The sequence below is a fragment of the Cryptomeria japonica genome, chromosome 11 (assembly GCF_030272615.1).
Source record: "Cryptomeria japonica chromosome 11, Sugi_1.0, whole genome shotgun sequence".
NCBI classification, from domain to species: Eukaryota; Viridiplantae; Streptophyta; class Pinopsida; order Cupressales; family Cupressaceae; genus Cryptomeria; species Cryptomeria japonica.
The window spans coordinates 402,564,740-402,636,828 of NC_081415.1; the positions used below are offsets into that span (position 1 = coordinate 402,564,740).

A 72,089-nucleotide genomic window follows, 5' to 3' on the forward strand; every position below is an offset into this window, starting at 1 on the left:
GAAAAATGGTGTCTCAACCTTGCATTTATGTGAGGTTACTATTTATAGTAAGTTTTCATTTGAGCACGAAATGGTGCGAAATTCTCCCTGAAGCTTCTGGTTGGTTAGATAAGCATTTTGGTAAAGTTGCGTCGCAAGGTCACAGCTAGTTTTGAAGATATTAAAGTTTTCATCTTGGAGGGGTGCAATAAAATGTTTAAAGTTAATTTTGGGGACTTTAGAGGCTCCGAAATGCCCTGAAAAGTGGCCGTAACTAGCAAAGCGGGTTACGAGGTGATAGAGCACTTCGCGAGCTTTCCGGCGCTTCAAACGGTTCGTCAATCGGACACCCGATTCTCAAGTTATGGCCTCCGGAAGTTTGTACTCCTGAAATAGGAAAAATAATTTGTATCGGATACATAAATGAGCTATAAAAGGGAGCGACACGTGTTGATGTGTGCTTTAACATGTCATAAAAGGGAGATAAGGTCAGCTACACCTTATTGGGTGGTTTTAGCCCATGGTTTTGTAATACCGTTTGATGGTTTCTTGTATTGTATCTCCTATTTATGAGGTGTGTGAGATAGAGGTTGTGTGTAAGAGTCTTATGGCTATTGAGTTGCCTCTGAATCTCTGATTAGTGCTACTCCTGCGAAGAGCTTGCTCTGCAAGTATTTTGTAATCTGTTTTTGATTGCTGAATAAAATATTGAGCTGCTTTTGGAGGGTGGGGTTTTTCTCCCGAAAGGGTTTTCCCCACGTAAATTATTGTGTTGTGGTATGAATGCTATTATATCTATTTCTATTTTCTGTAACTGTTGTAATGATCTGAAATTTTTTTGCATTACCCTCCTCTCAAGGTTAGTGTAGGAAGTTGTTTCCGCTACTTAACTTCCTTACAAGTGGTATCAGAGCTTGATCACCTTTGGTTTCAATTGTGGGCAGTTGGGTTTTTTGAACTAATCCAGATTTGAGTGGGAGCTTGTGCAGAAGACACTTTTTGATCTTGTTGCAGGAATTTTCAGATGGCGAGTTCGTCAGGGAGAATAGAGGTGGAGAAATTTAACGGAAGTAATTTTGAGATGTGGAAGCTGAAGATGGAAGATCTGCTAATAGATCGAGATCTTTGGGATGTTGTTGATGCGAATGTCCAAAGGCCATCAGATCCTACTGCGACAGCTCAGTATGATGTTATGGACCGAAAAGCCAAGGGTCTAATCAGACTGTGCCTGGAAGACTCTGTTCTAATCAATGTCCATGAAGAAAACTCTGCAAAGAAGCTATGGACTAAGCTTGGTGAGATGTATCAAGTGAAATCTTTATTAAATCAAATTTTCTTAAGAAAGAAATTGTATTCCTTGAAGATGGAAGAGGGTGGACGAATTGCAGACCACCTAGAAGCATTCAATATAATTGTGGCTCAATTAGTATCCGTCGGTGTTAAGATGGATGAGGAGGAAAAATGTCAGATCTTGCTTTGCTCTTTGCCTGATTCGTGGGATTCTCTTGTTATGGCTATCGGTAGTACTTCTGTTGTTTTGAAATCTGAAGATGTGGTGGGTGCCCTACTCGGTGAAGAGATGCGAAGGAAGGTATCCATCAGTTCAAAGGAAGCCCTAACTGTTCGTGGAAGACCTAAAGAGAAAGGCAAGAAGAATGAGAAGCGTGGCAAGTCCAAATCCAAAGGGAGATCAAAATCTCCTGGAAAGTCCAAAGTCATTTGCTGGAATTGCGGTAAACCGGGTCACATCCGTAAGGACTGCAAAGAAGAAAAGAAGAAGAAAAAGAAAAAGTTTGATTCTGATTCTGAGTCCGACAAGGAAGATGGCAATGCCTTTATTGCGGCTTTGGCGACTCATGCAGGTAATGATGCCTGGCTAATTGACGCAGGTGCATCTTTTCATATGACTTCCAATAGAGATTGGTTTTCTGAATATGAAGGATTTAATGGAGGTAAGGTGTACTTGGGTGATGATTCACATCTAGACATTGTTGGTCGAGGAAAAGTTAGAATCGGGTTTTCTGATGGTAGAATAAAAAGGATTAATGGTGTGCTGCATATCCCTGGATTAAAACGAAACTTGTTATCTGTGAGCAAACTGATAGATGCGGGTGTGCAGGTAGTCTTTTCTGAAGCAGGATGTAAGATGATTAAGGGTGCTATGGTAGTTGCTAGAGGTGTCAGGTTTGGCACTTTGTATAAGCTTGAAGCATACACTGTTGAGTGTAATAGCACTTCTGTAAAAAGTAAATCTGCGGATACTTCACTGGAAGATTTGAAGGTTTCACCTTCAGCAGATGGAAATGGTTTTTGGGTACCTAAGGGTGCTCTTTCATCTGAAGCAAAGTTACCTGCAGAGAAGACTATGCTATGGCACCAGAGACTTGGCCACATTGGAGAAAAGGGTCTAAGGACCTTGAAAAATAAAAATCTTGTTGAAGGTTTGAATGACTGTAACCTTGACTTTGATTTCTGTGAGCATTGCATTTATGGAAAACAAAACCGCGTTCAGTTTTACTCGAGTTCTCATAAAACTTGTGGTGTTTTGGATCTTATCCATTCTGATGTGTTTGGTCCAGTAGATGTCTCTTCGATTGGAAAATCCACATATTATGTTTCATTTATTGATGATTTTAGTAGAAGGACATGGGTTTATTTTCTAAAGAGTAAATCTGAAGTTTTTAGTCGTTTTAAAGAATTTAAAGCAATGGTTGAGTTGCAGACTGGAAAAAAAATAAAATGTTTGAGAACTGATAATGGCGGTGAGTTTTGCTCTAATGATTTTGATAGATTCTGTAAAGACTGTGGAATTAACAGGCAGAAGACAACTCCGTATTCTCCACAGAAGAATGGAGTTGCAAAAAGAATGAACAGGACACTGATGGAGAAGGCTAGGAGTATGTTGAGTGGTGCTGGTCTCGAACAAAAGTTTTGGGCTGAAGCTGTTGCCACTGCTTGCTACCTGATTAACAGGTCTCCTACATCAGCTCTTGTTGATAAAACGCCTATGGAAGCATGGTCAGGTCACAAGCCTTCATTGAGACATCTTAGAGTTTTTGGTTGGGAGGCATATGCACATGTGCCAAAGGAGAAGCGAACAAAGTTGGAGAACAAGGCTGTGAAATGTATCTTCATCGGGTATAGTTATGGTGTGAAAGGATACAAGCTTTGGGACCCTGTTGCACAAAAGGTAATTCACAGTAGAAGTGTTATTTTTAGAGAAATTAAGTCTCCTTCTGTTACATTGCAGCCATAACAGACTAAAAAAGAAGATGTGATTCAACTTCCTTCTACACCTGAAAGAGTTGAATCGAGACCCCTAGATAGGCAAGAATTTGAGGAGAGCTCGTCTAGCTCTGAATCTTCAGAAGAGGAGGAAGAACCTCCAACTCAGCTTGTTCGAAGGTCTACAAGACATAGACAACCACCTGAAAGGTATTCACCTAATGATTGGAGATGTATTTTTTCTCTGAATACTAGTGTGGATGAACCAAAATCTGTAGAAGAGGCATTAGGTATGAATGATGCAGAATCCTGGAAGATTGCTATGGAGGAAGAAATGGCAGCTTTGAGAAAAAATGATACATGGGATCTTGTACCATTGCCTGAAGGATGAAAACCTGTTGGTTGTAAATGGGTGTTCAAGAAAAAGATTGGTTCAGATGGAAGCATTGAGAAGTATAAAGCGAGGTTGGTTGCAAAAGGCTACTCTCAGGTTGAGGGTGTTGATTACGGTGAGATATTTTCTCCTGTTGCAAAAATGATGTCCATTAGATTTTTGCTTTCTATTGCTACTGCTTATGATTTAGAGGTTGAGCAAATGGATGTGAAAACTGCTTTCCTTCATGGTGATTTGGAGGAAGATATTTATATGACACAGCCGGAGCACTATGTGGTGAAAGGAAAAAGTAATTTGGTCTGTAAATTGAAGAAATCTTTGTATGGCCTCAAACAAAGTCCTAGGATGTGGTACCGGAAATTTGATACATATGTGTTGAGTTTGGGATTTGAACGTTCTAAATCAGATCACTGTGTTTATTATAAATCTTATGGTGATCATTTCTTATTCATTGCATTGTATGTTGATGATATGTTATTCATTGGTAAAGGGAAAGGTATGATTTCAGAACTGAAGTCTCAGCTCGCTGCTAAATTTGAAATGAAAGATCTTGGTGCAGCAAAGCACATTCTTGGGATGGAAATTAGAAGAGATAGGGTGAACAGAAAGTTATGGCTAAGCCAGAGTAAGTATGTGAATTCAGTGTTACAGAGGTTCAACATGCAGAATTGTAGACCATTGAGTGTTCCTTTTACAGTTGGAATGAAACTATCCATTTCAGATTGTCCTACATCCCCATTGGAGATGGAAGACATGAGCAGAGTGCCTTACCAGAGTGCAGTTGGAAGCTTGATGTATGCTATGGTCTGTACTAGACCAGACATTGCCCAAGTAGTGGGAGTACTTTCTAGATATATGTCTAATCCTGGTAGAGTTCATTGGGATGCAGTCAAAAGAGTCTTCAGATATTTGAAGGGTACTTCAGAGTATTCTTTGTGTTATCATGGTAATTCAGTTGGAGACATGACTTCCCTTGATATCCATGGTTATGTGGATTCAGATTGGGCAGGTGATATTGATAGAAGAAGATCCACCAGTGCTTATGTGTTTACTTTGTTTGGTGGTGCAATTAGTTGGATGAGTAAGCGACAGGCTGTGGTTGCTCTATCCACTACTGAAGCAGAGTATATGGAAGCTACTCATGCTTGTAAAGAGGCCATTTGGCTTAAGAGACTGTGTTCGGATATTGGAATAAAACAAGGTACAGTGACAATTTACTGTGACAGTCAGAGTGCAATTAGCCTAGCTAAGAACCCGACATTTCATGCCCGGACCAAACATATTGATGTTCAGTATCATTTTGTTAGAGATATGGTCGAAGATGGTAGGGTGAAGCTGGTTAAGGTGGAAACTTTGATGAATGTTGCAGATGCTTTAACTAAGGCTGTGAGCATAGAGAAGTTCAGATGGTGTTCAGAGTCTATGGGCCTTATGGCCCCTAGCAATTGATTCATTGTGTTGACATTCCCTTCCGCTCATGCAAGATGTTCAACAAGTGGGAGATTTGTTGGGAAAAATGGTGTCTCAACCTTGCATTTATGTGAGGTTACTATTTATAGTAAGTTTTCATTTGAGCACGAAATGGTGCGAAACTCTCCCTGAAGCTTCTGGTTGGTTAGATAAGCATTTCGGTAAAGTTGCGTCGCAAGGTCATAGCTAGTTTTGAAGATATTAAAGTTTTCATCTTGGAGGGGTGCAATAAAATGTTTAAACTTAATTTTGGGGACTTTAGAAGCTCCGAAACGCCCTGAAAAGTGGCCGTAACTGGCGAAGCGGGTTACGAGGTGATAGAGCACTTCGTGAGCTTTCCGGCGCTTCAAACGGTTCGTCAATCGGACACCCGGTTCTCAAGTTATGGCCTCCGGAAGTTTGTACTCCTGAAATAGGAAAAATAATTTGTATCGGATACATAAATGAGCTATAAAAGGGAGCGACACGTTTTGATGTGTGCTTTAACATGTCATAGAAGGGAGATAAGGTCGGCTACACCTTATTGGGTGGTTTTAGCCCATGGTTTTGTAATACCGTTTGATGGTTTCTTGTATTGTATCTCCTATTTATGAGGTGTGTGAGATAGAGGTTGTGTGTAAGAGTCTTATGGCTATTGAGTTGCCTCTGAATCTCTGATTAGTGCTACTCCTGCGAAGAGCTTGCTCTGCAAGTATTTTGTAATCTGTTTTTGATTGCTGAATAAAATATTGAGCTGCTTTTGGAGGGTGGGTTTTTTCTCCTGAAAGGGTTTTCCCCACGTAAATTATTGTGTTGTGGTATGAATGCTATTATATCTATTTCTATTTTCTGTAACTGTTGTAATGATCTGAAAAAGTTTTGCATTACCCTCCTCTCAAGGTTAGTGTAGGAAGTTGTTTCCGCTACTTAACTTCCTTACAATCTCAATAGTAAATTGATAGCTATCCAAGAGCGTATTGATCAAGGTGACTTCCTTGAAGCTACTCATATGGAGGAGGCTGCTCTCCACAGAAAATAGAAGGAGAATTCCCACAAAGAATAACTCTACTGGAAACAAAAATCTCCAGTACAATGGCTCAAAGAGGGTGATAAGAATACAACTTTCTTTCATAGATCTACTATTATCCACAGGTGAAGAAAGCACATCTCCTCCCTCATGGATGCTAACAATTAAGAGGTCAAAGATGATGATAGTTTGGGTAGACTAACTACTAACTATTTTGCCACTTTGTTTAGGGAGGATGGTGACTCTGGGGCCCTGCTGGGGAGGCTCTTCTCAACTACCTCCCGCCCCCCCTCTTGCTGGAAGACAACAACCTCATTTTGGCCCCTGTGTCTGAGGAGGAAGTTAAGTCCATGGTTTTTGCTATGGGTTCCTTCAAAGCCTCGGGTCTTGATGGTTTCCCCCTGACTTTTTTCCAAGATTTCTGGGATGTGGTGGGCCTTGATGTTATCCTTACCACTAGGGATTTTTTCAGATTTGGAAGGCTCCTAAACAAGCTCAATAAAACCTTCATTGCCCTTGTCCCTAAAGTGAAGGAGGCAACCAGTCTCAAGGACTTCTGCCCTATCAGCCTTTGCAACACTATCAATAAAATCTTTAGCAAAATTCTTGTTAATAGGCTCAAACCTTTCCTGGATTCTATGATTATCCCTACCCAAAAAGGTTTTGTCCCTGGTAGATATATTCTTGATGCAACCATCTCTACTCATGAGATAATTCATTCCATGGATAAGTGCCATTAGCCAAGGATGGTGCTCAAGCTTGATATCTCTAAGGCTTATGATAGAGTCAACTGGAACTTTCTCTTCAAAGTTCTGAAGATAATGGGGTTTGGAGATAAACTCATTAAACTTATTGGGGAATGTATATCTATGGTCACCTACTCTGTGCTTCTCAATTGGAGCCCCTTGGAGAAGTTTAGGGCCTCTAGAGGTTTGAGACAAGGGGATCCTCTCTCCCCTTACCTCTCAATCATCCTTGCTGAAGTGTTGGCTTCTAATTTGAACTCCATGGATAATAGAGGAGCTCTCTTGGGCATCAAACCTGCCTCTACGACACCTCCTAATGTTCTACAGTAGTTTGTCGATGACACTATTCTCTTTGGTATCTCCTCTATGTTGGAAGCTACGGCTTGGAAATATTTTCTTAACTCTTATGCTTAGGCCTCTGGTCAACACGTTAATTATGAGAAGAGAAACATTTACTTCTTTCACACTCATGTTCAACTCCAAGATAAAGTAACTTGTAGAATCCTTGGTTGTCAAAGGGCCTCCCTCCTTGGCACCTACCTTGGTCTCCCTTTGACTATCAAAGTTGTCTCTAATTCCTTCTGGATCTCTATCCTTGAAAGAATGTAGAAGAAGTTGGCTAGTTGGAAAGGTAGATTCCTCAGTAGTGCTGGGAAATTGCAGCTACTCTCCTCCTCCCTTCAGGGGATCCCCGTGTACTTCCTATCCCTTTTTAAGATTTATGCGGCTATGGCTAATAAGTTGAAGAATATCCAAAAGTCTTTCCTTTGGATGGGGATGGAAGAAATGAAGAGTCTCACTTTGGTGGGCTCTGAGAGAGTTTGTGTCCCTAAGGCCATGGGCGGGTTGGGAACCCGCAAGATCTCTAGGTTCAATAAGGCCCTTATGAATAAAACTCCTTGGAAGCTTTTGAATAAGGATGTGGATTGGAGCACGATCATTAGGGCTAAATACCTAGGTAATGGGTATTTTTGCTCTGTTCTAAAAGAGGAGGGCCTCTCCAGGGGTTCCAAAATTTGGAATAACTTTTTGAGTTGTAGGGACCCTTTATACCATGGTATGAGGCGGCTTATTGAAAATGGAAGTAACATTTTCTTCTGGGAGGATTCCTAGTTGGGAGAGAAGCCCCTTGCTTCCTCCCCCTCTCTTAGGAGGCTCCAAGATGCTGCCAAAAGTTTCTTTGGAGAAAGGGTCAGTGATTATTTCATCAACAACACTTCGAGGGCTTTGGAGGACTACTACATTGATCATCCCTTCCTCCTCCCTGCCCCTAGAGAGATTTAGAAGCTCTTGGCTGGCACCTTTCTCCTCCTTTTTCCTAGGGAAGATAGATTCATTTGGAAGTGGGACCCTTCTGGGGACTTCTCTATCAGAACTGCCTACAATAGCTTGCTAAGAGAACCTGATAACACCTCTATCTGGAAAGAGTGATAACACCTCTATCTGGAAAGAGCTTTGGAATCCCCAACTCATCCCCAAGGTCAATTTCTTTTGGTGGACTTCTCTCCTACATAAAATTTTGACCCAAGATAATGTGGTTAAGTGGGGATTCCAATTACCTAATAGATGCATCCTTTACAAAAATGATGAGGAAAGTCCTGCTCATCTCTTTCTCCACTGTGTCTTTGCTCGGGAGCTCTGGGGGATGTGTACAACAAGCTCAATATTTGCTGGATTATGAATGACAACTTGTTAAGTTTGTCCTAGGAGTTTCGGGGTCCCTCTTCCAACCCCCTTATCCAACAACTATGGAAGCATATCCCCCCTCATGTGAGCTAGAGTATCTGGAAGGAGAGGAATGACAGGATATTCAGGGACAAAGAGGCCTCTATGGAAACTATGTTTTCTCGATTCCTAAAGTTGATTCTTGAGAATATCTTTGTTTCTAAAACTCGAGTGGCCTCCAAATATCCCTCTATCTAGGATTGAGAAATTGCTAGATGTTGGAACATCCCCCCTCGTTCTTTCTTGTTGACTTGTCTAAGAGACTCCTAAGGCAAAGCACAGTCTCGTTCTCTTTGACCACCCATTTAAAACTCAACTTTGGTGGGGCTACCAAGGGGGGGTCTGGTTGCTGGTGGAGGGGTTATCAGAACCCAATTGGGGGCCCTTGTTGCTTCTTATGTGGGCAACCTAAATGGGCATTCCTCTAATCAGGCTGAAGAAATGGCCTTAGCCTAGAGAATCCGTTTCGCCCTGACCATGGGAATCAGGATTATGGATATTGAGGGTGACTCTAAGCTCATCATTGATGTTGTGAAAGGGTGGAATAGGCTCAATTGGACTATTGAGGGAACCATCAGGGACACCCTGAGGCTCATCTCTGGGCTTGATTCATTCAAAATTATGCATGTCTATAGGGAAGGAAACAAAGGGGCAGATGTCCTGGCGGCCCTTGGCCTAAATCGTTTTGGGTTGAGATGCTGGAGGAGCCATAATTCCCTCTCGGACCATGTTAACTTCCTTCTTCAGGAAGACAAATCTAAAATTCCTATCAATGATTGAGTTGTTGCCAAGTTTTTTCCTTACTCTCCTCTCTTCCCTTGGGGTCTTCCAGAGGTGTTGGTTTCATTATTCAAATTATGAGAATATTCCTTTGATTTATGTCGATGTGGTGGTGACTCCTTCGGCCAGGTTGGCGGTGAAGGACGTTCTGCTTTGTTGGCAAATCCTTTGGACTTACCATGTTATGATGAGGTACGATTGGAAAGGTAATGTGTTGGTTGCCACTGTTATTTGTTGGCTTTTTCATGTCTTGTAACCAGGAAATCATTTCCAAAAGTGATTTCAATTTATCCCGTGCACCCAACTTCATGTCTCACTTAATGACGCCAGGCTCACATACTTCCCTTTGTCTTTTATCAGTTTGCTTCTTGAAGGTTCTCTGCAATTTTCTCTGTGAAAATATTTTCATGTCTAAAGAAGTTCTATTGGTGGAGGCTATGGGGGGTGAAAGAGTCAGATATGAACCAAACAAACCATATGACTTCAAGAATGACCCCCTAGTCTAGAATTTCTCCGTTGAAGGAGGGGTCGCCAAGTTTTTGGAATGTCTACAGGGCCATGATGAGCAACTCTCAATTGCTTTTGCCTCCTCCTAGTCTAGGAGGCATGTTTCGATGGGTGACATTTCTTTTGAAGTCTCTGAGGAAACAATTGCCCAAGTGATGAAGCTGACCCTTGATGGACAATGCTGGAAACACACCAGCCATGTTGCCAACAATGAAGGCCTGAAACACTTCTTTTGTAATTGTGACGACCCTATCAAACTCCAGGGTGGGTTTTCTCGACAAGAGCTTAAAAACCCACGGAATATGATTTGCCTTATGATTATGAAATACTTCACTCTCGAGGGCAGGCACAAGGTATTTTACTACTATCATTTGCCCCTTCTGAATCATTTTCACAATAAAGATTTTCTCTGTCTGCCCTTTTATTTATGACATTCCATTGAAAGCTCTTTTAAAGACACCGTGGACTCCAAGCATGGGGATAAGACACCCTACCTCCTTCACTAAGGCCTCATTTATAGGCTGTACAAATTTCATGAGGCCCTTTGTCCCCCCAGAACCTCTCGCTCTCTCAACTGCCTATGCCAACTCCCCAGCATCTTGCTGCCCTTTCTATGGCCTTCTGTAGATTTTTCCAATTTTTGCATGAAGGATTTGCTATGGTCAAATTCTCCATGTCTCTGCTTGCTTTTGCCTCCACTATTTCTTTATCTACAGTCTCTCCCAGCTTGACTCTATCTGCCTCTCCCAGTGTTTCTCACTCCTTGTCCAAGGGTGGTGCGGGAGCACCCTTCCAAACTCTTCCTCTTTCTTTGTTTTGTTGTTGTTATGCTTCTTTTAAAGCCATTGTACATAAAATAAAGAGCCATGTGCTCATTGGTCATAGTTAAGGTCCTAGTTGAGTTCTTAGGTTCTTAAGTCAAGATTGAGGATTTCTTGGAAATAGAGGGTATGTGTGATTTTGAGGAGTTTAGGGGTCCTTCATGGTATGGTGGTGTCCTTAGGTTGGCCCAATGTGGGTCTAGGAGTAAAGAAAAGCAACATTGGGAAAGTTGCTCAAAAGTTGCATGACAACTTTTAAAAGTTGTCAAGCAACTTTTCCACCAGGAGGTCAAAACCTTTAGTTTGGCATGGACAACCCTAATATGGGCACATAGACTGAGGAGAGGGTAGTATAAGTGTTTCCAAACCCTAAGTTAATGGGTTGGATGTCAGACATTGTGCGGCCCAAGCAAAGTGACCTGACTGAGACTGAAAATTGGTTACCAGTCAGTTTGAATGAAACAACCGAGCAAGTTAATGGATTGAACTGCATGCAAAACTATGTGGAATGTTTCCTATGGTGTAAATACTTTCATTGTGAGCAATTAGATTAGGTTTTTATTTGCAGGTTGTGTGTGTTTGTAAATAGTTTGTAAATTGCCTTCTCACTGTCCAGTTTTGGACTGGTTTGAGTAAATGGATGCATAACTCCATTCCCCATTGTGGAATCACCATGAAACCATGGGGAATGAGAGTGAAGACCTTGTACTATAGTTCAATGCAAGAAGGGCCCGACTAGGAAAGGTCAAGTTGCAGAGGTCTTGGAGAGCAAGGTTGGTCAGAGGAGAGTGCACCCTTTGGAGGGGGTGTAGAGGAGTGAGTGAAGAATCATTGGTGTGGAGGAGGAGCCTCCACCAATCTAGACAAGGTGGCTAAAACTCAAAACATTCACTGTGACCCAAGCAGACCCTAAAAACCCTCACAAAACCCTTTAAAACCCCAAAATTCACCCAAGGCACTGTACGACCACTTGGAGACCCAGAACCAGAGAAATCCTTGAGCCCTTGCCAAATGAATGGTAGTCCATTTTGGGAGTTTGGGTAGTTTGTGCATCATTTGTGAGAGGGATCCCTAAAGGACCAGGTAGGAGGCCTAATTGGTCCTAATCCTTGTAGCCCTATTTGAAGGCAAAAACACAAAATAGTGAAATTGGTAAGGGGTTGGAATCTTGAAACCTCTTGGGGGCACATGAATGGGTGGAAAAACCATGAAATTGACCTGACCTAACCTTGCTAAGATCTTGGAAGGTGTGGAACAAGCCTAGCCCTTATTAGCCGTAGTAAGGGGTTTTGAGACTCATGAGTAGGTGAGACCTTAGGAGCAACAGTGCAACTCATTGGTGGGTGGATTGGGCAAGGTCAGGGGATTCCTCAAGAAAGGGAAGTCCTAGAGACCGTAGTGTGTGGAGAGAAAACTAGGTGATCCAAGGGAAGGATCTAAGAGCATAGACTAGGCTAGTCTATCCCAAACCCCAACCCATCAGATTGGTATCAGAGCATAGTTAAAGATTTGTTGGACTGTGTATGTCTCTATATATTGGTGAATTTGTAGGGGAGAGCAGGATGGTCACTAATGTAGAGCTGGCTAGGGAGGTAGAAGAGCAGAAGTGGAAGAATAGACTCCTTGAGGAAGCTATGAGTGAGATAAGGGATAAACTATAGGAAGTGGTGGATCAGAGGACACAAGGACCTTGGGGTGAAGACACCAAAGACAAAGGCAAGAAAAGCATTGACAAAGATGACATTATACTTGAACCAGATCCCTTGTTTAATGAAGAACCTTTTTTGAAGGCTATCAAGGCTTTGAACACCAATCTTTTGAAGGATTGCCAAATTTCAGTGGAAGGATGGACATTGACACTGATATGGAATGGATTGAGGGCATGGAAAACCACTTTGAGTGTGAAGGAGTGATAGAGGCTCAAAAGGTTAAAGTTGCCAAATCAAGATGAAGGGGAGCAACTTTGACATGGTGGAAGTACCTACAAGAAGAAAGAGTTAGCATGGGGAAGCTACCTATTGCCAATTCAAAGGCCATGGTGAGTAAGATCAAAGAGAAATACTTACCAGAGGATTATGAAGTTCAACTTCATATGAAGAGACAAGGTTTGAAGCAAAAAGACCTTGATGTGACCTCCTACACCAAAGAATTTCAAAAACTTTGTCTTAGATCCAAAGTCCATGAAGATGAATCTATTAAGGTGGCTAGGTATCTAAGCAGCCTAAAGTGGAACATTCAAGAGGAGATAAGCCTATGGACTCCTACTACTGTTCAAAAATGTCATCAGCTTGCTGTCAAGGTGGAAGAGAGGAACAAAAGGAAAGGAGACTCCAATAACAGGGGTAGAGGCAGAGGTAGAGAACAAGTGAATCACCGAGGTGGTTACCAAAGTAAGGCAAATGAGCAGAGGAACCAAGGAGAAGCCAAGTTGACTGAACATGGCAGTGAAACCAATCTTAGAGGGGGCCATTCTAGAGGAAGAGGTGCACAAGGCGGTCCAAGTAGGGGTAGAGGTACCGACAGAGGTAACTCCTACTTTGCAACTATGAAGTGTTACAATTGTGGTCAATTGGGACACCCGACATATAGATGCCCTGACAAGCCTACATCATCTAAGAGTGGAAAGAGGGTTGCTTATGCACATGAAGACTCTTCAGGCAGCAAGACACCTGAAGTAGACCATATTGAATCAGAGATTGGAGAAAATCTGATGTTCAATAGGGTCTTGATAAGACAGCCAGTCAAGAATGAACCTAAGCATAAGAGAGCATTGTTTAGGGTGAGATGTAAGATCCTTGGTAAAGTTTGCAAGGTGATAGTTGATTCAGGCTCAACTGATAACATAATATTAGAAGAGGCAGTTAGGAAGTTGAAACTTACAAGGATACCCCACACTAACCCATACAAGGTGACATGGTTGAACCATGAGTAGAGTGTGCTAGTCAATGAACAAACTTGGGTAGAGTTTTCTATTGGAGGATACAAGGATAAGATCCTTTGTGAGGTGTTACCTATGGATGCCTATCACCTATTACTAGGTAGAACCTGGCAATTTGATATGAAGGTGATCTATGATGGAGAGGAGAACTCCATTTCATTCAAGAAGGACAACAAGACCTTCAAGATTCAGTCTTTGATAGAGAATGAAGAGGGAACTTCAAGAACACCTAGTGTCTTATTGGCTATTGGTAAGGAATTCTTAAACTTGCTACATGAGGAGGAGATAGTGAAGTGTGCCATCTTTGTGAAGCCAAAGGAGGAAGAAGACAAGTTGCAGGCAGAAGTACCCAAGGAGGTGAAGCAAATGTTGCAAGAGTATAAGGATATAGTGAGTGATGGAACACCTGCAACACTCCCACCAAGAAGGTCTATAAGACATCAAATAGACTTTGTTCTCAGAGCATCCCTACCTAACAAGGTAGCATATAAGCTCACACCTGATTAGAATAAGGAAGTAGCAAGGCAAGTGAAAGAGTTATTGGAACAAGGACTGATTAAGAAGAGCAACAGCCCATGTGCAGTCCCGGTAGTACTAGCATCAAAAAAAGGAGGTAAGTGGAGACTTTGCACTGACTCAAGGGCAATCAATAGGATCACCATAAGGTATAGGTTTCCTATTCCTAGGATAGAGGATTTGATGGACTGTTTAGGAGGTGCTATGTATTTTACCTAGTTGGACCTTAAGAGTGGTTATCACCAGATTAGAATCAAGGAGGGTGATGAGTGGAAGACTACTTTCAAGACCACAGAAGGATTGTATGAATGGCTTGTGATGCCATTTGGACTCACCAATGCCCCAAGAACCTTCATGAGGTTGATGAATGAGGTGTTGAAAGACTTCACAGGAAGATTTGTGGTGGTGTACCTAGATGACATTCTTATCTATAGCAGAACCAAAGAGGAGCACCTTGAGCATTTGAGGTTAGTCTTAGAGAGGTTGCATGAGGAGAAGTTATCCATCAACCTAGAGAAGTGTGACTTCTTGAAGAAAGAGCTGGTCTACTTAGGATTTGTGGTGTCCAAGGGAACCTTGAAAATGGATCCAAGCAAAGTGGAGGCAATCTTGAATTGGCTTGCACCTAGAATAGGGACTGAAGTTAGAAGTTTCCATGGTTTAGCCCAATTCTATAGAAAGTTTGTGAGGAACTTCAGTGGCATATGTGCACCAGTCCTTGACACCATAAAAGGAGGCCTTAAAATTAAGTTTAAATGGACTGAGCAGGCTGACAAAGCATTTCAATTGTTGAAGCAAGAAGTAGCCACAAAACCTATCCTTCTCCTACCTACTTTTGACAAGCTATTTACTTTGGAGTGTGATGCAAGTGGAATTGCAGTAGGGGGTGTATTGAGTCAAGAGGGAAGACCTGTGGCATTTTTCAGTGAGAAGCTTAATGAAGCAAAGAAGAAGTGCTCAGCCTATGACCTAGAGTTGTATGCATTAGTGCAGTCTCTAAAGAAATGGAGGCAATACCTACTTCCAAAGGAATTTGTGGTGTTCACAGACAACTAGGCATTGAGTTACATTAACACTCAAGAGAAGCTTAGCAATAGACATCTGAAATGGATGGAATATCTCCAATCCTTCACCTTCACCATCAAGCATAAGAAGGGGCAACTTAACAAGGTGGCAGATGCACTAAGCAGGAAGTTGTTGATAGTTCAAGAACTATAGTTGTAGAGCATAGGAATAGAAGGTTTCAAGGAACTCTATGAAGGAGATGAAGACTTCTCATCAGCTTACAAGGTTTGCAAGTAGTTTGAGAACCATTTCCATGGTGAGTATGCAGATTATACTCTCCAAAATGGTCTCTTGTTCAAGGGTAATCAATTGTGTTTACCAAGAGGATCCATGAGGGAAAACCTCATCCAAGAGACACATAATGGTAGTTTGAGTGGACACTTTGGAGTCAACAAAACCTTGGATTTAGTACTAAGGTACTACTATTGGCCAAATTTGCCAAGAAATGTGAAGAGGTATGTGGAGCAATGTGGTGTGTGTCAAAGAGCGAAAGGAGGATCAAGCAATGCTAGTCTCTATCAACCATTGCCGGTCCCAAATATGCCTTGGGAATGTATAAGCATGGACTTTGTAGTAGGACTTCCCAAGACAAGGACAGGTATGGACATCATCTATGTGGTAGTAGATAGATTTTCCAAGATGAGCCATTTAATTCCATGTAGAACTACACACGATGCTAGCTATGTTGCACATCTCTTCTTTAAGGAGATTGTTAGGATTCATGGACTCCCTTTAACCATTGTTTCAAATAGGGACAACAAGTTCATGGGCCATTTTTGGCAAACATTATGGAGGAGACTAGGAACTAACTTGTCATTTAGCTCATCTTACCATCCTCAAACAGATGGTCAAACTGAAGTTATCAATAGGGTGTTAGGCAACTTGTTGAGGTGTTTAACTAAGGAATATGGATAGACATGGGACCTAATCATTCCTCAAGCAGAGTATGCATATAATGACAGTGTGAATAGGACCACTGGTAGAAGTCCTTTTGAGATTGTGTATGGTAGACATCCAAGGGGAGTATGTGAGTTGAGAGACCTTGGTACTTTAGAGATGAAGAGTGGGCAAGTAGAGGACTTCACACAAACCATCAAGGAAGCTCAAGAGCAAGTCAAGAAAGCCATCCTTGAATCCACTCAAAAACTAAAAGCAAAAATGGATGAGAAAAGGAGAGAGGTTCAATTCAAGGTGGGTGACTATGTGATGGTCCATTTGAGAAAAGCTAGGATGCAAAGTGGTAAGCCTACCACACTACAAATGAAGAGGGTAGGACCTTGTAGAATCCTGTCAAAATATGGTGAGAATGCTTACAAGGTTGACTTTCCTTTAGATTTGGCTATATCACCAGTCTTTAATGTAGCTGACTTGATCATGTACAAGGGTGAGATAGAAGGGCAGACTGAGAGCCAAGCCAAGGTACTGCAGGACCTAGATGTTAATGTCTTACCACAGGTGAAGAATCCTATAGAAGAGGAGATCTTAGAATCCAGGGTGAAGAAGTGCACTAGACACCAGGTATACATGGAGTGCTTGGTAACATGGGCAGGCCAATTTGTATCTGAAGCAACTTGGGTGGAGGAGAGCAAGTTCAAGACACTTGGCATAGACCCAACTCTCATCTCTTCTTCTATTTCTTAGTTGTGTGCAGAGGGGGAGTATGGTGCAGGAGCACCCTTCCAAAATCTTCCTCTTTCTTTGTTTTGTTGTTGTTATCCTTCTTTTGAAGCCATTGTACATAAAATAAAGAGCCATGTGCTCATTGGTCATAGTTAAGGTCCTAGTTGAGTTCTTAGGGTCTTAAGTCAAGATTGAGGATTTCTTGGAAATAGAGGGTATGTGTGCTTTTGAGGAGTTTAGGGGTCCTTCATGGTATGGTGGTGTCCTTAGGTTGGCCCAATGTGGGTCTAGGAATATAGAAAAGCAACATTGGGAAAGTTGCTCAAAAGTTGCAAAAGTTGCATGACAACTCTTAAAAGTTGTCAAGCAACTTTTCCACCAGGAGGTCAAAACCTTTAGTTTGGCATGGAAAACCCTAATATGGGCACACAAATTGAGGAGAGGGTAGTATAAGTGTTTCCAAACCCTAAGTTAATGGGTTGGATGTCAGACATTGTGTGGCCCAAGTAAAGTGACCTGATTGAGACTAAAAAATTGGTTACCAGTCAGTTTGAATGAAACAAACGAGCAAGTTGATGGATTGAATTGCATGAAAAACTATGTGGAATGTTTCCTATGGTCTAAATACTTTCATTGTGAGCAATTAGATTAGGTTTTTCTTTGCAGGTTGTGTGTGTTTGTAAATAGTTTATAAATTGCCTTCTCACTGTCCAGTTTTGGACTGGTTTGAGTAAATGGATGCATAACTCCATTCCCCATTGTGGAATCACCATGAAACCATGGAGAATGAGAGTGAAGACCTTGTACTATAGTTCAATGTAAGAAGGGACCTTGAAAATGTAGGGAGGCCATATAAAGACCCACTCCTAGGTGATACTGAACAGTGCCCGACTAGGAAAGTTCAAGTTGCAGAGGTCCTGGACAGCAAGGTTGGTCATAGGAGAGTGCACCCTTTAGAGGGGGTGTTGAGGAGTGAGTGAAGCATCATTGGTGTGAAGGAGGAGCCTCCACCAATCTAGAAAAGGTGGATAAAACTCAAAACATTCAATGTGACCCAGGCAGACCCTAAAAACCCCCACAAAACCCTTAAAAACCCCAAAATTCACCCAAGGCACTGTACAACCACTTGGAGGCCCAAAACCAGAGAAATCGTTGACCCCTTTCCAAATGAGTGGTAGTGAATTTTGGGAGTTTGGGTAGTTTGTGCATCGTTTGTGAGAGGGATCCCTAAAGGACCGAGTAGGAGGCCTAATTGGTCCTAATCCTTGTAGCCCTATTTGAAGGCAAAAACACAAAATAGTGAAATCGGTAAGGGGTTGGAATCTTTAAACCTCTTGGGGGAACATGAATGGGTGGAAAAACTATGAAATTGACCTGACCTAACCTTTCTAAGACCTTGGAAGGTGTGGAACAAGCCTAGCCCTTATTAGCCATAGTAAGGGGTTTTGAGACTCATGAGTAGGTGAGACCTTAGGAGCAATAGTGCAACTCATTGGTGGGTGGATTGGGCAAGGTTAGGGGATTCCTCAAGCAAGGGAAGTCCTAAAGACCCTAGGGTTTGGAGAGAACACCAGATGATCCAATGGAAGGATCCAAGAGCATAGACTAGGCTAGTCTATCCCAAACCCCAACCCATCAAAGGGTAAAGGAAAAACCCTTGTTAAATGCAAATGTATTGTCTTTGAAGACAATTCATCTTCTGAGGATGCTAATAATGACAACCCTTCCCTTGATTTTGAGGTAAAAATGGAGATCCTCCAGATTGGCTTTCAAAAGCTTATATAAAAAGAAGATCCCTATGATTGAAATTATTGACTCAAAGGAGGACCCCATTGAGGAAAAGGAGGGAGAGGACCCTAAAACCGCTATGGGGGCCTCTGGTGAGGATGCTGCTGAAGCAGATATGACTAGGGACCCCATGGATTTGGGAATTGTTGGTTCCACTAGCAAGGGAAATTCTGAAATGCAAGCCTAGGACTTTGTTGATGTTAAGGATAGTGCCCCTATGAACATGGGCACTATAGGTGTCACGGGTGAGGAAAATTTTGATACTAAAACCCTAGACTCTAGTGACTTGGACTTGAATTTAAAGATGGTGGAATAGGTTATGAACTCTATTCCTTTGATGGGCATGGGCACTGATATCAACTGTTCCCCTACTAAAGACGTGGCCAAGGCGATGGATAAGACTATGGATGACAAGGCTACTGTGAACCCCCAGGGTGTCCCTACCCTAGAGCAAATGGAAATGCTACGCGAGGAAGTGTTGGACATCATGCAAAATATTGAGAAACTAGGCCCTATGCTTGAACTGCAGGCTATCATAGATGATGTTAGCCAGCTAAAGAGAAAGGTGGAGGGTAGGGATGCCCAAATTGCGAGCCTTAATAAATTTTATCTGCAGATCTTACATAGCTCGATGCTCACCCTCTCTTTGCTAAGGGAATGAACTATGAACATAGAGGATGAGAAGAAGGAGGCTAAGGACCTATATAAGTTCCTATTTACTGAATGGAACAATGTCATTGATGCCACTGGGGTGCGAAAGGCGACCCTGTAGTTTACTTTTTTGTGTTTTTTGCTTGCTGTTTTTTATTTTCAAAAAATTGATCTTGTGAATGCTGTTATAGTTTTGTTATTGGTAATATTGTTATAGTGTTGTTTTTTGCACTATGGTCTCATTAATACTTCTTCTATGTAAAGGGTCAGTGCCCTCATTCTCACTGCTTTTTTAATAAAAAACAAGTTAACATATTAGAGAAATCAAATGAGTCCAAAATCAAAAGCCAACTATGTCAAAACCTCACAAGGATTCAAATACATTTGCAAAGAAAGGTGGCTATTTTATGCAACTATTAAAGAGATCCCTAAGGGATTTTGCTGATGAAGATAAAAATCATGCACCTATGTCTAATAATGGCTCATCCCCCCATAAGAAAATTGACTCTCCAAAGGCATCTATTCCTAAACCTCTTGAAAACTTACAAGAACCTTCCATAGCATCCTCGCCAAACGATACATCCAGGGATGAATCTCCCCAAGGGATATCCATAATGGCCATCAAAACTATTTCAGAGGATCATATTCAAATCTCATCTCCTTCATATCTAAGCATTGATTCCTTGCAACATCCCTATAATACTCCCTTGCAAATTGAAATCCTCATTCATAGAATGCTCGTTAAACATGTCCTAATAGATGGGGGAGCTGGCATAAACATTTTCTCATTGAGTCTTGTCCGTGCTCTAGATTATTCCTAAGATGCAATGGATCCCCAAAAAAAGATCATATTCAAAGCATATGATGAAGAAGAGCATTCCTCTAAAGGGATTGTGGTATTACCCATCAGAGTGGGATCTTTACAAAAAGACACAACATGCCAAGTTCTAGACTTGGATTTATCATACAACATACTCTTGGGAAGACCATGGATACATGACATACAAGCTATTCCATCAAAATACCATCAATGCCTGAAGTTTCCATACAATGGGTAGGAAATCATGATCTCAATAGATTCAAATCCATTACAATACTGTAGTAATCTGAATCCAGCTCAAGAGGTTATTGTTTCACATAACAAGGAGACATCATCTTCAAGCACACAATCTGACAAAAAATCATTTGCCTCAATTTTGTCAAGCATGGAAAAAAAATACAGCTAAGAGATTGAGGGAATGAAGAATATTCACTATCATGAAAAAACAAATAAGAGCAACTTGAAATTGAAAGGGAAGAAGAAGCTGTAGGCATCGATGTAGTTCATGCACATGTAGGGCAAATGTGAGGAGCTAGCCCACTTGAATCAAAATCACATTTGGTTGACTTGGACTTAATTGAGGACGATCAGGAGATACTTGTGAAAGGTCATTCTGATGAGAGTATCATTCTAGACATTGAAATGCATATTGAAAGCTCTAACACCTTTATCATGACCCCTAATATCTTTGAAACAATTCAACCTGAGAATAATTTACCCTTAATCCATCCTAAACTTATGGACTTGAAAAATTAAAGACATACCACCATTGATAACTTTCCTAATGACCATTCCATATCCTGATATCTTAATGCAATCAAACCCACAACAACTTCCACTAGAGATTTCACCAGTGCATCTTCCAATCAAGTGGGTGCCAAATCTCCTAGTCGCAAAAATGAAAATAAAGAAAATAATATCAGGTCTCATGCTGAAAACCATTTATTGACAACATTAGACCGAGAAAAAGTAAAAAGAAAGGACGTACCTAATGGTAAAAACCTCCTCTAGGCACTGAAAGATGGGAGATTTGACACCTTACTTGAATACTATCAAGAGAGGTCATCTATCTTGATAGAACCAACATAGATAGTTACCATTGACACAACTGATCTACATCCAACAATCTCTTTATTAGAACATGAAGTGCAACAATATTTGGAACCCTTCAAAAGATGGCAACTCAATTTTTTCTAGTCATATGCATACATGCCAAGGTTAGATCTAGATCTTATTATACATCACCCAAATATCAGTCCAGGAGAAGGCATCAATAATGGAACACAACAGGGATTAGGAGCAGGCAATTTGTTCATCACACCGCAAGGTCATACAATTCCAAAGGCGTACAAATCAAGATTTCCATGTACCAACAATATAGTAGAATATGAAGCTTTGGTCACAGGAATCAAAATGGCCATAGAATGGAACATTACAAAACTTCAAGTCTTTGGAGACTCTCAGATCGTCATCAATCAAATCAATGGTGATTATCAAACAAAGGATGAAAAACTAATGCCTTATAAGAAGATGGTTGATGATGTCAAGAAATACTTTGTTGAAATAAATTTTCAGTAAATTCCAAGGAATGAAAACAAAGTAGTAGATGCCATCTCAACACTTGCTTCTCTACTTCAGACAGAGGAAAATCAAGAGCGTTACGAATTCCTGGTGGAAGAGTTATTTTATGCTGTACATAATTGTCTCGATTCCCAAACTATCGGTAACCTTTTTGGGCACGATTCCTCTTGCTATGGACAAACTTATACATACCTAAAAGGTAACACTCTCCCTCATGACTTGTCAAACAACCAAAAGAGAAATTTCATCCGCCAATCTTCCCATTATACTCTTGTCACAAATACCCTTTTTAAACAAGGTCTGGATGGTACTCTTTTAAGATGTCTCGTGGAAGAAGAATTTGAGAAGGCCTTGAATGAAGTCCATAATGGCATTTGTGGCACTCATTCAAGTAATCTTACCCTTTCGAAAAAACTCATACGCTTGGGCTATTATTGGCCAACTATGGAATGAGATTATTTTCAAATAGCTAAAACATGCAAACAATGTTAGATCCATGGAAATTTAATTCATGTACCAGCATAAGAACTTCATGCTTTGGCAACATCTTGGCCATTCTACCAATTAGGTCTTGATCTAGTAGGAAAGATACATCCTCCTGTTGGTATTTTGATGATGTTTAGTTGTGATTATCGTTGATGGACACACACTTATTTGATGTATGAATTATTCTCAACCGGTAGCTGTTCTAACTGGTATTGTATGTATAGTCTTTGTTTGTTGAAGACTATCAGTGTTGTGCATAAAATTCTTACCAATCTTAGTATGACCAAAGACCCCAAGTGGTATGAAGATCTCAAGATGAATGAAGTGTTGGTATTTTGGTATGGTTTTGTCATTGATGTCAACACCTACTAATACACCTACTTTGGAGATCCAACAACATTCACCGGCAAGCAAGTAAATTATGCAACAGTTACTGGTATATGGTTCACTGGCAAGATATATTGTTCACTGGTACCTGGAATGATATGGAAGACACTTGGAAATGTCGAAGACATCATGTGGACACTTTATTTTGAAGAAATAATCATTGGTATATTCATATTTGCATATTTGCTTTTATCGGCAAATAGGTCCAGGTTATCTAGGGTTACACCGGCAGGTTTATCTTTTCCAGATCAGCATGGCACGCTATGGAGATGATTTATTATTGTTGTAAATGCATTAAGCCGACATGTTCAATCAGTTATTGCATCAGATATTATATTGTTTGTAAAATGTTTTTATTGTAATATCTTGTAGAGCCGACCTACTAAAATTGGTCTTAGGGTATGGTATAAATGTAAGATCTTATTTGTAAGATCAAGTGTGGAATGTGAAAAAGAATTAAGTGAAGGTATATGCGAGATCAAGCAGGGATATACATGAAGACATCATTTGAAGGTGAAGTTAGGCTTTTGTAGAAGCATATCAGCATTACACCGGTACTGAATCCAGCATATGAAGATGCTATTTTGAGTAGTACATTCTTATTGGATTTAACCATCCAACTGTAGTCAGTGTGACTCCCATTTTGTGATTGAGCAGTGAGCTCTAGGTTGTTGGCCTTTTTGCATGTGCAGACCCCATTTATGTACATATAATATCTACAGTAGTATCATCTAATTGTGGGTAAGATTCCCCACCATGGTTTTTCCCCTTACAGGGTTTCCACGTACAATATTGGTGTCATGTGTTGTGGATGACTTTATGTTTATGTTTCATGCATTAATCCTTATCGGTATAGTAATTTACTATTAACACTATCTACCGACATACTTAACTGGTTTACCGGTATTAAGCATTAAGTTGGTTAATAAGTTTTTGGTTCAAATTTATTTGACAACTGATTCACCCCCCCCTCTCAGTTGTCTCCGAGACCTAACAATTGGTATTAGAGCCTAGTCCTCTTTTGCAGAAGTTTAACAACTTGAGGAGATCTAATGTCTACTAATTATTTTAGGAAGGACAGTCCTAAACTTGATGGAACCAACTATGGGATATGGAAGATCAGAATGGAGACACATCTGAGTTGCATTGGTAAAGACATCTGGGAAGTTACTAAGAAAGGTTATACTACTGTTGTAGCTAGTCAGTCTGCTCCAACTACCTTAGCTAAAGATGAAGAAAATGATTGCAAAGCAAGATAAGCACTTTTGAGTGCATTATCATATCAACAAATCATGGGATTATTAGATAGGTCTACTGCTAAAGCTATTTGGGATCATTTGGAAACACTGAATGAAGGAGATTCCATAGTCAAGATTGCAAAACTTGAAAGCTTCTGAGTCAGGTATGAACATCTGAAAATGGAAGAAGATGAAAGGATTTTTGCTTTTATGGAAAGAGTAAATGAAATTGTTTTGGGTATTAAATGTTGTGGAGGAACTCTGAGTGAGGATGAAATTGTTTCAAAAATATTAAGAGGTTTGCTACCGGCATATAAAATGAAGGTTACTCCTATAAATGAATTGAGAACAATGCCTAATACATCAGTAACTAGGGATACATTGATTGGAAAACTTTCAGCCTTTGAAATTGAGGAATTTGGTCCTGTTACTATAAAGACTGATTTGGCCTTTAAAGCATCAACATCATCTACTCCATCATTTTACAAATCAGACTGGAGAGCCTTTTATGCAAGAGAATTTGAAGAAACCACAAAGGAGAATGAAGAGCTTGAAGAACTTGAAGCACTATTTGCAAGGAAAATGCCAAAAGGTCCAATTGGAAGTAAGTATGAAGGTAAAGCACCCTTTAAATGTTTTGACTGCAATAAGATTGGTCATATGGCTTCAAGATGCCCTGATAGACATGCTAGACTAAGAGAAGAAGCTAGAGAAACATACAAGCCTAATCTTAAATATCAGAGATACAGATTTAAAAAGAACAAATACAAATCTTGTTACATTGCTGATGAAGGTGTGACTGATGATTCTGATGAGGATCCAACAGACAATGGATGGGTTTTTGTTGCTATAACAAAAGATCAACCAACACCTATTGCTCAACCGGTAGAACAAGCCCTAGTAGCTAAAGTTGAAGCAAAGGATGAATGGATTATTGACTCGGGATGCTCACATCATATGACTGGAGACAAAGGTAAATTCTTGAACTTTCAAGAATTCAATGGAGGTTTAGTAAGATTTGGAGATGACAAACCCTATTCAATCAAAGGTAAGGGTTCAATATCTCTTGATGGTAAACATAAAACTGTCAATGTCTACTATGTTGAAGGATTAAAGCATAATCTTTTAAGTGTTGGTCAATTAGTTGAGAAGGGATTTCAGTTACAATTTAAAAATGGAAAATGCAAAATCATGAATAGAACTGGTTTGGAAATTGCAACTGGTAATCAGACTAGAGGAAATATCTTTCATTTGAATAATAGTGAAAAGGCATGCTTAATTGCACACATAGATGAAAGTTTGTTATGGCATAAGAGACTATGTCATGTAAACTTTGATTGCATGGTAAAAATCAGTACTTCTAAGGCAGTTAGAGATCTACCTAAAATTGTGAAACCTCAAAATACAATTTTCAAGGAATGTCAATTTGGAAAACAAGTTAGAGCTAGTTTCAAAAGTATTCCAGAAAAATCCAGTAATGCTCTTGACTTAATTCACACTGATTTATGTGGTCCAGCTAGATCTAGAAGCTTACAAGGTGATAGATATTTCATGCTAATTATTGATGATTATTCTAGAATGTGTTGGGTTACTTTTCTCAGAGAGAAGTTAGAAGCACTTCGAAAGTTCAAACTATTCAAGGCAATGGTTGAAAATGAAACAGGTAAGAAAATCAAATGTTTAAGATCAGATCAAGGAGGAGAATTCACATCCAAGGACTTTAATACATTCTATGAAGTGAATGGAATCAAAAGAAAGTTATTAGCACCTCGGACACCAAAGCAGAATGGAGTTGTTGAAAGGAAAAACAGAACTATCTTGGATGCAGCTAGAAGTATATTATCAGAAGAAAATCTACCACATGTGTATTGGAGAGAGGCAGTTAGCACTGCTATCTATACATTCAACAAAGTTCACATCAAAGGTGAAACCGGTAAGACCCCTCATGAACTATGGTTTGGTAATACTCCTACTCTTAAGTATTTCAGAATTTTTGGAAGTAAATGTTATATTAGAAGAGATGAGTATATTGGCAAATTTGATCCTAGAAGTGATGAAGGAATATTTCTTGGTTATTCATCCAAGAGCAAGGCATATAGATGTTTTAATAAAAGATTGTAGAAAATTGTTGAGAGTACAAATGTAAAGATTGATGAACAATTCAGAGGAACTTCAAGGTATATAGACTCTGAACCGGCAACAAAAATTGTGACAAATGAACCTATACTGAATCCACCGGTACAAAATGAAGATCCAGTTACCCTGGTATCATCAGAAGATTCCACAATAATTGAAGAACAACAACAAACTAAGACACCCTGGTATGTAAGATTGAATCATTCTGAAGATCAGATAATTGAAAACAAATTTAAAGGAGTTATGACAAGAGGAAGATTGGAAAATGAAGAGGAATGTATTATTTCTCAAATTGAACCATCATATATCAATGAGGCATGTGAAGATAAATTTTGGATTAAAGCTATGGAAGAAGACTTAGGACAAATTGAGAAAAATAATACTTGGATATTAGTTCCCCGGCCTAAAGATAAAAATGTAATTGGAACTAAATGGGTATTTAGAAACAAACTTAATTAAGATGGTAAGGTTGTCAGAAACAAAGCAAGACTAGTGCGTAAGGGATATTCTCAGAAAGAAGGAGTTGATTACAATGAAACCTTTGCACCGGTAGCCAGAATTGAGGTAGTTAGATTATTCTTGGCTTTTGCAGCTCACAAGGATTACAAAGTTTATCAAATGGATATTAAATGTGCATTTTTGAATGGAGATCTTGAAGAAGAAGTATATATTGAACAAACAGATGGATTTTCTTTGACAGATGACAATGATATGGTTTGCAGGTTAAGAAAAGCTCTGTATGGATTGAAACAAGCCCCAAGAGCTTGGTATGCAAGGTTGGATAAGTATCTTTTGAAGATTGGTTTTACTAAAGGAAATGCAGATAGCAATTTATACTACAAAGTAACTAATGATGACATCTTGATTATTGAAGTATTTGTTGATGATATAATCTTTGGAGGAGAAGATGGATTATGTAAGGAATTTTCTCTTGAAATGTAGCAAGAATTTGAAATGTCTATGATTGGATAAATAAAATTCTTTTTAGGTTTGCAAATTTCTCAGATTGATAAAGGTATATTTTTGAGTCAATCCAAGTACTTGAAAGAATTACTAAAGAAATTTGGGATGAAGAACTCTAAACCGGTAAGCACACCCATGACTACAAATGACAAATTATCTCAAAGGGATGTATCTACACCTGTTAATCCAAAATCTATGATAGGAGGTTTACTGTATTTGACACAAACCAAGCCTGATATTATGAATGCAATATGTATTGTTTCTAGATTTTAGAGTAATCCTAGGGAAAATCATGAATCGGTAGTGAAAAGGATTTTCCGCTACTTACGAGGCACAACAAATCTTGGATTATGGTATCCTAAAGATGAAAATTTTGATCTATGTACATACACAGATGCAAATTGGGCAGGAGATATAGATGATAGAAAGAGCACCATTGGAGGAGCATTACTTCTTGGAAAGAGATTAGTTTCTTGGTTGAGTAAGAAACAGAGTTGTACATTTTTATCAACAAAAGAATCAGAATATGTTGTAGCAGCAACTAACTATACACAGGTATTATGGCTTAAGAAAATGTTGAAAGACATAAAGGTGAAATGTAAGGAAACTATTACTATATACTGTGATAACACTGCAACAATTGATATATCTAAGAATCCGGTATTACACTCTAAAACAAAACATGTTTCTATTAAACTGAATTTTCTAAGGGAAAAAGTTGAAGAAAAGGAGATAAAACTGGTTTATATGAATACTAAAGAACAACTTTCAGATATTTTCACAAAACCTTTGCCTAAGGAGACTTTTGAGTATCTCAGAGATCAGCTTGGAGTCATACCTCCATCGGTAGAGACCTAGACAGTTGATGATTGTCATCAATCGGTAGAATTAAAAGACAAATCTTTTATTCCGGTATTTGATGAGGAAGCTACTTATTAGGGGGAGTAGTTGGTATATTGAATTGGTTGGTATTTTGTATGAACTTGATCTTTTGTCACTTTGGCATTTGATGTCAAAGGGGGAGAGATATCTATGGAAAAACACATTATCTTTTTTTGGGAGAGATTTTAGGGGAGAGATTTTGAAAAACACATTTGAGAGATTGGCGTTGTTACTCCCAGGGGGAGAAATAGAGATTGTTAGTTTTTTGGCATTTCTGTTTTGGCACTTTGATGGTTTTTCCATCTTGTGTTGCCATCAATGCCAAAGGGGGAGATTGTTGGTATTTTGGTATGGTTTTGTCATTGATGTCAACATCTACTAATACACCTACTTTGGAGATCCAACAACATTCACCGGCAAGCAAGTAAATTGTGCAACAGTTACTGGTATATGGTTCACCGATAGGATATATTGTTCACTGGTACCTGGAATGATATGGAAGATACTTGGCAATGTCAAAGACATCACGTGGACACTTTATTTTGAAGAAATAATCATTGGTATATTCATATTTGCATATTTGCTTTTACCGACAAATAGGTCCAGGTTATCTAGGGTTACACCGACAGGTTTATCTTTTCCAGATCAGCATGGCACGCTATGGAGATGATTTATTATTGTTGTAAATGCATTAAGCCGACATGTTCAATCGGTTATTGCATCGGATATTATATTTTTTGTAAAATGTTTTTATTGTAATATCTTGTAGAGCCGACCTACTAAAATTGGTCTTAGGGCATGGTATAAATGTAAGATCTTATTTGTAAGATGAAGTGTGGAATGCGAAAAAGAATTAAGTGAAGGTATATGTGAGATCAAGCAGGGATATACACGAAGACATCATTTGACGGTAAAGTTAGGTTTTTGTAGAAGCATATCAACATTACACCGGTACTGAATCCAACATATGAAGATGCTATTTTGAGTAGTACATTCTTATTGGATTTAACCATCCAACTATAGTCAGTGTGACTCCCATTTTGTGATTGAGCAGTGAGCTCTAGGCTATTGGCCTTTCTGCATGTGCAGACCCCATTTATGTACACATACTATCTACAGTAGTATCATCTGATTGTGGGTAAGAATTCCCACCATGGTTTTTCCCCTTACAGGGTTTCCACGTACAATATTGGTGTCATGTGTTGTGGATGACTTTATGTTTATGTTTCATGCATTAATCCTTACCAATATAGCAATTTACTGTTAACATTGTCTACCGGCATACTTAACTGGTTTACTGGTAGTAAGCATTAAGTTGGTTAATAAGTTTTTGGTTCAAATTTATTTGACAACTGATTCACCCCCCCCTCTCAGTTGTCTCCGAGACCTAACAGGAAGACCCCGAGTGACAGTTAACCTTTTGAGCGAAACACTATGTTCCAGTTTTCTAGTCTTCACTTGTTAACCGGTGATTGGTATATTTAGCTAACTGGTACACATGTAATGTGTGATGAGTTATCATCCACTGACACTATGGCGGTGTTTCTATGCCATGTTACCAAATGTGTCTAGATGCACTATACCTAGGAAATTGTAGTCCAATCTTATTGGACCGACATGAAATCAAGTTCCTATATAAGGACATCATGTCTAGGGTTTTTGATATAGAAGAGAAGTTGATATGTGCAAGTTTTTGAGAGAAGATTAGGTTTGACCGAGAAAAGGTATCTCGTGACTGAGATTGAGTGTGCAAAACATAGAAGACTTAAGTAATGCTTGAATGCATTAACAAGGAGTTGTCAAGGATCTAATCAAGCATTATGTGCTACTATCTAGATAATTCACTTGTTGATTACTAATATCTTCGACAAGTATGAAGCCCTTAACCAGGTCGGCCCAGCCAAGCCTACTGTAAATCCTCTAACAAGGTGGTTCACAGTTGTGAATCTGAAATCCTTTAACAGGGTAGTCTCTAACAAGACTTATCTCCTAACAAAGATCTGGATTGCTAACAAGATCTGTTCTGGTGAAGAACATTGTAAGACCTTAACCGATCTAACCTTAACCGGTCTGGTTACTATTCTGTAGATAGTTGACTTGTGATTTTTACTCACCGTTGTTTTTCCCATTTGGGTTTCCACATCAAAACATCTTGTGTTATGGTGATTTCACTTCTGTGGGTGAATGATTTATTTTCTATTTGGCTTGTTTATGTTCTAATCAGTTTATTGTTTAACCTGCTACACCGGTCTGGAGTTAAACTACTTAAGTGTTTGTTTAAGTTACTGGGTATACTAATTTATCCCCCCTCTTAGTATTCATCAATTGGTATTAGAGCCAACCTTTCTATAAGTCTAACCACTTGGAAGGAGATATGGGGGAATACAACATGAGAGAACTCACTCACCATTTGGATGAATCTGAGAGAGCCTATGATGAACTCAAGATCAAGTTTAAAGCCTATTTAGCCAAGAGAAGAGAGCTTGTTGAATAGTTGATGGAACTTACTGAAAACAACTCTTCTGATGAAGCAGACATGGATGCCCTAGTTGGAGAAGTGGAGAAATGAAATGAATCCAAAACTAACCCGAGGAGGGAGTTGGAAGGACTGACTATCAGGATGAGTCAGGAACTAGAAAATAGAAGAAAAGCTGAGTATTTGGTAAAGGACAAGGAGCATGAGATCTCTAAATTGAAGCAAGAAATCGGTACCATTACCACCTATCTGCAGGAAGATAAAGAAGAGACAGAAGAAATGCAACCTGAACTGAATGCAACTATCTCTGAAAAATGAAACCTTGATGAAGATCAATGATGCTCTTTCCAAGGAACTTGCTGAGATAAAAGAGATACTTGCAAAGTTCAACCGGAGTGCTGCTAAGTTAGAACAAAAGCTGGAATCGGTAAAACCATCAAAGGATACCGCTGGAGTTGGTTTGTCTAGATATGAGGAAGGTGAGACCTCTAGAACCAAGAGTGATGCACTGAAGAAGCAATCAACACCTAATAACAAAAACTGAAGTAAAGGTAAGAAAAAGTTTAAACCTGTTTGCTTTAACTATCTTAAGGAAGGACATACTGCCAATGTATGTAGGAGCAAGCCTTACAATAACTTTTCTTATTTTCAAAACAATGTGGCTAGACCTGGTAGATTTAATGGTCACTGTTATGCATGCAACAAGTTTGGGCATAGAGATTTTGAGTGCAGGTCGGTTATGAACAACTTTGGGAGTTATCCACCAAGATCCAATAGAGTTGTCCCAGAACCTCCTATGAATCAAAACCCAAACCGATACAGAACCCATGACCACTGGTCAAATGGTTATGAAGCGGAAACCAGTTGGAGAGCAACCTATCTGATCTGTCATGGTAGCAGTCACACTGCTGCAACATGCAGAAGGAAGAATGTAAATGTGAACATCAAACCATGGAGAACACTTGGAATGGTATGCTATCACTACAACAAACCGAAGGAATAGTTATTAACTATGACATTCATAGTTATTAACTATGAAATTGATTTCTAAAAGAGAGGAATCATTTAATTATAAAAAAGAAGAAAAAAGACATTTGAATAGAATTTTAATTGAAAAGTAGGTAAATAGGATAATTCTCGTTAAACAGGTAATTTTAATATTCGCCTGTAAGATAGTTATTGGGCAATACTGATATATAATAAAAGAGGTATTTGTATTATCATATTATATATATGTGTGTGTGTGTGTGTGTGTGTGTGTGTGTGTGTGTGTAATGAGTCAATACAGATTTATTCCTAGGACCTCAATATTTAGAATCCAAATTTGCCATAGATTCTTCACAAGGAGCCGTATGAGAAGAAACTTTCATATCTGGTTCTAAAATAGAAATGGGATTCAAATAGTATTATACAACCATTTACTAGAACCCAAAAAGAATGAAATTTCATCACCAACATAGGGGAAGAATAAAGGGAATATCTTCTCAGGGTAATCGCATTTGTTTCGGTAGATTTTCTCTTTAGGCATTGGAACCTATTTGGATCACATCTGGGTAGATAGAAGCAGGACGACGAGCAATTACTCACTATGCCCATCGCGGCGTAAAAATATGGATACGTATATTTCCTGACAAAACTATTAGAATGAGACCTGCAGAAATACGTATGGGTTGGAGGAAAGCCAAGGGATCTCCAGAATATTGGGTATCCGTGGTCAAACTAGGTCAAATACTTTATGAAATAAGTGGAGTATCAGAGACTATCGCTAGAGCATCTTTTCAAATCGTTGTGTACAAAATGCCTATACATACTAAATTTATTACTAGTTTGCGTAAATAATGCCGAACCAAAGAGATATTTCTGGCAGAAAAAGATTATTGAATTGATAAGAAATACTTTTTTTTGCCGAGTTAACAATTATTTTGGAGGAAATATGATTCAGTCCCAAACTTACTTGAATGTAGCAGACAATAGTGGAGCCCAAAAATTAATGTGTATTCGAGTGCTAGGAGCAGGTAATCGTAACACCGCTAATATCGGCGATATTATCATCGCTATAGTTAAAGAAGCATCACCTAATATGCCTCTGGAAGAATCAAAGGTAGTTAGAGCCATAGTTATACATATGTGTAAAGAACTTAAACATAGTGATGGAATGATAATATGATCTGATGACAATGCAACAGTTGTCATTGATCAGAAAGGAAATCCAAGAGGAATTCGAGTTTTTGGTTCAGTTACTAAGGAATTAAGAGAATTGAATTTCACCAAAATAATCTCATTGGCTCCTGAAGTATTATAAATATTGATAAATTATGTAGAAGTAATGTCAGGCATATTCCTAAAAAAAGATAAATATGCCTTTATATTGAGCTTGTAAATTCTTAAGAATTAGTTTGCCATAGGTAATGATACTATTGCTAATCTAATGACTTATATAAGAAATGCTGATATGGTAAAAACAAAAATAGTTCGAGTAGCAACTACTATTATTACCGAGAACATCACAAGGATTCTTCTACGAGAAGGTTTTATAGAGGATGTTAGGAAACATCGAGAAGGTAAAAAAACTTTTTTTGTTTTAACTTCAAAATATAGGGGAAGGATGCAAAAGAGATATATAACCGCTTCAAAGCGTATTAGCAAACCTGGTCTGAGAATCTATTCTAATTCTTGAGAGATCCCTAAAGTTTTAGGTGGAATGGGGATTGCAATCCTTTCTACTTTGCAAGGAATAATGACAGATCGAGAAGCTCGACAAAAAAAAAAAGGAGGGGAATTGTTATGTATTTTATGGTAACTCCAAAACAAAAAGTAAATGCCTGAATTGCATTTTTGCTTCCAATAATTGAAATGCCATCAATAATATTGACAAAAGATATTATTGATGATAGGAGTCAATAATGACTCATTATTGAGTGTTCAGTGTTAGAAATTTGGCTGACAAAAATGGAATTCATTATAATTCAATGAATATTATTGAGTAGTAATAGCTTACAAACAAAAGCTATTCATGTTTATTTTTCAATTAAAATTCTATTAAAATGTCTTTTTTTTTTTATAATTAAATGATTCCTCTCTTTTAGAAATCAATTTCATAGTTAATAACTATTCCTCCTTTTTTAATCACTGTAAAATAACTAGGAGTCTAGTTAAAATGGGTACCAAAAAGAATTTTGTCACTGTTGAGGGTGTAGTTATGATAGCATATCCTAATGGTATGTTCTTAGTCCATCTAGATAATGATATAGATGTTTTAACAGTTGTGTTAGGTAAAATTAGATATTGAACAATACGAGTAGTACCGGGAGATAGAGTGACAGTTGAATTACCTCTTTACGATTTAAGCAAAGGACGTATAATATATAGACATCCCGTCAAACGAAATGATGATGATGACTTTATATCTACTATTGATAAATATTGAGGCATTATATAGACATCCCGTCATAATGGATTGTGATTTTGAACCTATTCTTTCCATGACCCCTCTTAATTAAACTAGAGATAAAACTAGATATGATCTTTATTGAAAGTCTCCATTTGTGCTCCATGTCTTTTGGAGACAACTTGTGTAGCTTCAGGTGCTATTTGTTTTATGATATACATCATGTGATAAGAAGTAAATAGGTCTATATAGAATACAGGCAATCAATATACCGAGAAATGCTATACCAACTGAGGGGATTGCGTCTATGAAAAATTTGGACTAATTCTTCGGATGTTTCTTATCAAAAGGGGCCATCGATGAATCAAACCATTGAGATAATATGTCATACCTCATTCCACTTCAAAAAAAAGGAACTCCTATTAATCCAACAAAGAGAGTAAATATTCCCAATACAACTAAAGGAAATAGCATTGCCTTGCCCGATTCTTTCAGATATGCAAAAGATCCTTTATAAAAGAAAGGATAAGTGACAACCAAACCTCTATTCTTTTTGTACAATCCTTCCATCTTATTCAAAATTTTAAATGCTTCTTTGGAAAATGAATTATTCCTTCCTATAATTTGATTCGACATAGAATCTGTTCTCATTCTATTTAATATCCTGGATTCCTCCTCTCCCCACATAGAAGTCAAATATAATGTAATATGGTTGTTATATGAATTAACTAAATTTACACGGAAGTCCCCTTCAAAAGTGAGTAAATACATATGAAACATGTAAAAGGCAGTTAATCCTACTGTGAACCAAGTTATCCCCCCGAAAATGGGAGAATATAACTTACTATCACTAAGAGTTTGGTCTTTAGACCAAAAACAAGCAAAAGGTGGAATACCAGAAAGAGAAAGTGTCCCTAAAATAAAAGTGATTCCTATAATTGGCATATATTTCATCAAACCACCCGTAAGAGCCATATTCTAACTTTTATGGGGGCATTATCCAGCAATGGGTTCCATGGAATGGATCACTGATCCGGATCCTAGGAACAATAATGCCTTGGAATAAGCATGTGTAATCAAATGGAACAGAGTGATTCGATAGGAATCTATCCCTAGAGATAACATCATGTAACCTAATTGAGACATAGTAGAATAAGCCAAGCCTCTATTAAGATCTTTTTGGGTGAGAGCCATAATAGCTCCCAATAGAGCTGTTATTCCCCCTATCTAAGAGATAAGATACATTATTAAAGGTAAAGCTTTAAAAAGAGGAAACAATCAAGGTACAAGAAAAATTCCTGCTGCTACGATAGTAGCGGCATGTATAAGAGCTAAAATAGGAGTAGGCCCTTCCATAGCATCAGGTAACCATACATGAAGTGGGAATTTTGTAGATTTGGCTACTGGACCTAAAAATAAGAGAAAAGCACACGAAGTAACAAAAAATGAACCAACCCCATCAATGGCAGTCAATTCATTTAATTTTTCAGACAAATATTGAAATTCGAAACTACCTGTTACCCAATAAAAACCTAGGATTCCTAATAAGAGTCCAAAATCCCCTGCACGGTTAGTTATAAATGCTTTTTGACAAGCATTAGCCGCATTGGGTCACGTAAACCAAAAACCTATCAATAAATAGGAACACATTCCTACTAATTCCCAAAATATATATATTTGTAATAAATTAGGGCTAATAACTAGCCCCAACATAGAAGTATTAAAAAAATTAAGGTAAGTAAAAAACCTCACATATGTTTTATCATGAGACATATAATTATCGTTGTAGATCATAACCATGGTTCCAACTGTTGTGACTAAAACTAACATAATGGAAGTAAGTGGATCAATCAAATAGCCCAACTCTAATGAAAACTTATTATTGATAACCTAGGACCAGAAATATAGATAGATGGGATCGTCGGTAATCTGTTGCAAGAACAAATTGAAAGAAAGAAACATAGCTACGCTTAACAGAAAAATGCTAATAAGAGCCCATGTACGACGAACACTTTTAGTTGCTCATGGAAAAAATAAGGAGCCTAATCCGATTGGTACAAAAGCTGAAAGCAGAAGGAAAGGCACGATCCAAGCATATTTGTATATAAATTCCATAGGAAGATTAAATGATTATTCTAAATATTTTTATATTCCACATTCTTGGTTTCCAATCCACTAGATCCTGAAGAGAACAAAATAAAAACAATAGATCATGAATAAAGAAGAATGATAGAATATGGGATGGAAGGGATGGAATCGTATCAATTTCATATTGATTGTGACCTTTTTTCATCTTTTTTCTGCAAATACCAGATTGGAACCGATCAATACTGATACTAATCAAATATTTGTAAGATGCTCAAGAAGGAACTCTTTTTCAGTTTAGGTACTGCGCTATTAGTCATGTACACACACATTTTTATTTTATTAAATTTTCTATTGTAGATGAATAGTAGTATTAAGAATGGAACTTAATAGAAAATGAAACCAATTGGAATTCTTAAGATAAGAAATAATTGAATCTGTTCAAATGACATAGTGGGTTTTCATTTACTCAAAATTTGTGAGTATATACGTATGTAAGAATTGATAATTATTATCAATTTGTATTGTGGATCCCCTATTGCTAATCAATATTATATGAATAAGGTTGCAAAATGCAAGAAAAATGTGATATAATATTCTAAAAAATGAATTTAAAGATATAATAAGTTTGCAAAAAAAAAAAAAAAAAGTATACAATATAAATATTATATCTTTTCTAAATAAAATCAAGGTATAAAAATGGATACTATTCTTATGGCCGTACCAGAAAAATGCACCTCTAAATCAAAAAAACAAAATCGTAACAATGTTTGGAGGAAAAAAGCGTATTGGGCCACAACAAAAGCTCTTTCTTATGTTAAGAGTGAGTGTATTTATTCTGAGCTTGAGCTTTACGATGATGGTGATTGGAAGATATTCCCTACAACTAATTCACTGGGAAGAAAACCCGAGGGTTTTCTTTCTTCCACAACATCCTCCATAGCAGAGGAAGAGGATAAGCGGGAATGAGAACAAAGAGGATGAGAAGAAGCCCTCTGGCTCGATCCAATTTTCACCACTATTTTCGACCCCCCGATTTTATTGTGCCCAAAAAAGAAGATTCTGAAAATGATAGACAAGAAGATCCCGAAAATGATGAATAAATTAGAGGAAGTGGTGTACACCCTCCAAGAGGAGCAATGGGAATCTCTAGGGTCTCTTGGAGGTACTTGGAAAGATGGTCGGGTAGAAGGGACACGGTTCTATAATCCACTACAACCCTTCTCTCTGAACTTCAAGATGGGAAATTTATGAATCATTTCATCATCTTTTTTTCTTTCCCAATAGAAAAGGAAAGTGCATCATTCTTTTTAATAATCCCAGCTCCCACATTAAATCTTGCTGGTATGGTCACTTTATTCTATGAAAGTTGCATTTTATTTTTCTATGCCGAAGATAAATTCAATCGAAACGTAGGAATATATGGACCATGAACAAAAAGAAATGGATCTCAATCTTTTTTCTTACTCTAAATGAAATAAATATGAATTTCGGAATTTTATTTTTTTTTATGATAAAAAATTTGTCCGTTCGCCCCTCTTTGATTCCTAGAGAACAAAGAGGATATGTTGAATCTCAAGTATGTTATTTAACTGGTCGAATTAAAAGACTTACTGAACATTTGGACCTACATGGAAGAGACTACTCTTCCCAAAGAGATTTGTGGAAAATTGTGGATAAACGTAAACAACTTCTAATTTATCTGTTCAAGAAAGACAAACTTCATTACAAAAGTTTAATCTGTCAATTAGATATGTGTGGACCGCATTAATTTCAAATGAAATTTTAAGATCCAATTATGGTTTATTAAATTCTGGATCCTAATGAGTCATTCTTTCTTTTGTTCTCATTGATTTTTGAAAAAATTGGGGAAGAGTTATGATTATGGTTGCTAGGGAGAAAGACCTCATGATGGTAAGTATGGGTCCTCATCATCCATCAATGTATGGTGTTCTTCGACTGATTGTTACTCTAGATGGTGAAGTTGTTATTGACTGTGAGCCTATATTAGGTTATTTACATAGAGGGATGTAAAAAATTGCTGAGAACCGAACAATTGTTCAATATCTCCCCTATGTAACACGATGGGATTATTTGGCTACTATGTTCATAGAGGCGATAACGGTTAATGCGCCAGAAAAATTGGAAAATATTCAAATACCTAAAAGGGCTAGCTATATTAGAATGATTATGCTAGAGTTAAGTCGTATAGCTTCTCATTTGTTATGGCTTGGACCTTTCATGGCTGATATTGGTGCGCAGACTCCTTTATTTTATATTTTAGGAGAGAGGGAAATGATATATGATTTATTTGAAGCTACCACGAGCATGCGAATGATGCATAATTATATTTGCATTGGAGGAGTAGCTGTAGATTTACCCTACGGTTGGATAGATAAATGATTAGATTTTTGCTATTATTTCTTCCCAAAAGTGACAGAATATGAAAGGCTTATTACACACAATCCTATCTTTTTGAAACGAGTTGAGGGAGTAGGTATTATTAGTAGAGAAGAAGCAATAGATTGGAGTTTATCAGGACCCATGCTACAAGCTTCCAGAATCCAATGGGATCTTCGTAAAGTGGATCATTATGAATGGTATGATGAATTGGATTGGGAAATCCAATGGCAAAAAGGAGATTCATTAGCTCGTTATTTGCTTCGAATTGGGCAAATGAAAGAATCTATAAAAATAATTAGACAGGCCCTAGAAGTAATTCCAGGAGGTCCCTATGAGAATTTAGAGGTTTGACGTTTAAATAAGGGAAAAGATTCGCAATGGAATGATTTTGAATCTCGATTTATCAGTAAAAAAACCTTCACCTACTTTTGAGTTATCAAAACAAGAACATTACGTGAGAGTAGAAGCTCCCAAGAGGGAACTAGGAATTTTTTTTATAGGAGATGATAATATTTTTCCTTGGAGATGGAAAATTCGACCACTTGGTTTTATTAATTTGTAGATCCCTCCTCAACTGGTTAAAAGGATGAAATAAGCCGATATCATGACGATTTTGGGTAGTATAGATATCATTATGGGAGAGGTTGATTGTTAAAATGGTTATTAATATAGCAGATCTTGAAGAACAAGCTATCAATTTATTTTCTCGATTGGGATTTTCAAGAGAAATTTCTAGTCTTATATAGATTCTAATCGACATAATTATCCTTTTATTGGGAATTACAATAGGATTATTAGTTATTGTATGGCTCGAAAGAAAAATATCTGTGGGAATACAACAACGCATTGGACTTGAATAAGCCGGTCCTTTGGGAATTATTCAAGCCTTGACGGATGGAATAAAACTACTGCTAAAAGAGGATATTATTCCATCTAGGGGGGATATTTGGTTATTTAGTATTGGACCAGCGGTAGTGGTCATACCTATTTTTTAGGCTATTTAGTAATTCCCTTTGGTCACCACATTATTTTAATGGATCTTAGTATAGGCATTTTTTTTTGGATTACAATTTCAAGTATTGCTCCCCTTGGACTGCTCATAGCAGGATATGGATCAAATAATAAATATTCTTTTTTAGGTGGTCTCTGAGCTGCTGCTCAAGCTATTAGTTATGAAATTCCTTTAGCTTTATGTGTGTTATCTATATCTCTATGTGTGATTTGTTGGAATATGAGATTCATTTTTCCCTCTTTTTAGTTATTAGTAGAAATAAAAAGGGGGAAAAATAGAAGTGAATGGGATTCCTTCATTCCGATCAAAAAACTAGATAGTCATATGGGTGAGATCAAATAGTTTACAAATCTTGCAGCAAGATGATTAAGTCCCATCCCCCATGTACAAGAGTGAGAGCATGCACAATCAGTGAAAACTGTGTACCCCAGTTCATATATTAGCCATTGGGGCCCAACAATGGGGAGGCAAAGGAAAAAAGTATGAAGTTACTATCCTATATACCAAAAATCAAGCAAAGGTAGATGGTGAGAAACACCAAGATATAAAAAAGATTTGTGAGAAAAAAAAAAGAAACTGATATCTAGACCAGAGATATTTCCATAGAAATTGGATAACAATAAGGACTTGACATTGGTAGGGATAATCAAGTAGTACTTCTCCAGAACCCTAATCTAGAATATCTTTCTATCTACTTAAAAAAAATGGCTATCCAGAATGAAGTAATCCTTTCCACAGTTTTCTTTCTCCCACAAAAAAATAATGAAGGTTGAGATAGGTTCAAAAGATCCTATTATTTGTAGCAGACGAAATCTCATTGGTTCGATTTATGAATATTCTGGTGCTTTTTTATTCTACTCTTTATTTCTTAATGACCATTGAGAAGCCCTATGAAGTGAAAGTTTCACATACGGTTTTGGAATAGAGATGAAAGCAATGATGTTTCTGTCGACTATAATTATCCAATAGTTCAAGTATAATTGATATAGTTGAAGCACAATGCAGATATGGTTTTTTAGTATGGAATTTGTGGCGCCAACCTATAGGGTTTCTAGCTTTTTTCATCTCATCTTTGGCAGAATGTGAGAGATTTCCCTTTGATTTACCAAAAGTGGGAGAAGAATTGGTAGCGGGTTATCAAATTGAATATTCGGGTATCAAATTTGGTTTAACATTGCTTCTTACCTAAATCTATTAGCTTCTTCATTCTTTGTAACAGTTCTTTACTTGGGCGGATGGAACTTATCAATTCCATTCATACCCATTCTGGAACATTTTGAATGGGATTCTAATTCTGGAATTAACGGGGTCGTTAATATAACAATCAGGATCCTAATTATATTAGCTAAAGCCTATCTGTTCTTATTTATTTCTATTATGGAAAGATGGACCTTGCCTAGGATAAGAATGGACCAGTTATTGGATCTTGGGTGGAAATTTCTTTTACCTATTGCTTTGGGTAATCTGTTACTAATAGCTTCTTTCCAACTTATTTTATTGTGACTAACTCTCTTTTCTTCTTCGTGAAGAGGGTTGCAATATATCCAAATTTGATAGATCAAATCTATGAAGATAAAGAAATTTCTATGAAATGATTATTCAAGGAGATTTTACACATGTTCTCCATGGTAACTGGGTTTATGAATTATAGTGAACAAGCAATATAGGCTGCAAGATACATCGGTCAAGGTTTTATGGTTACCTTATATCACATGAATCATTTACCTATTACTATTCAATATCCCTATGAAAAATTGATTCCATCAGAATGATTTCACGAGAGGATCCACTTTGAATTTGATAAATGTATTGCTTGTGAAGTATGCATCCGTGTATGCCCGATCAATCTACTTGTTGTGGATTGGAAAGTCAGAATAGATATTGGGAAAAAATGATTGGAAAATTATAGTATTGATTTTGGAATTTGTAACTTTTGTGGAAATTGTGTGGAATATTGCCCTACAAATTGTCTGGCGATGACTGAAGAATATGAACTTTCGACCTATGATCGTCATGAATTAAATTATGATCATATTGCTTTAGGAAATTTACCAATATCTATTGTTGAAGATTTAACAATTCAAACAATTCCGAGCTGAACATATTAACTTAGTATGTTTGGAGAAACTATAGACAAATTTTATGTTTTAATCATTTCTACGATTATTCAGATTGAGCTCCGATCAAAGAGTATCTGATAAATAAAATATTTTTTTTTACAAATCGGGAATTAATAATATTCCATTAATAATGTCACATGTGTGATTGATCGGAATCTATTATTGATCTATATATTAATTAATCAGTGCCCATATCAAATGAAATTATAAATCCAGTATAGCATATAGGTAAATGGGGTAACTTTTTATTTAGTGAATGGGAGGAAATAATATTCAAACTTATTGTACACATAATGAATCGACCTAAATCGATATATGATCTTCTTTTGGCTCCTCCAATGCTAAGTCTTATATTCGGAGGTATAGGAGTAGTATTACTTACTAATATAATTTATTCCGCTCTTTCATTGGGGCTAGTTCTTATTTGTATATCCTTTTTCTATATTATATTGAATGCGGATTTCGTAGCTGTTGCACAAATCCTGATCTACATAGGAGCTATTAATATTTTGATTCTATTTGCCGTGATGATGAATAATCCAAAATATCCTAATTATGCCCCTCCCTGGACCGTCGGAGATAGCATTAGTTCAATAGTTTGTACGAGTCTTTTTTGTTCATTAATTACTATTATCTTGAACATATCATGGTTGGGAATATCTTTGACTCAAAAATCAGATCAAATGTTAGAACGAGATTTAACAAACAATATTCAACGTATTGTGGCTCATTTATCCACTGATTTTTTCCTTCCATTCGAACTTATTTCTATAATTCTTCTAGTCGCTCTTATAGGAGCCATTACCATAGCTCGTCGAAAAGAAATAGTTTGAAAATGAAAGCTCTCCTGCACATTAGTAGCAGAAATATGCGATTTTATATTCATAGATCGTGAAAGAATCATTTTGTTCTTTCGATAATGGAAAATTAGAAACTTATTATAACTTTTGTTTGTATCTGAAGAGGTTAAGGTATGAGGAGTTTCTTTATTATGCTTGAACATGTGCTTATTTTAGTTGCTTATTTATTCTCTATCGGTATTTATGGACTAGTAACAAGTCGAAACATGGTTAAAGCACTTATGTGTCTTGAGCTAATACTCAATGCGGTTAATTTAAACCTAGTAACATTCTCAAATTTTTTTGATAGTAGGCAAGTAAAGGGGGATATCTTCTCGATCTTTGTTATAGCTATTGTTCTGGCAATATATCGTAACAGAAAATCAACTCGTATCGACCAATTTAATTTTTCAAAATGGTAATAGAGATCTCCTTCCATATGAGGAATTTATATACCTATTTTGATTCAAATAGATACTAGACCCATCTCTCTAAAAATAGATCTAGATCTCCGTATTATTTTTATTTATTATAAGTATTATGATCAATCAAGAGCATAATTCATATTGAACTCATTATCCAAATTATTTGTCTAACACGATTAGACCAGATTCGGTCAAATCTGTCTGTTTTATAAAACAAACAGCTAGAATATGAATCTATTCATTATATCACCGATAATACTATTATTGATTTGCTTGATATTCATTCATAATATATCGTCATTTACCATATATTAAAAAATATTATTCAATTAAAAACTTTTTATATAATAATGGAGTTCTTAGATTCAATGGCACATTCAGTCAAAATTTATGATACATGCATTGGTTGTACCCAGTGTGTATGAGCGTGTCCCACAGATGTATTAGAAATGATACCTTGGGAAGGATGCAAAGCTAAGAAAATTGCTTCTGCTCCAAGAACAGAAGACTACGTAGGTTGTAAGAGGTGTGAATCAGCTTGTCCAACAGATTTCTTAAATGTACGTGTTTATTTATGGCATGAAACAACGCGCAGTATGGGTCTAGCTTACTGATCCATGAAAAAGAAAGATAGTTAGATTCTTCCCATACATATTTTTCTTTCTCCTTTTCCTCTTTCACTGATCAAAACCCATACTCGACCCAAAATTGAAAGCATGGGTTTTGATATTGAAAGTCTCTTTTCTCTTCATTATGAGTAATTTACCTTGGTTAACAATAATTGTTATTTTTCCCATATCTACGGGGTTATTAATCCCATTATTTCCCCATAAAGGAAATAAAATGATTCGATGGTATACTCTAGGTATTTTCTTATTAGATCTTCTTTTAATGACCTATATATTCCATTATCATTATCATTTTGATAATTCATTAATCCAATTGGAGGAGGATTATAACTAGATAAATCTTATCCATTTTCATTGGAAACTGGAAATTGATGGATTTTCCATTGGACTTATTTTATTAACGGGATTTGTAACTACTTTAGCTACATTAGCTACTTGGCTAGTTACTCGGAATCCACGATTATTGCATTTCTTGATGTTGGCAATGTACAGTGGCCAATTGGGGTTATTTGCTTCTTGAGATATTCTACTTTTCTTTCTCATGTGGGAGTTGGAACTAATTCCTGTTTACCTACTTTTATCCATGTGGGGGGGAAAAAGACATCTATTAATATTGACAAAAGATATTATTGATGATAGGAGTCAATAATGACTCATTATTGAGTGTTCAGTGTCAGAAATTTGGCTGACAAAAAAGGAGTTCATTATAATTCAATGAATATTATTTAGTAGTAATAGCTTACAAAAAAAAGCTATTCATGTTTATTTTTCAATTAAAATTCTATTAAAATGTCTTTTTTCTTTTCTTTTTATAATTAAATGATTCCTCTCTTTTAGAAATCAATTTCATAGTTAATAACTACAAATTCCATAGTTAATAACTATTCCTCCATTTTTAATCACTGTAAAAAAACTAGGAGTCTAGTTAAAATGGGTACCAAAAAGAATTTTGTCACTGTTGAGGGTGTAGTTACGATAGCATATCCTAATGGTATGTTGTTAGTCCATCTAGATAATGGTATAGATATTTTAATATTTGTATCAGGTAAAATTAGATATCAAACAATACGAGTAGTACTGGGAGATAGAGTAACAGTTGAATTACCTCTTTACGATTTAAGCAAAGGACATATAATATATAGACATCTCATCAAACGAAATGATGATGATGACTTTATATATGCTACTGATCAATATTGAGGTATGACATATTATCTCAATGGTTTTCTTCATCGATGGCCCCTTTTGATAAGAAACATCCGGAGAATTGGTCCGAATTTTTCATAGACTGATGGGATGGGGTATGGGATAGACTAGCCTAGTCTATGCTCTTGGATCCTTTCCTTGGATCCCCTAGTGTTTGCCTCACACCATAGGGTCTCTAGGACTTCCTTTTCTTGAGGAATCCCCTGACCTTGCCCAATCCACCCACCAATGAGTTGCTATGCTGCTCCTTAGGTCTCACCTACACATGAGACTCAAAATCCCTTAGTATGGCTAATAAGGGCTAAACTTGTTCCAATCCTTCCAAGGTCTTAGCAAGGTTGTTTCAGGTCTATTTCAATGTTTTTCCAGCCATTTATGAGCCCCCAAGAGGTTTCAAGATTGTAACCCCTTACCGATTTCACAAATTTGGGTTTTTGCCTTCAAAAAGGGCTACAAGGATTAGGACCAATTAGGCCTCCTAACCGGTCTTCTAGGGCTCCCTCTCACAAATTATGCACAAAAAACCCTATCTCCCAAAATGGATTGCCATTCAATTGGCAGGGGCTCAAGGATTTCCTAGGTTTTGGGCATCCAAGTGCTCGTACAGTGCCTAGGGCAAATTTTGGGGTTTTACAAGGGTTTTGTAGTCTGCCTGGGTCATAGTGAAGGTTTTGTGTGTTAGCCACCTTGTTTGGATTGGTGGAGGCTTCTCCTTCACACCAATACTGCTTCAAACACTCCTCTACACTTCCTCCAAAGGATGCTCTCTCCACTATTCAACCTTGCTCTCCAAGACCTCTACAATCTGATCTCTCCTAACCGGGCACTGTCCAGTCTCGCTTAGGAGTAGGTCTTTTCTTGGCCTTCCTGCATTTTGAAGGGCCCTTCTTGTTTGGGACTAACATATATGGTCTTCACATCCATTCCCCATGGTTTCATGGTGGTTCCACAATGGGGAATGGAGTTAAGACTTCATTTACACAATCCTGTCCAAAACTGGATAGTAAGAAGACAGTTTTCAAACTATTTACAAACTTATTCAATCTGCTATTAAAAACCTGAACTAATTGCTTGAAATGAAAGTATTTACACCATGAATGAAAAACCACATAGTTTTGGATGTATCTCAATCCATTAACTTGCTTTCTTCCTTCATACAAACTGACTGGTAATAGTTTTACAGTCTCAGTCTGATGTTTTTGCTAGGGCCGTACAATGTCTAACATCAAACCCTTTCATTTAGGGTTTGTAGGTACTTATACTACCTATACCTCAGTCTCTATGCCCAAAATAGGGTCTTCCACACTAACCTAAAGAATTTGACATTATGGTGGAAAAGTTGCTTGACAACTTTTAAAAGTTGTCATGCAACTTTTGCAACTTTTGAGCAACTTTCCCAATGTTGCTTTTTATGACTCCTAGACCCACAATGGGCCAACCTAAGGACACCACCATGTTAGAAAGGATCCCTAAACACTTCTAGGACACATATACCCTCATTTTTCAAGAAAATCATAATCTTGACTCATGACCCCTAAGATCTCCACTAGGACCCTAACTAGGACCTAGTCTGGCACACATGAGCTCATAGCTCTTATTCATGTACAATGGCTTCATAAGAAGCATGTCACCAACAAGAAAAGGAAAGAGAAAGAGTCTGGAAGGGTTCTCCTGCACCATAGATGCAATCTTGTTAGTTGGTATAACATTTCTCGGTATATTGATTGCCTATATTCTATATAGACCTATTTACTTCTTATCACAGGATGTATATCATAAAATAAATAGCACCTGAAGCTACACAAGTTGTCTCCAAAAGACATGGAGCAAAAATGGAAACTTTCAATAAAGATAATATCTAGTTTTATCTCTGGTTTAATTAAGAGGGGTCGTGGAAAGAATAGGTTCAAAATCATGATCAATTCCTTTATCAAATCCTACTGCAGCTGCACGAGCTCTTCCTGTTGTTGGCATTTGGCATTATAACAGACAAGGGGAGATTGTTGGCATTTCAATAAGGATATTGAGAAGGTTGTTGATGATTATTGATAAAACTGATTAAGGATGTTTACTGTCTTAATATTATTATTTTGTCATTGATGTCAAGAAATTGATTTTCTGATTTAGTATGATGCCATATTTTGAGAAGTATGATTTGATGAGTATAAAGATGTCAGTAAAACACACAGAAAGAATATGATGAATAAGGGGAGAAATAAGTTATTCAATGGGAAACTATTACCTATTTAGACAATGATGAGATCATAATGATTAGATTGTTTTGATATCCTACATATGTTATTGATTGAAAGGTTAATACTATACTATGTTACCGAGCAAAGAAACTAGTTGGTAAACCCTAAGAAACCTAGTCGGTAAACCCTAAGGTTCTCGCTATCGGTTAATGAAGGCAGAATGTCTACCGAGTGAAGTTTAGTATTTACCAAGTTGCAACCGAGTAATAATAGAATGCATTGAATGAATAAAAGCATTATTTAATGAAGGAAGCTGATGAACTGGCTATGATTAAATGATTGGTATGTCGTGAATGAATTTTGTTAAAGAATATATGGCAAAGGAAAATCGGCAGGAATATCTACAACTTAGATTGAACTGCAATACCCTAGCACAAGTTCCAAGGAAGGGTAAAATGTTTTCAGATCGAAGGATACATTGAACCTAGACAAAGTTTGAAGATCTGATGGCTATGATTGATCATGGGAAATGTGATCAAGGAGATTAAGCGGTTGGTGAATTATTTATAAATAGGGAACTGTTGATAAACAATGGATATGGGCAAGTGTATGCACAGGGATGCTACATAGTGATTACCGAGCACAGAATCTTGAAGACCTATTTTGAATAATAGAGTATAGAGCCCAGTAGATGGATAAGATTAGTTCTATGTCTATATTGTATTGAGCAAATAAGAATCTGCTTTAGCATTTTAGATGTGAAGTTGCAGATAGATTTTTATTACTGCTATTTTGAGAAGTGGCAGAAAATCTCTTAACAGAGTGGACTTAACAGTCTTATTTATAAAACCCTCTAGCAAGGTGACATTCTGATTGAGTGTTTGAAGTCCTTAAAAAAGGTCACTTCTAACAAGGTGAAGATCCTAACAGATCTAAGGGAAATCCCTTAATAGATCTAGAAGGCTGCAATGATGCAAAGGCTATGTGGGACAAGCTCATATTAGTGTATGGAGGAGATGAACATGTTCAAAGAGCAAAAGTGGATAGTCTAAGAGGACAACTTGAATCTATGAGGATGAATGAAGGTGAGAACATAACCCAATACAATAAAAGAATAAAGGAGATTGTCAATCAAATCAAAGGAGCAGGTGGAACTATTGAAGAAAAGGATATAACAAGTAAGTTGTTAAGAACCCTTCTACCGACTTATGCAATCCGAGTCTCTGCAATAATTGAATTGAGATCCGTACCTAATATGCCAGTTTCTTTAGATGCTACCATTGGTAAGCTACATGCATTTGAGTTAAGTAACTTTGATAACAGTGGGTCATCGGTAAATAAAGTTGAATCTGCATTTAGTTCTTCTCATATTGGTGAATCTAATGATTACAATGATAGAATGAGTAAGTACACTAAAGGGGATCACAGTGGAGCAAGTGAAAGATTTCACAAGAAGATGGAGGAAGTACACAAACTATATGAGGAAATCAAAAAGCAAGAAGAGTTTGAAGCACTATTAGCCAGAAGGTTACCGAGAGGCAAAGGTAAGTATAAAGGAAAACTACCTTTCAAATGTTTCAATTGTGATAAGATAGGACATATGGCTTCTAACTGTCCTGACAAAGATTCTACTAAAAAGAAAGATTACCGAGATGATAGACAGAAAGATAATCATTACAGAGGAGACCAAGACTTCAGAAGAAGAGATAGAAAGTCATGCTTAATAGCCGATGAGGAATCCAATGATGATAAATCAGATGAAACTGATACAAAGGAAGTAGTTTATGTGGCCATCAAAGATGGATCAGATGAAGAAAGGTATGAAGAAAAAGCCCTTATATCTCACATAAATACTAATGATTCTTGGATCATAGATAGTGGATGCTCACATCACATGACAGGTGATAAACACAAGTTTGTTATGTTAGAAGACTATGATGGAGGCTATGTAAGATTTGGAAATGATGCACCATGTCCGGTAAGAGGTAAAGGATCCATAACACTTCTTGACAATGCAAGATGCAATGATGTTTATTGGGTTGAAGGTTTGAAATATAATTTGCTGTGTGTAGCACAGCTAAACAATACAGGATACCAAATAGAATTTCAGAAAGGAATTGTCAAAGTTCATGACAAGCATGGAAAGTTAGCTGCTATCAGGACACAAACAAAAGGTAACACATTTCACCTTGACTCAACTCAAAATAAATGTCTGTATGCAAAGATAGATGATACCTTGTTATGGCATAAAAGGTTTTGTGATGTAAATTTTGATAATCTGATCAAAATAAGAAAGAAGCACTGAGTAAGAGGTCTACCGAGCCTTGAAAAACCTAAGAATGCTATGTGCCGAGGATGCCAGATGGGTAAAATGACAAGATCAAGCTTTACAAGTAAGTCCTACACCTCCAAGGGAATTTTAGATCTTGTGCACACTGATCTTTGTGGTCCTCTGAAAGTTCAAAGTTATTATGGTGATAAATATTTCATATTATTTGTGGATGATTACTCAAGGATGATGTCAGTAATGTTTTTAAAAGAAGAATCAGAAGCTTTTCAAATGTTTAAATGGTACAAGGCAAGAGTTGAAAATGAAACAAGAAGACAACTGAAATGTCTTAGATTAGATAGAGGAGGAGAGTTCACATCTGATGAGTCAACTTATTCTACAATGATCATGGTATAAAAAGACAGGTCTCTGCATCAAGAACACCACAACAAAATGGAATTGCTGAGAGAAGAAATATATCTATTGTGGATTGTGCCAGAACCCTGATGATTGAAAAGAAAGTGCCACAAACATTTTGGAGAGAAGCAATAAGCACTGCAGTTTACACCTTGAACTGAGTACAACTAAAGAAAGGTACTTTGAAGACACCTTATGAAATCTGGTATGACAAGAAACCTAATGTAAGTTGTTTTAAAATATATGGAAGTAGATGCTATGTAGGCAAGGATGATAGAAATGACAAGTTTGATTAGAAAAGTGAAGAAGGAACATTTCTTGGTTATTCTTCTAGAAGTAAAGCATTTAAATGTCTGATCAAATCATCTACCAAAATAGTAGAAAGTGCAAATGTGAAAATTGATGAATTTGCAGAAAGAAATGATGAAGGAAATTCCAAGGAACCAGAAGATTATGATGAATTTGTCTATGTTCAACCGACAAGTCCTACCAAGAAAACTGCAGAAGGAAATGAAGAGAATATCTAGTTACCAAGTGATGAAGAAGAACATACAGAGCCTACCGAGCCTGTATTAGCCAAATATGTCAGAAGACATCATGCACCAAGTCAGATTATAGGAGATAAGGATGATCCGGTGATGACAAGGAACAAACTGAGACATAACATATGTCTGATATCTGAATTTGAACTGAGAATAGTGAAAGAGGCATTTAATAGTGAAGATTGGATAAATGCTATGACAGAAGAGATTGATCAAATCAAGAAGAAAGACACATGGACACTGGTCCCAAGATCAAAGGACAAAAATGTAATCGGTACAAAATGGATTTTCAGAAACAAGCTGAATGAAAAAGGAGAGGTCATTCGAAATAAAGCAAGACTAGTTTGCAAAGGTTATGCCCAAGAAGAAGGAATTGATTATGGTGAGACTTTTTCACTTGTAGCAAGACTTGAAGGAGTAAGAACATTGTTGGCATATGCTGCTTACAAGAATTTCAAGGTATATCAAATGGATGTCAAATCTGCATTTCTGAATGGTATATTAGAAGAAGTTTTTATCGAACAAGCTGAAGGATTTGCTGAAGACAATAATAAAGACCAGGTATGTAAATTGAACAAAGCTTTATATGGTCTAAAGCAAGCACCTAGAGCATGGTATGAAAGATTGCACTCTTATTTAATCAAGATTGGTTTTATAAGAACAAGTGAAAACAACAATATTTACATGAAGAATGATGAAAATGGAATACTGATCTCAGCCATATTTGTTGATGATATTATATTTTGTGGAAATGGCTCTCTGTGTCAGAACTTTGGAAATGAAATGAACAAAGAATTTGAGATGTCATTAATCGGTGAGATAAAGTATTTTATAGGTTTACAAATACTACAAATGAAAGATGAGATTTTCATTACTCAATCCAAGTACATAAAGGAAATCTTGAAATTTTTTGGAATGGAGGATTCAAAACCAGTAAGTACTCCTATGACTACTAACTATAAATAATCAAAGAATGATGAATCTGCATCTGTTGATGAGACACTTTACCGATCCATGATTGGAAAGTTGCAATATGTTGTTCACAGTAGGCTAGATATAACACATGTAGTAGGTATAGTTGCAAGATTCTCTGCAGATCCTAAGGAAACACACATGATAGCAATCAAGAGAATTTTTAGATACTTGAAAGGCACTGAAGATTATGGCTTAGTATATCAGAAAATAAATGACCTTGATTTAAAAGTTTATACTGATGCTGATTGGGCAGGCAACATTGATGACAGAAAAAGCACAAGTGGAGGAGCTTTCTTTTTAGGAGAAAGACTAGTGAGTTGGCTTAGCAAGAAACAAGGATGTGTTTCACAGTCAATAGCAGAAGCTGAATACGTTGCTACAACATTCAACTATACCAACATAGCATGGATCAAACAACTATTGGAAGGTATAAATGAGAAAGTTACCGAGCCAGTAACTATATTCTGTGACAATACTAGTGCCATTAACATTTCAAAGAATCTTGTTATGCACTCTAAGACAAAGCACATCTCTATCAAATATCATTATCTTAGAGAAGAAGCTCAAGAGAAGAAAGTGGTGTTGGAGTATGTTAGCACAAAGGAACAAATAGCAGATATCTTCATCAAGCCACTGCCAAGGGACACTTTTGAGTATCTCAAAAGAAAGTTAGGGGTCCTACCCCTATCTTCTACTCACTGACCGAGTTCGGTGAAAGCATCAATTCAATGACTCTACAGAATATCTTTTAGGAGTTGATGCTGATTTACACACTTTAGGATGTTTTCTAAAGGTGTATAGGAAACATACAAGAAATAATACCGGGAACAGGAATTGAAGACAAAATGCTCTTACTGAGACTAAGTTGACAATAACAACAGGAAATCACTTCATACAGGAAGATACAGGAAGAAATTATGTTTTAGTTCTTTACTTTTTGGCATTGTTGTCAAAGGGGGAGAAGACAAAAGAGAAGAGGAGAAGACTAATGTATGGGGGATAATTTTGATGATAGGGGGAGAGCATTTCAGCATTTCAAAATCTCACAGCAATCCGAATCAATTAGGTCAAATCAATCGGTTTTGCCATCAATGCCAATGGGGGAGATTGTTGGCATTTGACATTATAACAGACAAGGGAAGATTGTTGGCATTTCAATAAGGATATTGAGAAGGTTGTTGATGATTATTTATAAAACTGATTAAGGATGTTTATTGTCTTAATATTATTATTTTGTCATTGATGTCAAGAAATTGATTTTCTGATTCAGTATGATGTTGCCATATCTTGAGAAGTATGATTTGATGAGTATAAAGATGTCGGTAAAAGACACAGAAAGAATATGATGAATGAGGGGAGAAATAAGTTATTCAATGGGCACCTATTATCGAGTTAGACAATGATGAGATCATGATGATTATATTATTTTGATATCCTACATATGTTATTGATTGAAAGGTTAATACTATACTATGTTACCGGGCAAAGAACCTAGTCAGTAAACCCTAAGGAACCTAGTCGGTAAACCCTAAGGTTATCGCTATCGGTTAATGAAGGCAGAATGTCTACCGAGTGAAGTTTAGTATTTACCGAGTTGCAACCGAGTAATAACATAATGCATTGAATGAATAAAAGCATTATTTAATGAAGGAAACTGATGAGCTGGCTATGATTAAATGATTGGTATGCCATGAATGAAGTTTGTTAAAGAATCTATGGCAAAGGAAAATCGATAGGAAGATCTACAGCTTAGATTGAACCACAATACCCTAGCACAAGTTCCAAGAAATGTATGCAAGTTCCAAGGTAGGGTAAAACATTTTCAGATCGAAGGATACATTGAACTTGGACAAAGTTTGAAGATTTGATGGCTATGATTGATCATGGGAAATGTGATCAAGGAGATTAAGCGGTTGGTGAATTATTTATAAATAGGGAACTGTTGATAAACAATGGATATGGGCAAGTGTATGCACAGGGATGCTACATAGTGATTACCGAGCACAGAAGCTTGAAGACCTGTTCTGAATAACAGAGTATAGAGCCCAACAGATGGATAAGATTAGTTCTATGTCTATATTGTATTGAGCAAATAAGAATCTGCTTTAGCATTTTAGATGTGAAGTTGCAGATAGATTTTTATTGCTATTATTTTGAGAAGTGACAGAAAATATCTTAACCGAGTGGACTTAACAGGCTTATTTGTAAAACCCTCTAGCAAGGTGACATTCTGATTGAGTGTTTGAAATCCTTTAACAAGGTTACTTCTAACAAGGTGAAGATCCTAACAGATCTGAGGGAAATCCCTTAACCGGGTCACATCTAGCAATGTGTTTGTAATCTTTAACAGGATTTGCTTTTAACCGAGCATACTCTAGAAGAGTTTATTTCTTAGTGGGTCCGAAATCCCACAATGGTTTTTCCCTATTTGGGTTTCTATGTTAAATCTAGTGTTATGAGTATTATGATTTTTATATGCTTTTGAGTTTGCATGTTTAGTAGTTTTTGTTATATTATTGAAGTATATGTTACCGAGGTTGAATCTGATGTTTTTATGGAAGATTAAGTTTGTATGATTCACCCCCCCTCTCATAATATTAGCTTGGCATCTTTACTTATCTTTAAGTATTAGAACTATCACCTGCATGCCACAAATGACCTACGAAAAAGAAAAATCCTAGAACAAAATGAGAGGTGGCTAACCAACTTTGAGGTGAGACATAATTGACCGCATTAATCTTGGTAGCTACACCACCCACATAATTTAAAGAACCTAAAGGAGCATGAGTCATATATTCTGCTGAACATCATTCTTGCCAAGTTTGTATGTCTTTTTTCATCTTACTCAGGTCCAAACTGTTAGGACCTCTTAGAGGTTCCAACCAGGGAGCATGAAGATCCCAAAAATGCATCGTTTCCCCTCCAAATATAATTTCTCCAGTAGGAGAATGCATAAGATATTTACCTAAACCAGTAGGCACTTGGACAGACCCCACACTAGCTCCAAGACGTTGGTCTCTAACTAGAAAAGTAAATGCTTGTGCTTGAGATGTCTCTAGGCCGGTAGGTCCATAGAATTCACTGGGATAAGCTGTATTGTTAAACCAAACAAAACAACAAGCAATGAAACCAAAGACAGAGAGAGCCGCCAAACTATAGGATAAGTAAGCTTCTCCAGACCATAGAAATGCATGACGAGCCCACACAAAAGGTTTTGTTAAGATGTGCCAGATACCACCAAAGATACAAATGGAACCTAACGACACATTTCCTCCAATTAGATCTTCTAGATTGTCAATGCTAACAATCCATCCCTCCCCTCCAAAAGTAGACTTGAGTAAATAACCAAATATAGTACTTGGGTTAAGCGTAAGGTTCATAATTTTTCTTACATCTCCACCACCGAGAGCCCAAGTATCATATACGCCGGCAAAATACAAAGCCTTAAACACTAGAGAAAAGCACCAACACCTGTTTACCTACTTTTCAATTAAAATTCTATTAAAATGTCTTTTTTCTTTTTTTTTTATAATTAAATGATTCCTCTCTTTTAGAAATCAATTTCATAGTTAATAACTATGAATGTCATAGTTAATAACTATTCCTCCTTTTTTAATCACTATAAAAAAACTAGGAGTCTAGTTAAAATGGATACCAAAAAGAATTTTGTCACTGTTGAGGGTGTAGTTACGATAACATATCCTAATGGTATGTTCTTAGTCCATCTAGATAATGATATAGATGTTTTAACAGTTGTATCAGGTAAAATTAGATATTGAACAATACGAGTAGTACCGGGAGATAGAGTGACAGTTGAATTACCTCTTTATGATTTAAGCAAAGGATGTATAATATATAGACATCCCGTCAAACGAAATGATGATGATGACTTTATATCTACTACTGATCAATATTGAGGCATTATATAGACATCCCATCAAACCTATTCTTTCAATGGACGTATAATATATAGACATCCCGTCAAATGAAATGATGATGATGACTTTATCTTTATTCAAAGGCGGGAATTGATCGTGATTTTGAACCTGTTCTTTTCATTGGATATAGAATCCAATAAATAAGAATGAAACTTGTTTAATTTATAGTGCTATTGTTCATTTTCTCAAATTAGGAGCTCACCTATAGAAACTATTGATGGTATTTTTAGGGAAAAACTGATCATTTTAAACGTGTTTTAAATTTATTAAAAAAGAGGGAGGGGGATATAAATAATGCGTCTACGTCTAGGTCCAATAAATTTATCAATAAATTTCAATCATATAAGATTTTTTTATTATACACGTTTTGTTTCGTGGTGGTTTTCTTATTATCCATTTTTATTTCTCTTATTATATGTTCATTTCATGTATTTTTTTGCCCTGCGATCTTATATAGGGAAGCACATAAGGAATATTTTTCAATGTGTATGGAAATGAAAAAGATTAGAGCTGTTCCACCGAGAACGAACCGAATGGAGGAAATAAAAAGCGAAAAAATTTGATTATTTTTAATGAATATAAACCTTTTTTTACTACCATTCCTAACGGTCTTCTCTTTCTATTTGTAATAATTTTTCATCTTATTATAGTTAGTGCCAATCCAACAGTCAATCACAACATTTTGGGATTGACAATAGCATATATTTTGAATATAATAAAAGTGAGTATCTCCACCATTTATTTTTTATGGTGAATTCGTTTAACGGATAAGAAATAACCTGATCCAGAAAGATCACTTGATCTGATTCAGAAATGGTAAAGTTCAATTATATATCCCTTGATGATTTCTATTTTTAAAGGTTCTATTTCTTTCATTCAATCAGAATGATTGTTAAAATATCGATTAAAGTAACTGCGTATTCCACTTCGACTGTATCTCTCCAAATAAGGGTTGCTAACTCAATGGTAGAGTACTCGACTTTTAGGTGCGACTATGGTCTTTAGACATTTGGATGAACTACTAAATTCATCTATACCATCGGTAAAATTAGTAAGGCTACAACTGATCCTGAAAAGTAAATAAAATGGAAAAAGCAGCATTTCGTTCTAAGAATCTCAACTTTCTTTCTTTTTTGATCAGAAGTGGATTTTATCCTAGAAATTATGCATGCATGTAAAGACATAGTATTTACATGTATGTATAATTAAAAAAAAATGGATTGATCTTGAAATAAGATCAAATAAATTGAGAGTGTGAGTGATTAAGTCAAGTGAGTCAATGGATAAAGCTAGATGGCTTGAATCATAAGTAAAACCAGAAGAACGAGCTTCTGTTCCTCATTTCAATGAGGAATTTCCTTTACTAATCAGAAGTTAAGAGCCTTTTAGTAACTGATAATGGAAGTTTTCCCTATAGTAAATCAGGGTTTGTACATCCACAATGAGTCCTAAGTACTCGAAGAAAAATGTGTTAGAGAAATAGTGTATTGACTAGGTTAATTGTATTCCATGAGTCAGGAGAGTGATCAGACCGCCAAAATAAAATATTTTCGTTCTTCCTCATGATGAATGAAGATCTATGTGAAGAAAATTATCAGATAGATATTTTCTATTATGTCCTAACTAGATTGCACCATGTATCATTTAATAATCCAAGAGGTTATTCTTGGGTCTGGGGTTTTTTTAAAAATGGGTGAATTCCAAAGAAATGAAAACAAACATAAATCTTGGCAACAATTCTTTTTATATCTGCTTTTTTTTCGGGAAGATCTTTACGCAATTGCTCATGATCATCATTTAGATAGATCTGGTTCCTCCGGGACACACTGACAGAGCATATAGATCGAGAAAGAATCCATCAAGAGACATACCGATCAACACTGAAGGGAATATTGATGTTGAAACCGTTTAGGTGGTATCGACAAAACTTGGAAAAAGAAATCTAAAGAGAAGCCACATGATGTACCAATCTCTGCACCAAGTGTGGAAATCCCTAAACCAGAAAATTGAGCTTCAAAAAGCTTAGGGGGAACATATCGGTATAAATATTTTGAAACCCCCAGAGTATATCAGTAAAGCACCTTTATCAGTATTTGTTACCTATCAACTAACAGATGAATTAAAGCTGTAAAAGGTAAAATTAGGGTTTGAACCCTAATAGTGATGCATTTATTATGGTAGGTGGGAGCATGTTTAAAAGTGACTTTTGTCATCATTTCTACTTACCTATTTTCAGAGAAGATTTTTTTTAGCCTGAGCAGTGCAACCAGAGTGATTCATCTTGTATTAGAAAGAATTTAGAAAGGAATCTTGCACAAGATCTTGCAGCCACTTCGTGCTATCAATGTGAAAAGTCGAAGTGCTAATCAAGCATCTAAAGAAGTGTGTTTTGCTCGACATTGACAAACCCTAAGTACAGAGAGTAAAGGTATTTCTCATTGAAACATTCTTATCATTTGGAATCTATTTGATATGGCATCTGCATCTAATATCCCCTCTAGTTATACTAAACCTGAGGATACACTTGAGCTTTTTAAGATGAGATATAATGCCCTATCTCAAATTCCTATCAGAGTCATTGTCGAAGGCGATGTTTCAGGATATATTGGTTGCAAACTAGAAGACCTAGGGTCCTTAGTAATTCACTCCCAATTGAGTCTGTTCTATGGAGAGGATAAAAAGATTAAACCTAAATATAGCATAATAGAGAAGAAGAAATTGCATAATGCAGTATACTTTCTCAAAGAATTTATAGAGGGGCACACTAGGATCATCCTTAGTAGGGTTCACAGTGACAAGATGTACCTTGAATGAACCCATGACATTACACCGGAGGCAATTCATGCCATGACTGGATTTTGCAATGTTGGGGAAGTCCCCGTTCTTTGAAAGATCCCCAAAACCAAAGTAACAAAGCTCACCAGTTCTGCGAGTGACCAATGGGCAATGATGGTCAACACCATTAGAGATGATTTGGTGAAATATGCATGTATAGTAATTGGGTATAGAATATTTTATGCTAGCAGAATAAATTCTCTTCCTTCAGCTGCAGTGCATGCTACTTATAAGATGATAAAGGAAAATGCAGAATGTGACTTATGTACTTGTATACAGAAACAACTCATAGAGAACCTGAAGTCGATTGAATCAGACAAAACTCAAAGGTTTAAGTTTGGTCAACTACTTATTGGTTTATTTTTCTACTTTTGAAGATATTTTCCTGGAGTTGGTGATGTTCAATGGTCAACTAACCTACCAATTTCTAGACAAATAAAGGAGAGTCTGCAAGTAGTAGGAACTGCATATCTAGAGACTCTGAATAGGTATTTTGATTAATTCAAACTAAAGATGAACCAAAGAATGAGAATATCTGGTGATTTAGTTAAGAAATATGAAGATGACATCTATTTCACCATCAAAATAGATCACTGCATAATGGAAGTGGTCAAACCCAGAAAAGATATAGTTGGGCCTAAGGGCTATGAAGTGGTAAATGATATATTGACAGGGTATGCCTCTGCCCTACTAGCTGCACCACTAGAACCCAAGAAGAATAGGACCGATACTTATTTAGAGAGAATAAAACCTATTGAGGTACCTAAGCAGATAAAGGGTAAAGCAGTGCCATCAACATCGACATCGGTTACATCTGCTGCTAGTCCTAAAGTGACCAAAAGGTCACCTGCTAAAAAGAAACCGAAGGCTATTCCAGCAAAGGTATTCGAACGGAAGAGGAAAACTAGGAATAACTCACCAAATCTAGAAGACTTTGAATGAGAGGTAGAAGTAAAGAAGACAAGGCAATCTACCAAGAAGATGAAGTCAACCGGTAATGTACCAACAAACTCTGCACCGGTAAATATAGATATTTATTCTTACAAACCTATGACACATTGTCAAAGGACCATAAAGAATGTTAGAAGTAAAAGTTCTTGATGATTTAAAAGACTAATTTGATGATTTCAGTGATAGTGAAAAGGAGGATGTTGAACAAGAACTTATTAAATATCTATGTATTAATGACCGGTCACCTTCTAAAATTAAATCAGTTACATCTAAATATTTGTATGATTCTTTGGACAACGAATGGCGCATTGCCATTGAAAAAGAGCAAGACATCAGGGAGAAAGTTTTTGCTCAATACTTTCCAGATTCCTCTAATTCAGAATTGTTTGAAATTATTGACAAAAACAAAGGCATTTTCTTCATGCGAAGAAGGAGACTTCAACTACTCAAAGGAAAATCTTCTGAAGTGGAAAAAGATACCCATTTGAAGGTTAAAACTGTTGCCAACATGCAAAAATTATATGAAGCTAATCGGTTGGTTGAGCAAGAACCTGACCCATCCACAGCCGAACCTGATGTAGTCTTTGATAGTATGGGTGAAAGAATAGCAGAACAAAATGACCCCATTGATGTTGATGCACTAGATATGGAGGATACCACTCCAGATAAGGAGGAAGCTAAAAAATAAAGAGTAGAGAAAGTAAAGAAAGCAGAAAAAGAGAAACTTGAAAAAGAGAAAGCGGAGAAAGAAAAACAAGAGAAAGAGCAAGTGGAGAAAGTGCAACAAGAGAAGAAGAAGGAAGAAGAGGAAAAGAAGAAGAAGGAAGAAGAGGAAAAGTAGAAAAGGGAAGAAGAGGAGAAGAGGAAAGAAACAATGAAGAAAAATGAAGAGGAGAAAAATAGAGAAGAAGAGAGGAAGAAACAAGAGGAGAAAGTGAAGGCTGCCAAGGTAGCCCAAGAAAAAGAAGAAGAGGAGAAGAGAAGAGAAGCGAAGGTCAAGGCCAAAGAAGGAGAACAAATTCCTAAGGCAACTAGAGATCAAACCAAGTAGGTTGATTCCACCGGTTCCACTGATTTGACTCTTGCTTGTCTGTCCCAATCGGTTGATGAGACTGAGCTACTAAAAACATTTCAATTAGCATCGGAGAGATTGGAAGAACGGAGAAAAAAGAAAGAGCAGGATGTCATTCAGTTTGCTATTGACACCCTCTCCAATCTAATCCACAGTACTAACCTCACCTGTACCGATTCCTCGCTGGCAAAGCTCAAATTTCTTTGCACAGTAGTCGATTACCAGGCATAATGTTTGGAAGATGTTGCCTAGGCTACAACAAAGAAAAGCCATGAAAAGGCACTCATAGTTGCCTTAGTGCAATAGATGAATGAAGATCGAGCAAAATTTATTAAACAAAAAGGTGATATAAGTTCAGCTATGGGTGAAGGTCACCTACTCTTGAGTAAAATCTACCAACCTCACCTATTTTGTGAAGATGCTCTGAAACATAAGATACTATAACAAATGGAGTTACAGAAGTACATCAACAACTTCAAACTACCCTATGATCTGTTCACAGCCTATGGACACACTGTTCATCATTATCAGCATCAGATTGCAAAACTTGACTTAGAGATCTGCAATCGGACTCGAGACCTGCAGGAGCTTCAGTTGCTCCTATTGCCAAAATTGCAGGTTCTTCACAAGTGCTTCCTGAACTTAGAGGCTATCACTGTGACACAAGAGTTGAGCACCATAGATGGGATGGAAGAATTAGCTTTCCAGATGAAGAATGAGAGTGAAATTGCTGCCTCACTTCTTGAGTCATGGTCTTCAGACATGAAGAATTTCATGCAAAACTTTAAATCTCTTTTTGAGAAGTTTAATTCTTTATTGTCATGAACACATACTCTGTTTTTATATTATGCGAATGACAATATTTTGCATTACTTTGTCATTGTTGGCAAACGGGGAGTAGTGTATCTTAAAATTTTGGTGAGTATTACAAATTCCTACACATACTTGTAATTTTTACAAAGGGAGTAGTATATATGCTTAGGGGGAGTAATTTTGCTTATGGAATCTATTTCTGTTTTGCAAAAGCACTTGGATGTCAAAATTTTTCCTAAGTATTGCCATCAATACCAAAGGGGGAGATTGTTGGTATTTTGATGATGTTTAGTTGTGATTGTCATTGATGGACACACACTTATTTGATGTATGGATTATTCTCAACTGACAACTGTTCTAACCGGTATTGTATGTATAGTCTTTGTTTGTTGAAGACTATCAGTGTTGTGCAGAAAATGCTTACCGATCTTAGTATGACCGACCCCAAGTGGTATGAAGATCTCAAGCTGAATGAAGACCCCGAGTGCCAGTTAATCTTTTGAGCGGAACACTATGTTCTAGTTTTCCAGTCTTCACTTGTTAACCGATGATCGGTATATTTAGTTAACCAGTACAGATGTAATGTGTGATGAGTTATCATCCACTGACACTAAGGCGGTATTTTTGTGCCGTGTTACCAAATGTGTCTAGATGCACTGTACCTAAGAAATTGTAGTCTAATCTTATTGGACCGACATGAAATCAAGTTCCTATATAAGGACATCATTTCTAGTGTTTTGAATATAGAAGAGAAGTTGATATGTGCGAGTTTTTGAGAGAAGATTAGGTATGAGCAAGAAAAGGTATCTTGTGATTGAGATTGAGAGTGCAAAACATAGAAGACTAAAGTAATGCTTGAATGCATTAACAAGGAGTTGTCAAGGATCTAATCAAGCATTTTGTGCTACTATCTAGATAATTCACTTGTTGATTACTAATATCTTCGACAAGTATGAAGCCCTTAACCAGGTAGGCCCAGCCAAGCCTACTGTAAATCCTCTAACAAGGTGGTTCACAGTTGTGAATATGAAATCCTTTAACAGGGTAGTCTCTAACAGGACTTATCTCCTAACAGTGATCTGGATTCCTAACAGGATCTGTTCTGGTGAAGAACATATTAAGACCTTAACTGGTTTGGTTAATATTTTGCAGATAGTTGACTTGTGAGTTTTACTCACCGTGGTTACTCCCATTTGGGTTTCCATGTCAAAAAATCTTGTGTTATGGTGATTGCACTTTTTTGGGTGAATGCTTTATTTTATGTTTAGCTTGTTTATGTTCTAATAAGTTTATTATTTAACCTGCTACACTGGTCTGTAGTTAAACTGCTTAAGTGTTTGTTTAAGTTACTGGGTATACTAATTCACCCCCCTCTTAGTATTCATCAATTAGTATCAGAGCCAACCTTTCTATAAGTCTAACCACTTGGAAGGAGGTATGGGGGAATACAACATGAGGGAACTCACTCACCGTTTGGATGAATCTGAGAGAGCCTATGATAAACTCAAGATCAAGTTTAAAGCCTCTTTAGCCAAGAGAAGAGAGCTTGTTGAGCAGTTGATGGAACTTACTAAAAATAACTCTTTTGATGAAGTAGACATGGATGCCCTAGTTGGAGAAGTGGAGAAATGAAATAAATCCAAAACTAACCTGAGGAGGGAGTTGGAAGGGCTAACTATCAGGATGATTCAGGAACTAGAAAACAGAAGAAAAGCTGAATATTTGGTAAAGGACAAGGAGCATGAGATCTCTAAATTGAAGCAAGAAATTGGTACCATTACCGCCTATCTGCATGAAGGTAAAGAAGAGAAAGAAGAAATGCAAGCTGAACTGAATGCAACTATCTTTGAAAATGAAACCTTGATGAAGACCAATGATGCTCTTTCCAAGGAACTTGTTGAGATAAAAGAGATACTTGCTAAGTTCAACCAGAGTGCTTCTAAGTTAGAACAAATGCTGGAATCGGTAAAGCCATCAAAGGATACTGCTAGACTTGGTTTCTTTGGATACGAGGAAGGTGAGACCTCTAGAACCAAGAGTGATGCACTGGAGAAGCAATAAACACCTAAGAACAATAGCAGAAGTAAAGGTAAGAAAAAGTTTCAACCTGTTTGCTTTAACTAGCTTAAGGAAGGACATACTGCCAATGTATGTAGGAGCAAGCCTTACAATAACTTTCCTTATTTTCAAAACAATGTGGCTAGAGCTGGTAGATTTAATGGTCACTGTTATGCATGCAACAAGTTTGGGCATAGAGCTTTTGAGTGCAGGTCGGTTATGAACAACTCTAGGAGTTATCCACCAAGATCCAATAGAGTTGTCCCAGAACCTCCTATGAATCAAAACCCAAACTGGTACAAAACCCATGACCACCAGTTAAATGGTTATGAAGTAGCAACCAATTGGAGAGGAACTTGTCTGATCTATCATGGTAGCAGTCACACTGCTGCAACATGCAGAAGGAAGAATGGAAATGTGAACACCGGACCATGGAGAACATCTAGAATGGTATCCTATCAGTGCAACAAACTGGGACACACTACCAGAGCATGTAGATTGAGAAAGAATCCATCGAAAGACATACTGATCAACACTGAAGGGAAGATTGATGTTGAAACCATTCAAGCGGATATGGACATAACCTAGAAAAAGAAATCTGAAGAGAAGCCACGTGATGTTCCAGTCTCCACACCAAGTGTGGAAATCCCTGAACCAACAAACTGAGCTTCAAAAAGCTTAGGGGGAACATATCGGTATAAATATTTTGAAACCCCCAGAGTATATCGGTAAAGAACCTTTATCGGTATTTGTTACCTATCAAGTGATAGATGAATTGAAGTGGTAAAAGGTAAAATTAGGGTTTGAACCCTAATAGTGATGCATTTATTATGGTTGGTGGGAGCATGTTTAAAAGTGACTTTTTTGATCATTTCTACTTACCTATTTTCAGAGAAGATTTTTTTAAGCCTGAGTAGCGCAACCAGAGCGATTTATCTTGCATTCGAAAGAATTCAGAAAGGAATCTTGCACAAGGTCTTGTAGCCATTTCATGCTATCAGTGTGAAAGTCAAAGTGGTAATCAAGCATCCAAAGAAGTGTGTTTTGGTCGACATTGACAAACCCTAACTTCGGAGAGTAAAGGTATTTCTTGTTGAAACATTCTTATCATTTGGAATCCGTTTGATATGGCATTTGCATCTAATATCCCCTCTAGTTCTACTGAACCTAAGGATACACCTGAGGTTCTTAAGATGAGATATAATGCCCTATCTCAAATTCTTACCAGAGTCATTGTCAAAGGCAATGTTTCAGGATATATTGATTGCAAACTAGAAGACCTAGGATCCCTAGTAATTCACTCCCAATTGAGTCAGTTCTATGGAGAGGAGAAAAAGATCTTAGTCTCATTAATCTAATCAATCTTATCAATCATCACATCAAGAACCACATCACCGTGATCGAAGAACTCACACTTTCATCAATCAACATTGCATAAATCAAATCGAGAAATGAATTTTTCAAAGATCCAACCACTCCAAAGGTCAATTATCTCAATTGATCTCCTGAGGGTGCATCATCATATTTGAATTTATCAATCAATTTCTGGGGCATCCCATCAAACCAATATCACATCAACATCAACAAAATGAGATTATTCTTTTGAATCAACGTGTCATCACACCTCGCTTCAAAGAGGGGCAAAATGCATACACCTAAGAATGGTCTAAAGATAATTAATTAAATAAGAAATTATTTAATTAAGCCCCCTTCCCAATTTAATTGAATTCATTAGCAATTTTATTAAATTCCCCCATTCACCTGCTTATTAATAAATGTATGGATTTATTAAATAAGTTCATTTTAATAGCCCCCTTTGATTAATTAATCCTCTCTCATTTAATTCATTTCTTCTAATCCCCTAATTAATTAAAACAAATCAATTTATGATTTTGTTGAAATTTAATTAGCCTTTTCATATTATTTGAATTGTTAAATTCAAATTCCCCACATACATCCTAACCTCCTATGGGGTGGATATTCTCCTCTTGAGACACATGGCACTTATGCCACATATATCCTCCCTTGGACACTTGCCCTCTTATGAGAAAGGATCCTTGACACTTGTCACCACAGGAGATGGCAAATGTCCCTCCCTCCAACCTCTTCTCCAACCTCCTCCAATTTGACCCTTGATATCTTTAGACTCAATCTTGACCGGTGATTCTTGCCACCTCACCCCTGACCTTGGAAATCCTATAAATATCCCTCATTTTGGAGCACAAAGTATCCCATCTCATATAATTTTAGGCATTGTTATTATAGGCACATCCCATGTCATTTTCATCTCAAGCATTGTTATTATAGGCATATCATCTCTAGCATTTGAGTTTAAGCATTTTTATCATGTTTTGCATCTTAGATCTAGTTTAATTTGGTCATATTCTAGCTTAATTGCATAATCATATAGCATAATAAATGCATATCATTAGAATAATTATCTTCTTGGATCAATCTAGCTTATTCATATAATCATCTAGTTTGCACATCATATCATTTTAAATCCTCCGTCTAGGTGTAGTCAAGTTACTGGGATTGCTCACCTAGAATCCGAGAGCAAATCTACAGTCACATCTCTTAGGAGGCGATAGGTCACTTTGTCATGGTTTATCTTTCTTTTGATTTCAATCTACTAATCATGCTTGTAATGATCTATTGAGTGTCTATGTTGCAACTGTAGGTATCCTAGTTCACACACACAACAATATGTATGTATACACACACACACACACACACATGTATGTACATGCATATATACATACATATTCATATATACATATACATATACATATACATATACATATACATATACATATACATATACATATACATATACATATACATATACATATGCACATGCACATGCACATTTCTATATATATATAATAAAATCTTTTAACATTATCATTTTTTAATTTAAATGAAATAATAACATTATCGAAGAAAGGAAAACAAATCATTTTTATTTTCATTTCCAAATATATGAATATAAGAAAACAATATTATTATTAAATGAAAGAGAATAATTCTTTCATTTTTGTATGTCATTTTTCAAATTGAATATATTGTAAGAAAAATTGCATATCTATATAGCTAATTTTGTCTATTAAACAATCATAAATTATAATCATCATTGAAACCATTCATAAGACATAATACACAACATATTCATGATAAGAAAAAATGCATGACATAGTCATTCAGAATGCAAGATCAATGCAACTATGTGTGTGTGTGTAGGATTTCCATCATGGCAACTATTGTTGGGTAGCTAGGTCATGTCTATTGCAAATATGAGTTTGTGTTGTCATTGATGTCAAACTTGTTATCATGGGAGATTGTTTGCAGTTTGCATGGTGTTGCCATTAATGTCACACTTGTGTGTATTGATGACAAAGGTGAATGATGTAGGGCAATCAAACCTCTTTTCTTTTTTATGTTCTTGTTTAGTTTGTTTCTTGTAATTTTGGTTTATATTTATCCTTGTCTTGTGTTAAGAAAGTTTTTGGTCTAGCTTGTGGATGGTCTCTTGTTTCTTCCTGCTCATCAAAACTTAATCACATCTTGGTGAGATATCATTTGTAGAAGAGATTATGAGGTAGTAGTCTCCAACAATTTGTTGTTGATGTTTAAAACTTTAGAGTTAGCGCATGAGACACATCTCCTGTCGCCACATGGATCTAGGTCAAGGAAACAATGGGTAATTAATGGACTTCATTTTGGTCTTCCAAAAAGAGATTGATAGTTGCAATCCACTGTATATTCTTTGGAGGATCCCCAATCAATTTAGTGTGTGGGAAATCGATGGTAGATTGTTGTGGAGAGGGATGATTTGAACAGGAGAGAAGAAGGCAACACCAGGAGGGAGTTGATGGTGGGAAGTTTGTGTAGGTTGAATGTGGACCAAGTGGAAGTCATAAATCAAGCTTGCCAAAGTTGGAAACCCGATCCTTGAAGGGATCAACTACTTTTGTAATTAGACTTTAATAGAAATAAATAAACATTTAGTTATATTTCTCTATTATGAGGATTGTTCCTCTGTAACCCTCAAAATGATTTGAATTTTTGTGTGACTGAGTGTTACTCTATTTCATGGTTGTTGATAATTTGGGTTCTTGTCACCCTATTTGTCGAAGGACATTACAAAGGCTCTTAACACATTGGCTAGTGTTTGTCTAGATTCATGATATTAACATTTTGTAGGTGTGTTGGTAAACATATTTTGTCATTGCAATTGTTTCTCTAAAACTGACCCTGTTCGCCTGAAGGGCAGTGACAAACGTTCCAACAGTTGGAGAGATTGCGGTAAAACCATAATCTTCCTCTACGTTTGAGAGGGGAAACTCCCTCATATGATGGGGGTTTTTAGGTTTTTTGTGTACTTTTAAGTTGAAAGTACATAAAGGAGAAAAATTAAAACTAAAGAGAGATATAAAAGATAGAAACCTCAATGATAGACGTATGATCAATAACTGAGATTTCCCAACTATTAAAAAATTACAAGGGGAGTTTATAACATAATATGTTTAGCCATGATATGATAATGAAAGAGGAATGACATATCTTGACATACGAAGATATAGGCTACTCCAACACATTCAAACTAAGATACCAAAGGTTGCTTGTGTATCATCACATCAATTGGACAAATCACATATGCATATAAAGACTACCAATTTGACATACAAAAAATTGGTAATGATAACACATTAATACATTTGGAACACATGAACTAAGATGCATTCTTCATTATCTTTTTGGAAATATACAAGTCCAAAATCCTTTCTATACATAATGCAAAATCAAAATATCATTACAAGTTTCTCTAAAAATTTCTGTAGAGTTTCCCCTTTGTAAAATTCCCCCCTTAATTGCAAATAGCCTTGTATCTATAGACTTCACATGATAACTACCTTGTAACTACCTTTGATTTTCAAGTTAGAAACTAACTCACTTTTGTACAAAAAGAGTTTGGTTAGAAACTAATTTACTCTCGTACACAAAGAGTCAACTTTCTAACCTTGGTTACAATAAGTGACAAAAGTCACATTTATAAAAGATAATTTAAAACTCATTGTATCAAAATAAGAACTTGATGTTATCTTTGCTGAGGCACATTTTCATCTCCATCTTATTCTTTAGTCACACTTTCTAAAAACACTCCCTCCACTGAGCATTGCTTGTCTTTGCTTTCTTAGTTTGTAAACTTCTTCATGGTGTCATGGTGCAAAACAAACATGATGGTCATAAAGATTTAGGCTAACACTAGTTTCAGCCAACTTCTTTGAGAACCTTTATGCTCAGCGGAGCATTTCAAATACGCTTCGATGTATGACTATACTCACCATCTTGTACATGCTAGGAAGAGTTTCTATGACCAACACTATACCTTTCAATTACACTTGTTTCAATGTTTCAAACTCTTTTCAAAAAATTCATTTTCCACATTTTCACACTATTTGTTCCACATACTCCTTTGAGATCACATTTGTTTGAGGCATTTTGTCAAATAGTTTACATGCCATGTATATGATTCCACAATTTGCATGCATGCACAGGCTGCAAGGTTACTGGCAGAGGTTGAGGGATTTGAATTCATGCCTGCAAATGGTATTTGCCACAAAAGTTTCTATAGATTTTGAACAACAAACCATTTTATTCATATCATATATTCACAGTCATCGCATTCCATGAGTTAACATCTCTTTGATGCATTCTACAAAAAAGTTTGCACACCTTTGTCTATGCTTCATGTTTTACATGCATTTCTACCTAAACATTCCTATCCATTAACAAAAATCTCTTTACCTTTCATGCTTCGAATGATGTCCATAACCTATCTCAAAATTCTTATTAAGCACAGGCAGGGATGATTTTGGCAAATAATTTGTTTGTCTCACCAATTGCATTTCTTCAAGTTGTACTGTCAACACTTATTTAAAAGTTCCAAGAACCTTTCAAACAAATTTATTTCCTGCATGCATAGCAATCATTTCATTTCAATTCCTTGAAATGACTTCTCTGGAGGCATGCATGCACTTTGTCTTTGATTCTCCATTTTGCAAGCTTGTTTACCAGCACAACAGCGACCCATTGCATTACTTCTATGAGAACCATCAATAAAGAATTTTGATTTCTCATCTTCTGAAAAATATCAAAATGGGAAATGTATCGAAAACAATTAAAAATAGTAAAATTATTTTTGAAAAATAATTCAAATATTTCCCATTAAACTTTAATGCCTTGGTTTAAAAAAATGACCATAACTTTCAATTGGCAAGGAGTTAGGCTCCGAAATTCAAAACACATGTTCATGGTAGGGAAATGAGCATACCCCAACATTTTTTCTTCATGATGAAACTCAAGACTAAAGATTTTAATGTTTTTTGAGTGGAGGACATAAAAAATTGAAAGGTTAGAATATCTTAAACCGTCAACTGGGTTCTGATGAAAATCGGGCATGTAAATGATGCTTAGGACATGTTCATGAAGTGATTACCCTCAATTCCTTATATTTTAAAATATTTCTCCATTTTTGCGTTTTGACTGAAATATTTCAAGCTCAATCGTGACAAGGTTTGAAACTGATGACCTCAGGCTAAATGGCATATGTAAACACCTTGGGAGATCACAAAATTGCATATTGAAGCTTCATATTACATCACCCTAATGCAAAAGTTCAAATTTTGGATGTTTCAAAATTAGGGCAACAAGGTGTTAATCAAAAGTGTTTGGTGCTTGTCGTAGGTTGGAGATTGCCATTAGTGAATAGGAAGTTGTAGATGTTCAGTTATGTTTTTCAGTGCAATTGTGGTCATTGTTGTCAATCTGATAATTTCTTGGTATGTATGTGTTGAACATAAGGCAAGAATGAGAGGGGGGGTGGAGGGGGGTGAATCAATCCAAAACAAAAATTAAATGCAGCTCACATAAACAATTACATAATAATACATATTCCACAATATAACACCAAGATTTATACATGGAAAACACAAACAAGGAAAAACCACAGTGAGCACCTGCCCACAATAATATATCCACTATGAATATAAATGATTACAAAGATAGAGCTAATTGCTCTAGAATTTCACACCAAGACTAACAGCTCATCGAGAAAGATACAAAGAGGACTTGCAAAACATGAAGCTAATTGCACTCAGGACAAGATACAAAAAAAGATATGAAAATAAGGATCTCTTGATCATGAAGATGTCTTTGAACTCTGCATCAAGCTGTGACCAACATCAACACACATAACTTTGATCTCAACTGCTAACACTCTGTCTCTAATATTTGTCACAGTCTTAATACAACTTGCATATCATTCAGACACAACTCTTCTTTTGCTCTTTGCCGAATCTTGCTGATTATCTTTGCATCATACATCTGCACTCCTCACCTCACACACTCTTAACTCAATCAAACTTATCTTTATATACAAGATAGATCATCAAAGCTTAAACTAAGTTGACTTGAATCAAGATACACTTTTTGAACCAAAAACATGTGTTGATCCACTCCAAGAGAAAGAGAGGACCAAACCACATCTTCCAATGAGTAATTCACTGATCTGCAATCACCAAAACCTAACCAACAACATATCCACATGTTACACAACCATATAAGCAATTACCAATTAAAACATATTATCTAATGCAAACAACTCAAATCTAGATCTCCACGCACTATGATGAGACCCATAGCACAACAACCACGCATCCACAAATCATATCCAAACCTAAGGTTAGGTCAAACATAGAATCTCACAACCAATAATGAATAATGCCACAACACCCAAAGAACACAAAGATGTTTCCAGACCTTAGAACCATCATATCCAAGATACCAAAACTATATCCAATGAAGATATCAATATTTCTTAACACCAACAACATATTCCAAACCCAAGCACTTCTGGAACAACCAACATAGCAACTGCACCAACTACATAGCAAGATAACTCTGTACCATGAACATTCTAGACCAAACTAGAATAACAAGTTTGACATCAATGATGACCACAGTAACACATCAACACAAATGTCCAATAATCTCCCCCTTTGTCATTGATGGCAACACTTGATAACACTGGATAAGCACTTGATAATACCTATAGCTCAATCAAAATTCAAAGAAAAATAATACTCCTCAATATCTCTCAAAATCTTAAAATCTCTGCCAGAACTAACAACTCATTGTCTAACTCAATTTATTCTTGAACCAACGACCCAATCTCAGAACCAACAAAACAATCTCTCCCCCTTTTCCATCAAGGATAAAGGTCACAACAACACTACATACATGACTATACAGTAGTTTTCCCTGAGATAAACCACAACATCAATCGAGGCAAAAAATAGGCACGAAAACTCCTCTTGGAAAGATGCATCCCCATAATGCACCTAGCTAGAAGAAGGAGGGGAAATGAACACAAAATTCTCCCGAAGAAACTCAAATGTATCCTTCATCAATGCCTTAGTGAAAATATCTACAACTTGCTCCTTTGTAGAAATGTATTCTAACTGTACTTTCTTCTTAGCAACTTTGTCCCTTAAATAGTGACATTTGATTGAAATATTCATTGTTCTTGAATGCATAATAGGATTCTTCAAAATATTTATTGCACTTGTATTGTAACACAAAATAAAAATTGCTTCATCATATGTTACCTTAATGTCCTTAAGAGTCTGTCTCATCCACATCACCTAAGTACAACAAGATGTTGTTGCAATATATTCTGCTCCAGCAGTAGATAGGGAAAATGAATCTCGTTTCTTACTAAACTAGGAAATTAGTCCGTCTCCTAAAAAGAATGCACCACCACTAGTTCTCTTTCAGTCATCGACACTTCTGACCCAATCTGCATCAATATAGGCTTTCAAAATGAAATATTCACCTTTCTTGTACTAAAGTCGAAAGTCTATTGTACCTTTCAAGTATCTAAAAATTCTCTTTACAACTTGATCAAGTGTTACCTTCGGATTTGCTTGAAATCTGGCTACCAAACAAACAACCTGCATGGTATCTAGTTTGGATGTAGTCAAATACAACAATACACCAATCATTGATCTATACTTCTTATGGTCAACTTCTGGAGACTCATCATCTTTTCTAAAATTGCAACCAATTGTTAAATGGGTCGAAACTAGTTTGCAATCATCAAAATGATACTTCTTCAACATTTCCTTCACACACTTGCTCTAAGAAATAAAAAATTCCATCTTCTGATTGATTAACTTGCAACCCAAGAAAGAAAGACAACACACCAATCATTGACATCTCAAATTCATTATGCATCTCTTTAGTAACAACTATAACAATCAATATCTTATCTCCATCAATCTTGAAATAAAGAAAACTATGTGTTGTACCTTTCCTGAAATCTCGTTGAAGTAAATACCTGTCCAACCTTGCATACTAGGCTCTAGGTGTCTATTTAAGTCCAACAAAGATTCCTTCAATATGCACACCATATGTAGTTCTTCTATTAACATGATTCCATTTGGTTTCCCAATGTAAGCTTCTTCTTCTATATTTCCATTCAAAAATACCGATTTGTCATCCATTTGATAAACTTGAAAGCTTGTAAGTAGAAAATGCAAAAACATGCGTATAGCTTCCGTCCTTGCTACAGGAGAAAAATTTTCTTCAAAGTCTATACCTTCTACTTTAGAATATCCTTTACATACTAGTCTCTCTTTATTCCTCATCACATGT

The 72,089-nt window shown here is 36.7% G+C and overlaps 3 pseudogenes; 2 read left to right on the forward strand and 1 right to left on the reverse strand.

Annotated features, from left to right (window-relative positions):
- Positions 1-33,780: 33,780 nt before the first annotated feature.
- On the reverse strand, positions 33,781-35,703 carry LOC131071536 (NAD(P)H-quinone oxidoreductase subunit 5, chloroplastic-like; annotated as a pseudogene).
- Positions 35,704-37,551: 1,848 nt separating this feature from the next.
- Positions 37,552-38,731, forward strand: LOC131071543 (NAD(P)H-quinone oxidoreductase subunit H, chloroplastic-like; annotated as a pseudogene).
- A 1-nt stretch (position 38,732) lies between these two features.
- On the forward strand, positions 38,733-39,334 carry LOC131071535 (NAD(P)H-quinone oxidoreductase subunit 1, chloroplastic-like; annotated as a pseudogene).
- Positions 39,335-72,089: the final 32,755 nt, after the last annotated feature.